Genomic DNA, 62,983 nt, shown 5'->3' with positions numbered 1-62,983 from the left:
AACATGCATCTATCAACAAATGAATCTAAGAATCAAGTGAATAAATAACCTGATGTACAGAATGAACTGGTGATTATAATAGAATCAGGGACACAGAAAGGGAATAGACTGACTATTCTTGGGGGAAAAAGGGGTGTGGGAGATGCGGGAAGTGACTGGACAAAAATCATGCACCTATGGATGAACACAGTGGGTGGGGAGTGAGGGTGGAGGGTGGGGTGGGAGCTGGAAGGAGGGGAGTTATGGGGGGAAAAAAGAGGAACAAATGTAATAATCTGAACAATAAAGATTTAATTTAAAAAAAAAAAAAAAAAAGATCTAGGGAGTCATAAGGTCAAGCCTAATTATGCTAAGAGGACTGTGCCCTCTAAGCTGGGACTTGTTTGTGGCTTTGCCAACAGGTCAGTCCGAGGGTTAACCCTATAGCCGAGCCCTACAGGCCTCCATCTCTATTCATTGACCCAAGGGTGTTGGGTGGGGTGTGGCTGCCTCACACTTGCTTCTCCTGCTTAGGCAGCCTGCCCGCTCATGCTTTTTGCATTTCCCTCCCAGTCCTTCTTGGCAGCAGGTGTGCTGGAGATGAATGCAGGTAAGGTTGCTGAAAGCCAAGCCTCCACCATCTTAACGATGACTGTTTTGGGTGAGTGTCCCTTAAGGTCTCAAAAGATAGAGGTCGTATGGTGGGCAGGGAAAAGCTGGAGGAGGGCAGAAGTTCCTCTGGTCTCAGATGCAAACCTTAGGATCAATATTTCAGTGAATGCAATTATGAACTTATTTCTTTTCCTGTCTATAATTTCTCCATCTGAAAATGAGGGGAAAGACCCAACTCACAAGTTTATTTTTGTTAATTCTCACGTGAGGATATTTTCCCATTGATTTTTAGAGAGAATGGAAGGGAGAGGGAGAGACAGAGAGAAACCTCAATGTGAGAGAGAGACACATCGATTGGTGGCCTCCTGCACGCATTCCAACAAGGGCCGAGGAACCAACAACCAAGGTACGTGCCCTTGACCGGAATCAAACCCAGGACCCTTCAGTCTACAGGCCAATGTTGTATCCACTAAGGCAAACTGGCTAGGGTCTCACAAGCTTATTTTAAAGAATAATTAAAAAGCACTTAGTATTTTGTAAATCCTCATACAAAATTTCATTGTTAAATTGACTAATGATCTATCTAATTTTAAAATGTTAAATGAACAAGATAACGAAGATGAGAGCAAAAATTAAAACATAAAACAACACGGGAGAAATGATCAAAAGTTGTTTGATGCTTTGAAAAAGTACTATTAAAATTGATAAACTTCTGGTGTGAAAAACAAGAAAGAACAGAAAGTACAAATAATAACATCCCATAGGATTTTTAGAAGTTTGTGGGGTTTTTTAAATTTCAAACATACAGGGCTTCCTAGTTATATTTTTATTACTTTGTGGTCAGAAAACATATTGTATCTGATTTCTATCCTTTGAAATATGTTGAGACTTGCTCAGGGCTCAGCACGTGTTTCTCAGTGAAGGTCCCCTGGGCATGTGAGAAGATTGTTTTGCAGATCCTAGCTGCAATCACCTAGATAAAGCCAGCAGACCAAGTTTGTAATGTATTGTTCCGATTTTCTCTGCTCTTAATGGTTATCTGCTTGTTCTATCAATTAATGAGATAATTGTTGACATTCATTTCTACTATAATTCTGTGAATTTTGCTTTATATAATAAAGGCCTTGTTATTAGGTGCATATTAATATAGAATTGTTATATCTTCCTGGTGATTGAAACTTTAAGAAGTAAACATTTGCCCTAGCCTGTTTGGCTCAGTGGATAGACTGTCGGCCTGCGGACTGAAAGATCCCAGTTCAATTCTGGTCAAGGGCACATGACTGGGATTCGGGCTCAATCCCCAGTAGAGGGCATTCAAGAGGCAGCCAATCAATGATTCTCTCTCATCATTGATGTTTCTATATCTCTCTCCCTCTCCCTTCCTCTCTGAAATCAATAAAAAAATATTTTTTTTAAAAAAGAAGTAAACATCTATCTGTGGTAATGCCTTTTGTTTACTTAAACTCTTATTTTTCTGGTATTAATAACATCAGTTTATTTTTTATTGTTACATGGCATATCTCCATCCTTTTACTTTTTAAAGAATATGTTCTTACTGATTTTTAGATAGAAAGGGAGAAGGAGAGAGAAATAGAAACATCTATGAGAGAGACACATGGATCAACTGCCTTCTGCATGCTCCCTACTGGAGATCAAGCCTGTAACCCAGGCTTGTGCCCCGACCTGGAATTGAACCCGGGACCTCTGGTCCATGGGATGATGCTCAGCCCACTGAGCCACACTATCTGGCCCGTCCTTTCACTTTCAACCTTTCTGTATTTCTGTTTAGATGTGTCTCTTGGAAATAACATATAGTTGTTTTAATTCAGTATGATAACTTCTTTTAACAGGATCATTTGGCCTTTAATATGTAATTTCTGATATGTTTAATCTTAAATCTTATTCACTTCTTTCTATGTGCCCCATCTGATCCGAGTTCTGTTATCTCTTTTCTTGCCTTCTTTCAGATGGGTTAGGATTATTCTATTAGAATTCTGTTAAAATTATCCTACTATTCTATTTTCCCTAAATTGGTTCAGAAGTTATATACTTTATCTCTTCTTTTAATGGCTGAGGAATCAAAAGATCCATTCTTGCAATACACTATTACTGTTTTCAACACCAAAATTTTTTTTTTTAATTGTATTGTTGAGGCCTAGCCAGTTTGGCTCAATGAATAGAGCGTTAGCCTGCAGACTGAAAGGTCCCGGGTTTGATTCCACTGAATGGCACATGCCCAGGTTGCGATCCCCAGTGGGGGGTGTGCAGGAGGCAGCCGATCAATGATTCTCATCATTGATGTTTCTATCTCTCCCTCTTCCTTACTCTCTGAAATAAATAAAAAATATACTTAAAAAAATCTGTATTGTTGAAAGTATTACATATGTCCTCTCTCCCCCCCATTGGTCCCCTCCAGCCCTCTCCCCCTTCAGGCCTTCACCACCCTATTGTCTGTGTCCATGGGTTATGCATATATGCATATAAGTTCTTCGGTTGATCACCTCGCACCCATCCATCCTCCCATGCCTTCCCTCCGAGATTCCACACTCTGTTCCATGCTTCTGAAGTTCAAATTTAACTGGGTGTCCTGTATTTTATCTGTCAACCCTACTGGTTGCATGCCCTATCCCTTTCTTTGCAGGCCCTGAATCTTATGGGTGGGTCCAGGCTGGACAGGACTGGCTGCTGCTGGGAGGAAGGGGGACGTCTGGCTGGGACTCCTTCTGCTCCTCAGTTTTCATTCCTGGCTGCACACGCCGTAGCCCCCTCATCTGGTGGGTATCCTCTCACACAGGGAATTGGGTTGGCAAGGTGGCTCAAACCCTCCTCCTGATCTGTCCACTTGACCCTGGGAGCCTCCTGGAACCATGGCAGGCAAATCGTGGGGGTGCAAATGCCAGGGGGCCAGCCCTCTCCAGCTGTTGCACAGAACTCTGTTCCTCCTCCTGTAGTCTCTGGGCTCTACAGGTGACCTCTCCGTGAGGAAGGGGCCTCTGGGAGGACAGTCTGCATCCCCAGCCTCCCTCCTGCCTCCTGTTCTATGCATCCCAAAGGACAGTCTTGCCTTTCCACTCAGCACTCTGCCCACATAGGCCAAGTCTGCTCATCGCTCAGAATCAGGACCTTCGGACTTCGTGGTTCGTATTCTCCCTTCCTCCCCACAGCCTCCCCAGCCCACCGCCCCCGCATAAAATCAGTTATCGTCTAAAACCGCTGGCAAATGGCTTAGTGCCTCTTTCCTGTTCAGGTGAGTCCCTTACATTTAGTTAATAGCAAAAATACATGCCAGCCCCTGGTCAAGGCTCCTCCAAGGCCCCTGGCAGCCAGGCACTCGGGTCTCCCTCCATGGCCTGGGTTCTGCTGGGAGGCTGTTGGCATGTCTGTTTCTCCAACTGCCTGTGAGCAGCACCGAGAGGGACTCCCTATTGTGGAATCAGCTGCTGCAGCTGGACAGAGAGGGGCCGCCGATAAGTACAGGCTACGAGCCCTGTGGTCCCTTTTGCTTTCATCAAACTTTTCCAGGAAACACACCTTCTTCCAGGCCCCGCCTCCTGGGGTCTTCTCTCCCTTTTCAAAAACTTACGTATCTAGACCTTTCTCCCAGGGCCGTCTGGGTCTTAGAAAGTGGCATTAAAAATAATAATAATAATAATTGCTAATATGTAAAAGGTTGCTATTGGGACACATCTGAAATTTTGTATTAAAAACCCCCCAGCTATTTATTAGCCCTGCTATGTGTGCTGAACACTGTTAGGTCATATGAGATTAAGACATAGTTCTTACACTCAAGAATCAGACTGGAAGAGAAGATTTAAGTACATTAAAAGCCATTTAAGAATAACCCGAAGAGACTGGTAGATAATATGAGTTTGAAGTGACTTTTTTTTTTAAGTATATTTTTTTTATTGATATCAGAGAAGAAGGGAGGAGAGAGAGATAGAAACATCAATGATGAGAGAGAATCACTGATTGGCTGCCTTCTGCACGCCCCCCACTGGGGACCGAGCCCGCAACCCAGGCATGTGTCCTTGGCCGGAATCGAACATGGGACCCTTCAGTCCGAAGGCCGATGCTCCACCCACTGAGCCAAGCCGTCCAGGGCCGAAGTGACTTATAAAGATCATATGATGACTCTGCGTTTTATCATCTTTGGAATCACACAGGACTGAATCAGGTTATCCCTAAAGTTTATTCCAAAGAAATTACCCACTAAATCTTAGAAACTTTATATAATAACGCCATCTGGTGTTCACTTTTCCCAGGCATCATTGCTAGCAACACTTGCAGTCTTACAAGATACTACGAGGAGGCCATTATTCATTTCCCACTTGGCAGCGGGGAACTTGGGCGTGGAGAGGTGAGGGGATTGCCCATGGGCACAGAGCTCTGTGTAGGAGCTGGCATCTTGGGCCCCTGGTGGCAGGCTCTGTGTGAACAGCGGCTATGCCATGGTGTCTCTGTGCGAACTCCCACTTTCCCATACTTACTTTCCAGATTGTACTTCCTTACTTTTTCAAATGGGAAAACAGCATAGCATCCTTGGAATGCCTATCCTATTTTCCATTACTTCATGCAACCAAGTTTTTAATATGTTCTTGGCTGTTCTCCCTTCTCTAGGGATCTAGTTTACTGGAGTTTACCCATTTCACTCAGAGCTTAGCCCAAAGTCCTGCCTCCACCGTATCACATTGCTTTCTTGGTTTCCCCAAAATGTATCAGGTGAAATCTTCAACATTTTATAGCCCTCATTTCTACCCCTCTTTCTTAACTCTGACTTCACAGCCTTGCTAGGAGGGTTCACCGATAGCGCTTGACGAAAGCTCTGTTTCCTTCGTGGTGCTTCTGTCTACTACACTCTGCAGCTATTCACACTCCACTCGAGTCCCTCAGGGTAATGTTGGGGTGGTGTGGAGTCGAAGAGTCCACAGGAGCAGGCCCAGGGACAGCTACCAACAGTGAATTCTCACACAAGGCAAAGGACCGGTGCTGACAGCTACTGAGGTTCCCAGGAGGGAGTGGCACTAGAGCTGGTGATAAAAGACATCGGAGGACCTTTTGGGTGGAGAAGGAAGAGGTGGCACCCCAGGCTAAGAGGGGGGAGCACCCGTCCCTGACCTCTTCCCTAGAATGAAGTACTGTGGTGTTCCAGGCATTGGCAAAGAAAAAAGTAAATAAATACATTTTCTCGGAATATTCTCTTCACTCTGGGTTGTAGATGAGTAATCTGATCCATTTCATAAACCACTCCCAGTTCTCTGCTGAAATCCCAATAGTTTTTCACCCACTCAGAAGGTATGTCAGAATGCAAGCAAGTAAGCTTGCTATTTCCCCAGATAAGACCCCATGTGGGTCCGATTTAGAAGCGTTGATCATGTGAAAAGGTCAGTCCCTTAACAATCATTAGGAATGACCCAGTGACACAGCACAGAGGTGATTGCCACAGAGTAGTAGTGAGGAACCTGGAGCTGGCAGGCATGGGAAGGATTATTAACTCCCAAAGCCAGTGGCCTCTTTCAAAAACAAACTGCCACCCTAGCTGGTTTGCCCCAGTGGATAGAGCTTCAGCCCTCGGAATGAAGAGTCCCACGTTCAATTCCGGTCAAGAGCACGTACCTCGGCTGCAGGTTACAGGCTTGACCCCCGGCCCTGGTGGGGGTTTATGTGGGAGGCAACCAATTGGTCAATGTTTCTCTCTCGCCCCCTCCCTTCCACTCTCTCTAAAAGTCAATGGAAAACATCCTTGGGTAAGAACTAACCAAAAACAAAAACAAATTGCCTTAGCAGTTCCCAGGCAATATGTAATGAGTGTTTGCTGGGGAGCTGGTTGCCTGTAACTTCCATTCTTCTGGAGTCCAGTGTGGGTTCTGAAGGGGGAGGGGGGGCACATGTGGACCACACTTTTGTCCCAAAATAAGGTGGAAAACAGTGAATCTGACAAGAGCTCCGAGACAGCACTTTGAAACATTAATGCATGTGTTTCATTATGATAAGGTGATGATTGTGGTTTGGGGGTAACAGTTGTACTTGTTTCTCCAAAGCTCTTCAGTGCGCCTCCACGAGGCGCTGCTTTACGGACTGACAGGGTATGGGAAAGCGGTCATGCACCCAGACCAGCACCCAGTGCCCCGCTCCAGACCCAGCTCAGAGTATGAGGACCACAGTCCTACTGCAGCTTGGTTCTGCTGGGAGCCAAGCACTTATTACCCCCAACAGCGCTTCCCTTCAAGACCTTCCTGGGGTGAAAAGCTGACATAAGGGGAGCCATTCCAGGGGAACTGCTTGCATGTCTTGCTCCATGAACCTTTGGAATGTTTGAACTGGACAAAATAACCTTTGGACTGGGCCAGACAGCTATTTGCAAAACTAACAGGATAGCAGACGTGCTGACCACAAGGACTGTTGATTACAGAATCATTTTCTAAGATAGAATCCATGTAGAGCTCGAGTGACAGCTGGTCAGCAGCAATGGGAATTATCCTATTCATGTGGTTATTTCCCGTCCTAGTCTCCTAAACCCCTTCCTTCACCTCACACTCGGGGCAGTTTGGGTTCCGGCAGGAATCTTTGGGACCTCAAAGAAGAGCTTGCTGCTCTCACTTTGGCTTTTTATTTTTAGTTTCACATTGGTCCACCTACCCCGGAGGTATACCTAATCCTATATTATAAAAGGGTAATATGCAAATTGACCCTAACAGCAGAACGACTGGGAATGACTGGTCACTATGACACACACTGACCACCACGGGGCAGACGCTCAATGCAGGAGCTTCCCCCTGGCGGTCAGTGCGCTCCCACAGGGGGAGCTCTGCTCAGTCACAAGCCAGGCTGATGGCTGCCAGTACAGCGGCAGTGGTGGGAGCCTCTCCTGCCTCCTCAGCAGCGCTATGGATGTCCAACTGCAGCTTAGGCCTGCTCCCCGCTGGCAAGTGGACATCCCCCGAGGGCTCCCGGGCTGCCAGAGGGATGTCTGACTGCCAGCTTAGGCTCAATCCCCCGGGGAGCAGGCCTAAGCCAGCAGGTGGTCATCCCCCGAGGGGTCCCAGACTTCGAGAGGGCACAGGCCGGGCTGAGCCCCCCCCCCCCCAGTGCACAAATTTTTGTGCACCGGGCCTCTAGTTAACTTTATATTCCTCTAAACCAGTGGTTCTCAACCTTCTGGCCCTTTAAATACAGTTCCTCATGTTGTGACCCAACCATAAAATTATTTTCGTTGCTACTTCACAACTGTAATGTTGCTACTTTATGAATTGTAATGTAAATATCTGATATGCAGGATGGTCTTAGGCGACCCCTGTGAAAGGGTCATTTGACCGCCAAAGGGGTCACGACCCACAGGTTGAGAACCGCTGCTCTAAAGGATTCTTTTTTTTTTTTTTTTTAATCTTTATTGTTGAAAGTATTACATGGGTCCTCCTTTTTCTCCTATTAACCTCTTCCAGCCCCTCTAACCGATTCTTTTCATCAGCACTTCTGGATTGTCTTCATTCTTTTGCTTGCAAGTTACTTTGTTCTTTGTTGAGAATGAGTCTTTCTTCCTGTGACTGGATATATCCTGAAGGCAACAGACACTTCTATTTTGGACTGTGCTCCCTCCACTGCTCCCTTCTCCCTCTTATCCCCTCTCCCCACCATGCCCGGCTACTGGGGGCCCAGTACAGGAAAAATAGGATCCAAGGTGTCAAATACTCAGTAGGTAACCGACAACCCCCACTGACAGAGCTGATCTAAGGAAATACTGAGCTGAGAAAATGCAACTGGGTTAAATGCAAATTTAAAAACCAATCCACCAAGCCCAGCCAGTGTGGCTCAGTGGTTGAACATAGACCTATGAACCAGGAGGTCATAGTTCAATTCCCAGTCAGGGCACAGGCCCGGGTTGCAGGCCTGATCCCCAGTGTGGGGTGTGAAGGAGGCAGCCGTCTCCCTCATCATTGATGTTTCTATCTCTCTCCCTCTCCCCTTCCTCTCTGAAATTAAGTTTGGACACCTTAATTAGAAATATCTGTGAGAGTGAGGAGACAGAGGGAAGCTAGGTATACGGTGGGGGGTGGGGGTGGGGGGTTGGGGGGTAGGGAGTAGAACCAGGGAACCCAGCTAGGCAGAGTTACTAAGACAACCCAGCTGGGGAAAGGAGGGCCCACGTGGGAGACACTAGCTTTAAAATGTATGGAGGTTGCTGAGACAGGCAGCTTGCAGATAACCAATCACAAGGCAGTGAGGCATATAAACCAACCCCAAGGCTGATGCTGAGGCAGAATTCTTGGAGAGGACCATTCAGGAACTAGCGAGGCATGTACCTACCCGAGATAAAAAGCTCATGCTTCCTCTTCCTCACCCTCTGGCACCTGGGGATGCACGCCCTGCGCCCATGTGGCCATGGGCTAATACACTTTAATGAGATTGGAAGCTGAGCTGCATCAGCTGCGACATGGAACGGGCGCTCTGGACACCTGCTGCTTTTGGAGCCCCAGCTGCACACTCTCCAGGACCGGCTTCTCCCGAGGGAGGAAAAAATGGCGGAGGCTTAGACGGATGTGTTGGTGCTTTATCCCGGAGCAGATAGGGGCGAGCAGCTGAAACGGGTAACAATCAGCCCGATCAAGCTGGGGAGGTTCAGCTGAGAGACAGTCTGCAGCCAGGAAAGACAGAGAACTCCTAAAAAATGCAGATGGTTAGAGATTGAGGCTGAAACCTCCCCCTGGGCGCCAGCGCAGCGGCGAGATCGCGCCATCTTAGGTAGCTATTACCGGCATCCAGAGATCGGCTACTAACCCGGCGGCTACTAACCCGGAGGCAACGACTCGCAAGCAACGCGACTGTAAGAGCCCAGAGGAGATCTGCACCCCTCCACGGAAAGCAGATTCAAGCAACAGCGGCCTCCTGATCACCACACGCTCTGCCTGGGGAACAGTTGCTGTGTGTGAAGCCTCCCTCCACCAGCCAGAAGAGCCACCACAGCTGTGAACAGCACCCACCAGAGGCTCTGCTATCAACAGAGGAGCCGCTGCTACCACAACCGCCCAAGGAGCAACCACAGCCCGAGGAGCCACTGCCACCCAGGGAGCAGCCACTGCCACCCAGGGTCCAGCCACTGAACGATTCAACAACTAGTCATGTCAGTGAGATCAAACATGGGTAGACAAAGAAATCCCCAAAGGAAAGAAAAGGAGGACTCGCCAGAAAAGCAGCTAAGTGAGACAGAGATATGCAACATGACGGAAAAAGAATTCAGGACCGGCTTTTCCCAATAAACTTTGCTTCTGTAACCGTTTTTGTCCGTGAAGCCATTCTTCGGTTTTGTGAGACAATGAACTTGGACTCGAACACCACCTTTTGGTTTCAAGAGGACCAAGCTGAGAGGGCAAGCAGGCAGCGGGGTACATGGCCTTGAGGCGCCTGGGGGACTTATTTGGATGTCTGGCACAAGATGACAACGGAAGCCCTGTGACTCACATAGAAAGAAAGTTGGGGAGAGAAAAAGAGGGAGGCGAGCAAGCTGGATGGGAAGGCTGAGGAGTGGTCAGAGAGGGAGGGGGAGACCCAGGAGAGTGGTGGCAGGGGAGTCCGTGGGCAAGAGTTCCGGAAGGAGAAGCACCCGTCAGTTGCGTCAGAAGTTGCTAAGAACAATAATATAAAGGGAGAAGATGAGTGGTGCTGTTTCCTTATGGGTCAGAATTTTAAAATATGTCCAAGGATAAAACAGCACAGGACAAATGGCAAATATACTAACTGCCTCTGTACCGATCAGACTTTGGACTAAAAACAGTAGAAAGAATACTAACCAGGGTAAGGAGAGGCCCAGTAAATTACAAAACAGTATCTAGGTGTGTTGTTTAATTCAGAATAATCATTTGAAAAACATGCCTGAAAAAAACATATCTAAAAAATACATCTGTGAAAATGGCCAAGAAAAATCGAAAAACATCGTAACAGGGAAGACTTCCTGCCAGGCTCCAGAATGGATAATGACCAAACCAGAAGGAAAGCCCCGCGACATGAGTGAGGACTGTGCATTAGCTCCCGTCTCTCACTGCAGTGGGGCCTTGACTTAAGAGTGTCCCGACTAACGAGTTGAGATACCAGCTGTCTCTCCACCGATTTTTTTGCATTGAGTTAACGAGCTCCTTAACGAGCTCGGTCTTGAAACGATTTAAACTCGTAAGTCAAGGCCCCACTGTACCTTCTTTCTAGTTGGGGAGCTTGGAGAGCTAACTCCCTTGCAATTAGGTTTGGTCCTTAAGTGAGATCTGGGAGGCAGAAGAAAGGTGGAGGCCATTTCCCTGCTGCTTCTGATGGAAACGTGGGGCTCCCATGGGGAGGAGGGACCTACATGGTGTAAACAGCCCCTTGGAACCCCCAGTTCAAATGATTGCCCAGGAGACTGCCTGCTGGTCCTCCAGGTGGAGTAACTGATGCAAAAATCTCTGTGTTCTAAGTTTGTTCAAAGGCAGAGCATTTGTGAAAGACCAGACTTCTGGCCCAGTGGGTTGGGCTCTTATAATCTCAAAAGAGCACACAGACATAATTCAAGGTCAAGTAACAAACTGGGAAAACATCTGCAACGTAGCTAACAAAGAGTTCTTGCAAATGAATGAGACAAACATAAGTCTAAAGGGGCAAGATAGGAGTAGGCAATTCAAATAAGTGATGCCTAAAAACAGGTTTGATTTACTAGTTATTAACTAAATATAACTTGAAACAATATTACAAAACCATTGTTCTATCAAATTAACAAAGATGACAAAAAATGATGAAGATGGTGCTGGCAAGGCGTGGAGAAAAGGACCATCTTGCTCGCGGTATAAGGCAGTGCCACCTTTCTGCAGGTCTGCTGACAGCATGAGGCAAAGCCCTTCAACCAGTGCCCCTCTGAACACCAGCTCCAGAATTTTATTGTGAGCAAAGAAGTAGAGACGTGCACAGAGATTTGGTTACAAGTAGTTCTGTAAAAGTGGAACGTTGGAAACAACCCAAATATACAAAAACAGACAATAATTATGGTGCATTTGCATATAGGATACAATGCAATCATGAAAAATGCTGTAGAAGTATATTTTGCAACATGGAAAAAGGTTGGCTCTATATTAAGCAGTAATAGCTAGTTATAATATGACTAGAGGCCCGGTGCACAAAAATTTGTGCACTCAGGGGGGAGGGGAGCCTCAGCCCGGCCTGAGCCCTCTCGCAGTCAGGGACCCCTCGGGAGATAACAACCTGCTGGCTTAGGCCTGCTCCTGGGTGGCAGAGGGCAGGCCCAATCCCTAGGTGCAGCCCCTGGTCGGGCTCAGAGCAGGGCTGATTGGGGAGTTGGGGCGCCGCCCCCTGTCATGCACAGAGCAGGGCGGATCGGGAGGTTGTGATGCCACCCTCAGTCATGCTCAGGGTAGGGCCGATTAGGGGGTTGGAGCACTGCCCCCTGTCACACTCAAGGCAGGGTTGATGGGGAGGTTACGGCGCCACCCCATGTCACGCACAGAGCAGGGCCAATCGGGGTTGGGGCGCTGCCCCCTGTCACTCACAGAGCAGGGCCGATCAGGGGGGTTGGGGAGCTCCCCCCTGTCATGCACAGAGCAGGGCCCATCAGGGGGTTGGGGAGCTTCCCCCTGTCACACACAGAGCAGGGCCGATCAGGGGGTTGGGGCACCGAACCCTGTCACACTCAGGGCAGGGCCAATGGGGAGGTTATGGCTCTACCCCGTCACACACAGAGCAGGGCCGATCAGGGGGTTGGGGCGCCGCACCCTGTCACACACAGAGCCGCAGGGCAATCAGTGGGTTGGGGAGCTCCCCCCTATCAGGCACAGAGCAGGGCCAATCAGGGGGTTGGGGTGTCTTCTGCAGTCACAAACAGAGCAGGACCAATAGGGAGGTTGTGGCCCCACCCCCTGTCACACACAGAGCCACAGGGCGATCAGTGGGTTTGGGCACTGCCCCCTGTCACGCTGATCCCGGTGCCGGGAGGCATATTACCCTTTTACTATTTAGGATAGAGGCCTGGTGCATGGGTGGGGGCCAGCTGGTTTGTCCTGAAGGGTGTCCTGGACCAGGGTCGGGGTCCCCACTGGGGTGCCTGGCCAGCCTGGGTGAGGGGATGATGGCTGTTTGCAGCTGGTCACACCCCTTCAGGGTGGGGGTCCCCACTGGGGTGCCTGGCCAGTCTGGGTGAGGGGCTTGAGGGCTGTTTTCAGGCTGGCAGGTGACTGAAGCTCCCAACAGCTCCTTTTTTCTTTTCTTTTTTTATTCTGGGCCAGCTTTAGCTCTGAGGCTTGGCTCCAGCTCTGAGGCCTCGGCTGCTGAAAGCAGGTATCTGGTTTGTTTGGGTTCTATAATCGAAACACTGTTTCAACTCCAGCTCTGAGGCCCAGCTGGCTGAAAGCAGGTTTCTGGGGTTTTGTTTAGCTTCTATATTTGTAACAATGTTTCAAACTGCAAGCTCAGAGGCTGGCAGCGGCAGGCGGGGAACGTTGGAGTCCTCCGTCACTGAAGCAAGCAAGCCTCCTGTTTGCTTCAAGCTGCCTGGCTGCCGGTCGCCATCTTGGCTGGCAGTTAATTTGCATATCGCCCTGATTAGCCAATGGGAAGGGTAGCGGTGTGACACCAATTTGCATGTTTCTCTTTTATTAGTGTAGATCCCAAAATGCAAATATATGAAGAGAATAATTTGGAAGGTTTGATTATTTCTGGCTGCTGGGTTAACAGATAATTTTTATTTTTTCATTTCTCTTATTTATGGTTTAACATTCTTCTGTAATGAATGCCTATTTCTTTTATAATACATTTTAAAAACTGGCAAATACATGAAGTTGAAAGGAGAGAAGAAAGGACAATTAATAAATTCTGAATTCACTGGAATTAAACTACCTGATCACTAATAAAGAAGCAAATCATAAAGTGCTAGCATTTACCTTGAATTAACTAGATTTAGTTTTTGCCATCAGAGGGACTGAGGCCTAAAATAGAAACTGACTTGAGTTATGGAAAATAAAGTTACAATTCAGACATACCTGTTTTTGAACTGTGAAATTTGTACCTGTTACATATGTATACATATGTGTAGAAAATATTTGGAAGGATATCCATTAAATTTTATGTATATACTAGAGGCCTGATGCACAAAGATTCGTGCAAGAATGGGCCTTCCTTCCCCTGGCTGTCAGCACTGCCTTCGCTCTGGCCTGGAGCCGCCCTTCCGCCTTCCCACACTGCCCAGAGGCCCAGAGTGGCTGGGGCGGTGCGAAACGCCTGGGTTGTTGCAAGAGTCCCGCCCCACCCCCAGGCCACTCAGTGCCTGTGTATGCAAATTAATCCGCCATCTTTGTTGGGTTAATCTGCATACTCACTCCTGATTGGCTGGTATTGGCTGCATACCTTCCTGATTGTGAAGGTATGGTCAATTTGCATCTTTCTCTTTTATTAGTGTAGATATATACAGTGGGGCTTTGACTTACGAGTGTCCCAACTAACGAGTTTTTCGAGATACAGCCGTCTCTCAGCCGATTTTTTGCTTTGAGTTGTGAGCTAAAATTCGGGTTATGAGCCAGCTTCAGATACCCCACCGCTAGTTGGCGCAGCGAACGTCACAGTGAACACCACAACATCAGCCCAGCATCACGTGTCTCACTTGTGATTTGACATACGAGTAATTTGAGTTATGAGCTCCGTCATGGAACAAATTAAACTCGTAAGTCAAGGCTCCACTGTATATCTACACTAATAAAGGAGAAACATGCAAATTAACCATTACTCTGCTACACCCACCAGCCAATCAGGAGCAAGTATGCAAATTAACCCAACTAAGATGGCAGCGGCCACAGAACTGGAGTGAGCAGGAGGCTTGAGTTGCCCCTGGCGATGGAGGAAGCCAAGCTTCCTGCCCGCCCTGGCCTCCGCTCAAGGCTACAATGTTTCAATTATAGAAGATAAATAAATCCCAGATACCTGCTTCCAGCCTCCGCTTAAGGAGGCGCTGAAAAAAAAAAGAAAAAGAAAAAAAGGAGAGGCTGGGAGCTTGGGTTGCTGGGGGGCGTGGCCAGCCTGAAAACAGCCCTCAGCCCCTCACCCAGGCTGGCCAGGCACCCCAGTGGGACCCCGACCCTGATCCAGGACACCCTTCAGGGCAAACCAGCTGGCCCCCACCCGTGCACCAGGCCTCTATCTATACTAATAAAAGGGTAATATGCTAATTAGACTAGGAGACCTTCCAGGAGACCTTCCAGACATTCTTCTGGACAAAGCCATGGTGGCGGGGCCAAGGTAGAGGCGGTTAGAGTCCAAGAGGGGAGGGCAGTTGTTGGTGATCAGGCCAGGATGGGAGGGCAGTTGTGGGTGATCAGGCTGATGGGGGGCAGAGCCACTGGGGGTAAGCAGACCAGCAGGCGGGGGCGAGCAGGCCAGTGGGGAGGGAAGGTGGGGGCAAGCAGGCCAGCAGGGAGGGCAGTTGGGGGTGATCAGGCTGGCGGGGGGACATTTGGGGGTGAGCAGGCTGGTGGTGGGGGGCAGTTGGGGGTGAGCAGGCCCGCAGGCAGAGTGGTTAGGGGCAATCAGGCAGGCAGGCAGGTGAGTGGTTAGGAGCCAGCAGTCCCGGATTGTGAGAGGGATGTCCGACTGCCGGTTTAGGCCCGATCCCTGTAAACTGGCAGGACATCCTTCGAGGGGTCTCAGATTGGAGAGGGTGCAGGCCAGGCTGAGGGAACCCCCCGCCCCCCCCCACCCCCCCCCCCCCGTGCATGAATTTTGTGCACCGGGCCATTAGTATATATATATAAATAAATAAATACATATATACTAGAAGCCCCGTGCACAAAAATTTGTGCACTGGCGGGGTGGTGGTCCCTCAGCCCAACCTGTGCCCTCTCACAGTCTGGGACCCCTCGGGAGATAACCACCTGCTGGCTTAGGCCCGCTCCCCTGGTGGCAGATGGCACGCCCAATCCCGCAGTGTCTGCCCCGTCTCCCCAATTCGCAGATGGCAGGCCCAGATCCCGCGCTGGGTCGGGCGGTGGCTCAGGATCGCGCTGAGGTCCCTGTGGATGTTCAGGCTCCGAAAGCGTAGTTTTTCTTTCTTGGTTTTGTTTTTACTTCTTGAAATTGAAATGTGTTAAAAATATTTTTCTAAAAGAATAGCTCAAGCACCCAGTGAGGCCTTAAAGCCTGGGGTGCTTGCTTGTGTTGTCCGAGTCTAAGCTCGCGGTGCTAGAGCGCCCCTGGGAGACGGGACCCCGGTGCGGCTCTGTCTCCTTCCCGCAAACCGCCCGCACAGCTGCTGCCGGGTGCCCCGCTGTCCTCCTTCACTTTTCGTCCCGGACTTGCCGGTCACTCCTGGTCTCTGTCCGCCTCTGGCCAATGTGGGGGGGCGTGCTTCTTCCTGAGGAGCCGTCCTGGTCCTGGCCCTGGGCCTCCACTTCCTCAGACCCACCCCCACCCCCCACCCCCTTGCCGGCCGCCTCACAGCAGAGTCTCCCGCCCTCCCCTGTGCTCCCGCTTTCCAGACGCTCCTTTTCGCTTCCAGAGCCGCCCGTCTTGCTGTGTTCTGCGCCCTTTCGCTCTTCCGTGGAGACGCCCAGACCTTTCTTTCCTTTGGGTACTTCCGGGGCTTTCTTCAGGTTTCCTTTCTGAGCTGTTTTTCTGATTTTGGACCTGGGAGCCAGGCCTCCTGCCCCCGCAAGCTGCTGCTCTTCCTCTAAAATCATTTCTCCCTTAGGCCCCAGCCCCTCAAACCCCCCTGGAAAGCACTGGCCGCTTCCTGTGCCCATGCGCTTCCTGCTCCCGGCATTTCAGGTAAATGGAGTCAGACAGCCGGGCCTTTGCACCGGCTGCTTCCCTCAGCTCCGTGTTCGTCCTCGCCGCCTGCAGCGTGTCAGCCCTGCGCTCCTCTTGGCTGTCACCCACTCCCTGTGGGGACAATAGTTCTGGGGTCAACACCTATTTTCTTCTTTGTTGTTTGTTTTAAAATAACTCCTCTAATGTATTGGTGCCTAGTTCCTATAAGCATAAGCCTGATGCCTGAGTAGGCAGGTTCGGGTCTCCTGGCTGTGCACCTGGGGCTCGCAGCTCCGGTGTCACTTCTGAGGAGCTGCCTGTGCCCGGGGCTCCTACCCCTGTGGGGCGGGGGGGCTGCCAGCCTCTTCCTGTCGTGGGGCGGGTGGCGGCTCGCTGCCGCCCGCCCTGCCCCACACACGACAGGCCCAGATGCCCCGCTGGGGCGGGTGGCTGCTTGGGATCACACTGCCGCCCGCCCTGTCCGCCCCGCCCTGCACACGGCAAGCCAGGATCTGGCGCTGGGGCAGCCAGCAGCTGGGGATTGCACTGCCACCAGCCCCAGGCTGAGCAGCGCAGCAGAATCTGCCTGCAGTATGCAAATTAGCTGCCATCTTTGTTGGCAGTTAATTTGCATATCATGATTAGCCCATGGGAGGCGTAGTGAAGGTATGGTCAATTACCATGTTTGTCTATTATTAGATAGGATACACACACACACACACACACACACACACAATTGATTTCAAAGAGAGAAAGGGAGAGGCAGATAGAAACATCAATGACAGAGAATCATTGATCGGCTGCCTCCTGTATGCCCTCTACTGGGGATCCAGCCTACAACTTGGGCATGTGCCCTGACCAGTAATCAAACTGTGACTTCCTGGTTCCTGGGTCGATGCTCAACCACTGAGCCACACCGGCTGGATTCCACTAAATTTTAAAATGGTTCCATTCAACAGAGTGAGATTAGAGGGAGAGGGAAGACAATTTTTCTTTACACAACTCTATTATTGGACTTGTTATAACAAGCATGCAAAAATCTAAGTACAATTAGAAAGCAAAATGGTTATAACTATAGAAATATTTAGAAACACAGATAGTATCCATGGTTTGATGATACAAAATCATAATGCAAAATATGTATACCATGCTTATAACTATATTCAATGATCTGCATGTGAGAGAGGACTGGATGGGAGGCCTGCATGGGAATACTCTATCATGAAAATAGTTGTTCAAGTTCATTCATTTTTTCCACAAATGTTTATTGAGCACCTACTATGGGCCAGGCACATGGCCCTGTTCCAAGCACTTGGGAGTCAGCAAGAAATCAAACAACCAAATACACATCCCCTAGTGCAGTGATGGCGAACATTTTGAGCTCGGCGTGTCAGCATTTTGAAAAACCCCAACTTAACTCTAGTGCTGTGTCACATATAGAAATTTTTTGGTATTTGCAACCATAGTAAAACAAAGACTTATATTTTTGATATTTATTTTATATATTTAAATGCCATTTAACAAAGAAAAATCAACCAAAAAAATGAGTTCGCGTGTCATAGGTTTGCCATCACTGCCCTAGTGGAAGTTACATTCCAGCAGGGAGCGAGAGGTAGTTAAGCAGTAAACACAATGGAAGGCCTCATTGAGAAGGTAACATTTGAAAAAAGATTTGAAAGAGGTAAGGGAGGGAGTTACGCAAATATCTGGAGGAGCTTTCTAACCAGAGGGATCAGCCTGTGCAAAGGCCCTGAGGTGAGTTCAAGGAACAGCAATGACAGTGAGGCTGAGATAGGGTTAGCAAGGAGAGAGCAAGTCAGAGGTAAGCAGCTAGTTAACTAGTGTTGGGCTCTGTAGACCTCTGTATGAACTTTGGCTTTTTATTGCAAGGGAAGTGGGGAATCACTGTGGGTTTTGAGCATAGACATTCCAGAATCTCTCTGGCTGCTGTGTGACTGGACCACTGGGGTTGGGGTTGCAGGAGGGCAGAGAGATCTGGTTTTCAGGTGAGGGATGAAGGAGGCTGAGGGGATGCTGAGGTGTAGGATCCGAGACATAGTTTTAAGGCAGAGCCATCAGGGTTTCCAGATAGACTGGGTAGAGAATGTGAGAAAGAGGAGTACAAGCATGGTTCTGGGGCTCTGGCCTGAGTAAGTGAAGTGGAGTTGCTATTAATTAGGATAAGAAACAACTGGGTGGAGTGGGTTTGGAGTTGGGGAAGGATTAGGAACTTATCTGTGGACCTGTTATGTCTGAATGTAGCAGCAATATAAATTTTGTTTGCAGGATGTTTTGAGGAAAGAGGAAAGTAGGGAATATAGAAAACGGAATCACTTTAACCAAGCTGCTAAAATTGTTAACATCATGAAGACAGAGGCACGAGGGAGGACTCTATACTTGTTCTAAGTAGCCTGGGAACTTAAGCTTTTTCTTTCTTTCTTTCTTTCTTTTTTTTTTAAACTTAAGCTTTTTTGTACTTTCCAGTCCTGTGTCAGTGCTTAGACATATATCTGGACAGACACCAGACCTCCAGCTAACCCTCTGATTACCCCCTCTGGGTAACTCTCTGATTACCCCCCTCCAGATAACCCTCTGATTCCCCCTCTCCAGGTAACCCTCTGATTACCCCCTCCAGGTAACCCTCTGATTACCCCCTCCAGCTAACCCTCTGATTACCCCCTCTAGGTAACCCTCTGATTACCCCCTCCAGCTAACCCTCTGATTACCCCCTCCAGGTAACCCCCTGGTTACCCCCTCCACATAACCCTCTGATTACCCCCCTCTAGATATAACTGATTACCCCCTGAAGGACCCACATATCCAGGTCACCTGACATCTATTATCCAGACCATCGATGTGACCAGACCCCCTGGCGCCCATCCTCTAGACCAGCAGTCACCAACTGGTGGTCCGTGAGGTCCAAAAGGTTGGTGACTGCTGCCTAGACCACCTGGCACCCATCATCCAGACAGCCTGCCATCTGACTGACAACCATCCTGGATCACTCCTAGGGCTAAGAATGCAGGGCTGCCTATTCTCAAGAATGCACTTTACTATAAAAGATCTTAACTTTTCTTTCTTCTTCAGAACACTTCTGGGTTTTTGCATAGCTGTGTTCCCAGGATGCAAATTAAGACCCTTAACAAATCTATCATTTATTTTTACCCAAAGCCTCCAGGCTCTGAGTTTGTTCAACAGTTTCTAATGATGACATCTTTCCAAATAAAAAGATAATTTCAAGACTACTGACCCAGCAACTATTATATTCCCAGTACTGAAAATATGCAAGTTAGTCACTTCTAGTAATATGAAGAAATCACAGGGATAGAAGGAATGCCAGAACATACTAGAGCCAGGCTCCTGTTTTCAAGGGTGGAGGGAGGTGAGGAGAGAGAGGCTGCAAATCTGTCCACAGTCCTGACAAGACTTCACATATCAGGAATGGATGACATATGAAGTCCAGAAACTAGCAGTAGCTCCTTTAGGATTCAGTTAGAAGTCAAGCGTAAGTGAGACCAATACACAGGATGAGGCAAAAGTAGTTTACAGTTGTTCGTATGGAAAATACAATAATAAATAACACAAGAATAAACTATTCCACATACTCAACTGTAAATCTACTTTTGTCCCACCCTGTACGTACTAGAAAAACCTAGTGTTGCCCTGGCCGGTGTTGCTCAGTGGTTAGAGTGTTGACCTGTGCATAAAAGGGTCACAAGTTCAATTCACAGTCAAGGGTATGTACCTGGGTTGTAGGTTTGATCCTGGCCCCAGCCAGGATGCATGCAGGAGGCAACTGATAGATGTGTCTCTCTCACTTCGATGTTTCTCTCTCTTTCTCTGTCTCTTCCTCCTTCCCTCCCACTCTAAAAATCAATGAAAAAAATATCGAGTGAGGATTAACCAAAAATAACAAAAAAACTAGTTTTCCCATCTGTGCACCTCCTTTATAAATACTTCACTTCTGACACCAAATATGTGGGATGTCAATCAATTCTCTGTGACACCAGCTGGTTGTCCTACAATTTAACTCAATTCTGACACTACCTACTTGAAACATCTGGCATCAGATCCCACAGGGTAAGAGCTCAGTCCCATGAGACTGGCTCCCACTCCCCCAACTTCAGCTGCTAATCCCGAGAAGTAGGTCCCCAGGTTACCCATAACTTCTGTACAAATCGAAGTTTCCCATGATGCCCTCCCCCTTCGACTTGATCATCTGCTAAAACAGCTCACAAAACTCAGTTTACCAAAGGATGAACAACCCGATGAAGAAAGGCACAGGGCGAGGTCCAGGCATCCTTCCCGGTTGAGCTGGAGGTGCATCGCCCCGCTAGGAAGTTGAAGTGTTCACGAACTTCGAAGATCTCTGAGCCCCGTACTGTTGGGATTTAATGGAGGCTTCATCACAACAGGCACGCTTGATCGCTGACTCCACTGGCAGCACTTCTCCCTTCTCAGGAGAACGGGGCGGGGGGGCACGGCTGAAGAGTCCAAGCTTGCATGGTGGCTTGGTCTTTCTGGTGACCAGGCCTCACTCAGAAGCTCATTACAACAAAACACTCTTATCACCCAGAATGCACAAGAGTTTAAGGAGCGGGTCAGGAACAGCAGTTAAGACCAAACATTAAAACAAAAGAGGCTCCTAGTGCTCTGATCACTTAGGAAATTCCAAGGGTGTGGGGTTCTGTGCCAGACACAGGAAGGGGGGTGAAGGCCAAATACATATTTCTTAAAAGTGTTGAGGTAAGAAAATTGTCCAAACCTGTAAGTTTTTTTTATGAGTTTATTTGAGCCAAACTGACAATTGCTGGGAAGCAAAATCTCAATGGATTGAGAAAGTGCTCCCGAAAACGGCAGTTTTACCACTTATTTGATACGTCAGAATCAAAGGGGAAGACATGTGATGGGGTTACATGAAATTCACTGATGATAGATTAGGGAGGTGGGAGAAAGCAAAGCGGGGAAATCCCTGGGATTGGATAAAAAGAAAAAGGAACAGACATATCCTTCTTTTACAAAGGCAGGTGTAAGACAGTTAACAGTTAACAATCAACATAAGAATGTGGCTCAGTGGTTGAGTGTTGACCTATGAAGTAGGAGGTTAGGGTGGATTCCCGGTTAGGGCAAGTGCCTGGGTTGTGGGCTTGATCCCCAGTGTGGGGCGTGCAGGAGACAGCCAATCAATGATTCCCTCTCATCATTGATGTTTTTTATCTCTCTCTCTCCCTCTTTCTTCCTCCCTGAAATCAATAAAAATATATTTTTAAAAAAGGGGGGGAGGGGATTTGTGGTTTCTTGCCCTGGCTCAGGCTTTGAGGGGTGGGGAAAGGAAATTACTTTGATATTCCAAAGGTATGTTATCAGAGATGAAAAAACAAACAAACACCCAGACAGGCTCAGTTAATGTGAAGACTGACCTTTGTTAGGGGAAAACACCAGCCTAGGACAGTGGTCGGCAAACTGTGGCCCCTTTAGTGTGGCTCTTCCACAAAATACCACGTGCGGGCGCCCACATACAGTGCGATTGAAACTTCGTGGCCACACTCAAGGGGCCAAAGAGCCACATGTGGCTTGAGAGCCGCAGTTTGCCGACCACTGGCCTAGGACATGACTACTCGCCACGAACTGCTTTCAGTTAGAAAGTTTTAATTTCTGACCATCCTACCTGGTTACTTTAGGTCTCTGAGTTTGCGGGCCTCCCCTGAAGATGTCAGGTTTAGTAGGTGGCCCCTTTTTCATCCACAAATTCATCACAACATCACAGAAGATATGCCAAAAGGGTGCTCTAGGTTCCAGTTTTCAAAAAGGATAAAAACAAAAACAAACAACAACAGCCTGCCTATCCATGGTCCTGGCAAGATTCGAGAGCATGTCATTCAATGGATGACATAATGAAGTCCAAAATTTAGCAGTAACTCCTCTTGGATTCAGTGTAAGTCAGGGACAAGTCAGCTCAATATACTTAGAAAAAATGCAACCAGGGCAGTTTCAGAACTTGTAAGTCTAATTATTAGGGGCAGAAATAGAATAGTGGGGACCAGCTATAATTACAAAAAATCTTTTTTTTTTCCCCTACAAAAACTCTTAATCATGCTCTGTTAACCGTGACTGTTTTGCTCTGATTAGAAAACGCACATTCTAACCTGGCTGAGCGTTGCACACCCTGGTGCATGGGCGCTAACATCGGAATGCAGCCCACCCTCCTCTTCCCAGAGCTGCCTATCATTATGGAAATATTTACCATCTCGCTGAAACAATTTAGTCCCGGAGGTATAATGGTTACAGGCACCCCCAGTCCCACTGCCTGCAACCATATACCCTGCCTACCTCCCCATGCCTGTAATTCTTGCTTTCACCGAATCTTTGTCCTTCTACCCGATATAAGCAGCTGCCTTATGGGGGGGTGGGGTGCAGAGCAGATTTTGTGGACGACCTGCTGCTCTCCCTGCTGCCGGCGCTATTGGAATAAACGCTCATGATTCACCCCTGTCTCTGCTTAACTGGCTCAAGCAGGGACAGGCGGCCCGGACCCCTTGGCTGCCCGGTTACATAACGTTTGACGGAGAGAGAGGTTTTTCGGAGGAGACATGTCCCAGGGGGCATGCAACAGGGGCCCCGCGGCTAGTGTTTCAGACGTGGTCAGCGCCCAGGGAGATCGCGTCCGGCCTGCAGGGCTCTCTAGGCGGGTCGCCGCCCGCTAATCCCTCCGCCGCTCGCGCAGTGCGCGCGGGGAGAAGGGGCATGGAGTCCGCTCACCCTTTTCTTTCTCTTTTCATCCTCGAGGAAGGTCCGCGAGGCGCAGCGGGAGAGCAAGGGATGAACAAAAGATAACTTTCCTCTGGTCCTGCCGCAGTTCTCAACACAACCACGGCCGACACGGGCCTTAAAACTTCTGAACCGCTTTCCGCCGGAGACCGCCCTCCGGGAGAGGAGCGGCCGGAGGCTTCTCCAGAACCCAGGTCGCCAGGTGATGTTAGGTCGGGGAAAGGGACTCGGCCGCGGCAGCGCGCAGGCCCCGCCCCCACTTCACTTCCGCCCTCCTCGCTCCGCCCCCGCTCCGCCCACATCCCGCCGAGCCACGCCGCCCGAGCACCAACACTCGCGACAGGCTGAGGCTCGTGACGCATGCGCCCTTCTTCCCGCGCCGCTGGACGCGAAGCCTCCGCCGGCTCTCGCCACGCTCTCTGCTCCGCCCCTTCTGGCGCGGCAGCACCTGAGCCCCAGCTCTGTTCCCTCCCAGTCCCTGCCGCGTCCACACCTGGTCTTCAGTCCTGTGAACAGTGACTGTAGAACCACCTCAGGCCCTGCAGACCCAGGTCTCATGCTTCCGTGTCGGCAGTGGTGACGGGCAGGGGCTGTGGGGTAGATAAGGCGGGAAGAGGGGAGGTGGCCGTTGCCTTGGCTCACTTCCGGAGGACGGGCGGAAGTGACCGCGGTGGATGGGGAGGGGCCGGGACGAGGGCGAGGGGAGGGCCGGGCCACCGAGGGTCGAGGGGGTGGGGCCTGGGCCGGCCTTGGGGACCCGGAATGGGGCCTGTTGTCGGACCCGGGGCGGGACGCGGCTTCCTGCCGAGACGGGGCGGGCGGGATCGAGGTAACGACCCAGCGCAGATAGGGCGAGGCTCGTCCCGGCGGTAGAGGGGTGGGGGTCGGTGTGGGGAGGATCTCTGTCACCCCCTTTCCGGCGAACCCAGAGCCCGGCGTTTCGGAGAGGAGTGGGAGGAGTTAAGTTCTTGGCAGCGGGGCACGGGTCGGGGGTCATGTGGCCGTCACGCCCCTACAGGAAGGAAATGGGAGTGTGTGTTTGTGTGCGTGTTGAGGAATAAACTCGGAGGGGAGGGGCGCCGGGTGGGCTCCGGGACCGAGGAGTTGGAACCCCGTGGGGTTGCTGCGGGCCGGGGCGGGCCTCGCACACTCCCGGGAGTGGCCCGGGAAGGAGTGGGACAGCGATGAGGAGTTACATCCCTGGCGCAGTTTTGGAAGCAGAGGGGCAGGTGGGGGTGCAGAGTTGCATGTGAGGTGAGGTTGCAGAGTTGCATGCAGGTGAGGTTGCAGAGTTGCATGTAGGTGAGGTTGCAGAGTTGCATGTAGGTGAGGTTGCAGAGTTGCATGTGAGGTGAGGTTGCAGAGTTGCATGTGAGGTGAGGTTGCAGAGTGCAAAGTGGAAGGTCCGAGTGGATGGAGCGAGTGGATGGAGCTCCGTCGCGGAGAGCGGCGGTTAGAGCGCTGACACCTTGAGGAGCCTGGGAGATGCAGGGCGATCGGTGCAGCACCCACCAGGCAGGACCGGAGGGCAGGCTCTTGTCCACGTTTCTGGGAAGACAGTCCCCACACGCCCGTCAGTGCTTCTGGCCGCTTTTCTGTTGTGAGAGTAGGTGCCGTCCTTCCCTTATCCTGAGCCATACCGAGGGGATGGCAGTGGGGCCGTATGTGAGTGGAGAAGGTACCTTGTGTATGTTGTGGAGTGTGAGGCTGGGCTTTTCACGGTGGAGCGTAATCAAGGGCTCTGATTTAGGTGGGAAGCCTTGGGAATCCACTTGGGAGTAGAATAGATTAGAAAGTGTCCTAATGTTTAAATCTTCTGCAGGTTAACGCAGGAGGCAGCCGCCTGGGCCATGCCAGTTCGAAGGCCTGTGTCTTCTCCGGAGCCCCAGCAGGAGACAGAGGGGCCAGTGTTCGCAGTGGATGACTTCCCCTCCCGGAGCCCGAGATGGGATAGTAGCCGGGACCCGCCTACCATCAGGATCTGGGCCTGAGAAGCCAGCTGAATGAAGGGCCATACCGGACGCCTGGGAGGGACACTGACGCCCACAGTGGGGGGGGAGGGGTCCGGACCTGCCCCTTCCCCCCCAGACTCCTCCCCCTCAGAGGACGCTCAGCCATGGACTTTGGACGCGGATCAGAGGAGAGAAGCTGCACTTTGTTTGGTGTCTCCGGTTTGGGAGTCTCAGTTTTGGAAATGGAGTGCTGGATGGGGTGTGAGGATCTCCAGGGGCGCAGCTGAGAGAAGAGAAGAAAGGTAAGGCTCCTGTCTCGTTTTCCACTTGTGTGTCTTTTTTTTTTTTTTTTTTTTTTTATATATTTTATTGATTTTTCACAGAGAGGAAGGGAGAGAGATAGAGTTAGAAACATTGATGAGTGAGAAACATCAATCAGCTGCCTCTTGCACATCCCCCACCGGGGATATGCCCGCAACCCAGGTACATGCCCTTGACCGGAATCGAACCCAGGACCTCTCAGTCCGCAGGCCGACGCTCTATCCACTGAGCCAAACCGGTTTCGGCACCATTTGTGTGTCTTGCTGCCGTTCAGGAAGTGCCCTGCTGGGCTGGGTAACAGGGAGCTTCACCTCCCCCTCCCTCTCGGGGTGCAGGCCTGTTCCCAGCCACTCCTCCTGGGGGAGGGAGGACCTTGTGAGGGGTGGTCAGCAATAGCAATTATGAGGTTAGGCCAAGGAGAGCGTGGAAAGAATTCAGCCCCCTGCAGGGGGTTGGCTTCCAGGACCTGTAAGGGCCTTTCCTACACTGAGATGGTAGGATTCCAAGTCGGTTGGGGCCAAACTACGAGGCTGGTGTGGCTTACCCAGAGGGGCAGGCTGTTATGTTTGAGGAGCTGAGTAGAACTGCGTTGAGCGTGGGTTGGAGATGGTCTATGAAACCTCCTAAATTGCCTCTCCTCCTTCCCCTACGAGGGAGTTTAGGCTATGAAACCTCATGGAAAGAGCAGAGGAACAGACAGGATTGGGCATCAGTAGGATTTGTGTTCTAGCTCTTGCTCTCTTATTGTACAGCCCTAGATAAGTATGTTGGTCCATCTCTGCCATGCTCTCTCCACCTGCAACATGGGAATAACCAGCTTTCCAAGCCCCTTACAGGCTGTTACAAGGAGCAAAGGAAATGATAGGTTTTGACAAGTGTCCAGGGCCATGTACATATAACACAGTAACACTGACATCGTTTGATATGCTTGTGTAACTGTTACATAGAGAAAAGCTCTGTTCTTTTATTGAATTAGCATGCCGGCAAAGCCTTAATGGCCTCAATTAAAAGCCTACCCTGAATGTGTCTCATCTTGTTGTTATTAAATACCTGGGGTCATCAAGTTGTGGGAAGGTATATGGGACTTAGATGGAGGGACTCTAGCCCTCGGGGTTCTCCGTCCATGTGTAAGGTGCCCCTTCAAGAGCGGGGAGGAATTTCCGTCCCAAGGCCTCAGGGCCACGTGTCTGGTTAGGAGATGGAGCCCCATTCTTGGAGTGCACACTGGGCCTTTCCTTGTAGTCTTCTCTCCTGCCCTTGAAGATGACAGTTTTTTCTAACTGCCATCTCTTAGCCCTTTATATTTTCACAGGCTCTGTACCCGCCTACAGAAGACCTGTTCAGAGTTACCTTCTCACTTCCTGCCCGTTCCTTCTTGGGACTCCAGTTTACCTGGGCCAAGATGCGTTTCTCAGTGACAGCAAAGGAGAAAGTATTGAGAGAAAGGAGAGGTGTTGGGAATTTTGATAGACAGTGGGGGATGGTGGCCTGGGTGAGGGGCAGGAAGCTTGGCTTCTAGCATCCCTCTACTGGAGAATCCCTCCATCTAACTAGCTGTGTAAACATCTGGGCGGGGCTGGCACCATAACCCTGTCATTTGCCAGCTGAAAATCCTGTACTTGTGATTCAGTTTCTTTTTACCCCCTCCTTCCTTCCTTGCCTTAGGAGTCCCTGCTTTCCCTAATGGCCCGAGGGTGGGGCAGGCAGGGCTGGGTGGAGTCACTGGTCCTGAGTTGTTCCTTCTGTGGTCTGATGCCTGGGGAGCTCTCTTTGAGGCCAGGTTTCTGCTATAGAAGGTCCAGATTTCAGGAGGGATGCCACCTCTCCCAGCTTCGCCCAGCAGATTCCTGGTGTCAGTTACTGCTTGGAACGGGGGTCACAACAATCCCTCGGGTAGACGTGGTTCCCAGGATGCCTCTGTGGCCCTCCTCCTACCTGGGAGGCCTGCGAGTACTTCGGCTCACGTGGAGTCCACGGAGCTGTGCTGTGTTTACGTAGTGCTCACCTTATATGAAGTGTCTAGGCTGTTGTGTGGTGTCAGTTCTTGTCACCGCATTGTTGTGCGGAGGAAAGAGGGATTATTTCCCTAGTTTGATATTGAGGGGAAGCTACAGAAGCTCTGAGCAAGAAAGGCTTGCCTGAGTATGGAATGGCAGGCTGTGGTTGCCTGCCCAATACTGTGCTGCTTCTGTAGCATCTGACCTGCCAAGGGCCATCTGGATTCTGCTGTAAGTCCCCAGGGAGGGGAACTCGGTCATACAGGCTCTCTGGTAAGTGAGCCAGATTCCTCTCCCTGGCATTTCCATGGAAAGCACTAGTCCTGCCCTCGGCCTGACCCGTCCACAAGACAGTCCCCTCAAGACAGCCATCGGCCTTCTCACTTAGGCGCCAGGAACAATGCTTAGGCCAATTAGCCAGGACCAGTGACAGATTTGACCGAATGTGAGTGTGTTTTAACTGAACTTATTTATATCCAAAATGAAAAGTTCCACTTCACACACATTGCTCAGTAACGATTGTGTTCATCTTTTCTCCTTTCTTTGATCTTGAGGAGCTGTTTCTGGATCTCCATGGGGAGTGGGAAATGTTGAGAGGAAGGGAGGGGGAAAATAGAAATAACATTGATTTAAAACATGTCTTTTACTTCTGATGGTTTCAAGCCAAGATCTGTCTGAAGTTCAGAGCATGAATTCTTTCCAAATTGTAAAAAAATTCAGGTTATCTTGGGCATGATTTGTGGAGGGCAGTTTTCTGGAATAATTTTCACCTCCTTCACCTTACCCCTCTAGTCATCTTTTGGAAGTGGTAGGGGTGAACAGGTTACAGTATTGCCCCTTCTGTGCTCTCTTATCCTATAAGCAGATCCTTCTATACCTCCCATTTTTACATAATCAATTCTGAGTTTCATCCCTGGAATCAGACTCCTTGTTTCTTCTGTCCTTATTCCCCCAAAATCCTTCCCCATGAAACCTCCATCAGCCCTTCCCAACCTTCTAACAGCCTTTCTGTCTGGGCCAGTCCTCTTGCAGTTGGCTGGTTTCTACTCAGGTCCTCCTGGAGCCTTGGCATTTAAACAAAGGACAGTAGTGATGCCGTATGAGTGTTGGTGCACAGACAGTCCTCCATCTTATTCCCCATTGAACTGCCTTCGATGGAGAAGAATTACTGTTAGAGGTGGGAATCTGACATCTCATGGGTTGGTTGGTCTCCCCACCTTACAGCATCACACTATGTCCTTTGTCCTGAAAAGTGGTTTTAGCTTCTGATATTTTGGATGTACAAACCATTGTTTCCTACACTTTTAGGAAACTATTGCTTTCCCTCTTGCTCTGACATGGAGTGTGAGTGTGTAGACCTCCCACATCCCTCCCAGGAGGAAAAGCTTAGAGAGGGCAGCGGTGCAGGCGCTGGCCACTGGCTGGCACGTGAGCATGGGCTCCCCTCTCCCGCCACAGTCCACAGTCAGCTAGGCTCAGCCTCACAGATGTGTCCGCTCTCCTCTCACTCTGCTCTTTCAGGGCCGAGCTCCAGCTCCTTCTACCAAGATTTCCCTCTGCCCACACTGCGCCTGTCAGGCTGGACACACAGACATCTCGGAGAGCACTTGCTGGAAGGGTGCATGAGGACTCCAGCTTTGGGGGCAGGGGTGCCTGGGTCTAAAGCTCAGCCAGGTCCCCTCTAGGTCTTATGACCTTCATCACTTGGCACTTTCACCCTGAGCCTCACATTCCTCATCTGGGGAACAGGATGATAATGCAGAGCTGCTAGGAGGGTTAGAGAGGCTGAGGGAGGGGTCTGGCCTGTGGAGGCCTCTGTGTACTTTGGTTTCGGCATCTCTAGTCCATGTAGGGCCTTTAGGGCATGCCCTGCCTTTTGCTTCTTTGGAACCTGCACAGTTCACTTTTCACGTAGAAACGAGTTAGCCAGCGAAGTCAGTGAGTAACCAGCAGCACAGAGGTCAGCCTGCGGCAGGGAGGGAAGCGGATGGGAGGGGAGGTGCCAGTGCAGGGTGTCCTGAGCACAGGTCAGGGCTGGCCCTGGACTGGCCCTTCTCAGGGAAGTCTGCAGAGCAGGCAGTCCTCCGCTCCCCACCCTCACGTCTCATGTCAGACAGGCCTGCAGGCTTTTCTGGATTCTGCCCCACCCACCCCCACCCCCACCCCCACCCCCTTTCACAGGGCTCTCAACCCTGTGAGTGAGTCCTTTCCTCCCCAGGTGGGTGCTGGTTCTACCCTGGGACACGTCTGTCTCTGCTTTCGCTCAGACTAACCGCTCTCCTCCCCCACCCCCACCCACCCCCACCGAAAAGAAAGAGGGAAACCGCAGCTGGCCTCTCCTGCTTTGGGCAACAGGTGTCATGCACCCCCCTCCCTTTTGGCGCCCGGTTCCTCTTCTCACGTTGTACTGGGGCCCCTCTGTTGCCTCTGACTCCTTCCCGGAAGTAGCGTTTGCGGGGTTCGGGAGAGCTGGCCCCCAGACTGTTGGCCTCGAGTTTGGCAAACGCACTCCCCAGGACTGCCCGTCGCAGGAGGCTCTGCTCCCCTGTCCGGGCTGGGGAGGGAGGGGCGGAGAGGGCGGGCCTGGAGGGTCGAGGTGTCCCGGGGTCGGTAGCGACCAGTGCCGTTGCCGTTGGGAGCGGGAAAGGGCCCGCGGTCACAGCGCCTCCCGACACCCGGGCCCGGGAAACGCGCCGTCAGCCGGAGGCGGGCGGGGAAGGAGCGGCCTGGGAGGCGGGCGGCCGCCCCGCCCCGCCCCGGCCCCGCCCCCGGGCAGCCCCGCCCCCGGGGAAGGGCCACGTTGCCCGTCGGCGGCCGGGCAGGCGGAAGGCGCCGGGCGCCAGGCTCGCTCCCCGCAGCCGAGGCGGCCGAGCGGGAACCGGGAAGTTGGGACCTGGTGAGTGGGGGCCGGAGCCGGCGGCCGCAGCTCGGAGCTGGCCCCGGGGGTGACGGAGTCCGACCGAGGGAGGCCCGCGGGAGGGGAGAGGGCGCCTCGGCTCCGGTCCCGGCTGGAGCAGCGGCCCCTCTCCAGCCCATCGTGGCCCCGATAGCCTCGGGCCGTGAGCCCGCCGGCCGGCCGCCGCCCCTCCCGAGCTGGAAGTCGGCTGTGGCTCCGCCTTGGGAGCGCGGGCCTCCGGCTGCTGGACGGAGGCGGTTGTGCAACTTGGGCGCAGGGCGTCGTGGGTGCGGGCCGGAGAGGTGGGGTCGCCGGGAGGGTTTGGGGAGCCAGATGCGAGGTGGCCTGTCCCCAAACCCACCCAGCGTCCTGTCCACAAGTTACAGGGCTTCCTTCTTCTCAGCCGCAAGGAAGACTTAACTTAATGTGAAAATATGTAAATTGGCAAGAAAACTTTTTTCCTGTTTGCTGCTGGGTGTGGAGTAGGGGCTCCCGGGACGTGCACGGTCCCATCTTGTAGACTGGAGCGGCAGGGACGTGCAGGCCGGTTTGCATCTCCACAGAACAGCGGAGCGGGCGAGGCTCCACCTGTGTGTTTACTTAGTCTTTGCTTTAGAACCGCGATGTTCAACCTTTTCCGCCTCATGGCACACAAACTAATCACCAAACATTTTTATGATCTGACAGAAGCGTAGGTATAATTTTGGTTCATTCACACCAGGTGGCTGTTATTGTGTTGGCTGTTGTCCTTTTTGTATTGACAGTCTAAGGAAAAGAGGTCAGTGCCTCTGACTGCATAGCGAGGCATCGCATGTGTTGACAATTCTTGCAGCGCACTCCAGGGCATGTAGCCTTTTTTCTCAGATGTCTGTCCTCCAGGCCCTGCCTCCCAGGTGAGTCACTGCTGCCTGACCCCATCCTGGAGACCACTGAGCTCCGGGTCCCCACTCCTGTGTCCTTGTTCTCACAGTTAGGACGCATTGTAGCCCGTCTCCCCTCAGTGGCATCTGTGACAGCTTAAACTCATTTTCTCTTCATCATCAGAGATCAGGGACTTTGGTGATCCAGACCAACCCTCTCTCTCTTCACATGAGGGCACCAAGTCACAAGGAGTCAAGTGCCTTGCCCGGGGTCACCTGTTTGCTGGTGCTGGATTGCCTGAAACCCAGGCCTTCATGCTTTTGTTGGGCTAGCATCGTACTTCCTGCTTGCCTTCTCTTTTCCAGGATATAACCTGCACCCTTTCTGTCCTAGGTCTTATTTTCTAAGCCGTTGAATTATTTAGTGTATCTTCTCTGACTCCCTCTCAGTTCTTCCATCCTTCTGAAATTATGGAGCCTGGTATGTGATACAGGAGTCTAGTGGAGGTCTAATATTGAACAAGAAAGTAATTCAGTTAGGTCTTCATTACTTGTGCCATGTTCTCTTGTTTTCTGGATATTTTAGGTAGTGCTTTTTTAAAAAAGATTTTTTTATTGATTTCAGAGAGGAAGGGAGAGGGAGAGAGAGATAGAAACATCAATGATGAGAGATTAATTTTGCAGCTGCCTCCTGCATGTCCCCTACTGGGGATTGAGCCCACAACCCAGGCATGTGCCCTTGACTGGAATCGAACTCGGGACCCTTCAGTCCACAGGCTGACGCTCTATCCACTGAGCAAAACCATCTGGGCTAGGTAGTGCTTTTTAACGTACTAAGCAAGGCAGAAATAGAAGGGAAAGTCTGTCAATATTCCTTCAGCTCCTCTACTTTTAAAAAACTAAATATGACTTCTCCATTATTGCCTACAATGGGAAGTTGACTATCTGGGATTCTCTTGGTATTTAAGAAACATTTTTACCAGAAAGAGGGACCTGGCTGGAGAATGCCATGGAATTCGAGTGTTAGAAAGGGATCTCACAGCTCCTAGGCAGCCCTTCAGATGAAGAAATGGGGACCCATAGGGGATGGTGGGGCTTGCCCAGTGCCTCCTGGGTTTTGGCTGAGGGTTTTATGTATGAAAAAGGCTCCCACTATGGTGCAGGTGTCTTTGTACTTGGTGGTGTGGACCAGCTGTATGTCACTTCCCTAAAGAAAAACTGAAGCAAGTCAAAAACAGTTTTGAGTCTGTGCCTTGCAGACAAATGTCATTAATAACAGAACATGAGAGACTCAAGTCAGGGTTCTGGACTGTTGATCTATTTTAGAAAGGAAGGTGTGGCAGATTGTATTTTCCCAGAATGGCACACCCGTAAATATCCAGTCCACACGTTACAAGCAGACATTGTCCTCCTGCCACCCGGTGGTGGGTTTGAGGTTCTCCCCCTTTGAATGTGGGCAGGGACTGTGATTCTCCTGACCTGTGCGTAAGGCAGACGTGCTCCCAGGCTGGATCCTGAGAAGGATACTTAGCTTGCTGTCTTTCTTGGGACTCTCGCCTTTGGAACGCAGCCATCGTGTTCCGAGGAAGCCTAGGCCACATGGAGAGGCCCGGGGAGGGTTCCAGCAGTGCTCCAGCTACTGTCTTAGCCAACACCAACATCAGCCTGCAGACATGTGAGAATAAGCATTGAGGGGAGCCCATCCCCAGCTTTTGAGTTTTCTAGCTGAGGTCTCAGACATTGTGGAGCAGAGGCTGGTCATCCCCTCTGTCCCACTGTCCAAAGTCCTGACCTCTGGACACTGTGAGAGGGAATACATGATTGCTCTCGTTTTAAGCCAGTAAGTGCTTCCATTCAGCAGTAGATATCTAATAAGGAAGGGGATGTGAGTAGACACAGCCTTCCGAGTTTGGGCGTGGGGCCTGAGCACAGAGGCAGGAAGAACTCTTGCCCATGTCAAGGCTACATAAATTCTGTTTCACTCGTTGTTTCAGGTACTTTTTGCCTCATAATGAATCACCCCAAAACTTAGTGGCTTAAAACAACAGAATCATTTTATTCCTACCTCAGCTACGTGGTTCTTGCTCCTGGTCTTCTGTGAAGTTGCAGTCAGATGTGGCTGAGCTGGGGTCATCTGAAAGGCTTCCTCATGTCCAGTCAACTGGAACACCTGAGGGTGTCCTGTCCATGTGGCCTGGACTTGCTCTTGCATTGGTGGCTGGAGGGTCCACGAGCAAGCATCTCAGGAGCACCAGGTGGAAACGATTGCCTTTCGTGACTAGTTTCAAAGTCACACGTCAAAGGGAGGGAACAGGCCCTCCTCTCCCACCGCTGGACGAGGACTGTCCTCGTTGACGTGGGACTTGTCATAGTCGTCTTTGGAAAATGTACTCCTTCACTCATGCTGCTGGTTGGGCTTGTTGCTCCTTGATTTAGTTAATAATGCAGGCAGTCCTCCTTCCAACTACTTGTATTTTATACCTGTGCCAAGCTGTGATAGGCTTAGAGGTCATAGAGCCGTTTTCCTACGGAGCCAGGGAGGGCACGGCCACAGATTCTGTTATAGTGTGGAGGACAAACACAGATGTGGAGAGCGTGTGGTGGGAGAATAGTCATGCGAAGACTTGGCTCTGCCAGGAATGTTACAGAAGGACTAACCTGAACTAGGCTGTAAAAGATGTGTGAGTGCTTGCAAGTGGGGCAGTGGATAGTACTTCAGGATGAGGAACCAGCCAGAGCAAAGACACAGCAGCGCACAAGTATACTTCTGGGGGCAATAAGTAACCTGCTGAAGCCAGAGGAGGGGGTTCGCGGGGTAGTGGTTGGAGGTGAGTTTGAAAAGCGATGTTTGAGTCAGTCTGTTGTGAAGACTGTGTGTCATAATACTAAGTTTAAGTTTTATTCTGCAAGCAGTGACAGCCTCATGGTTTTGTTGTTGTTGTTGTTGTTGTTAATCCTCATCTGAGAATATTTTTTCATTGATTTTTAGAGAGAGGAAGGGAGGGGTAGAGACAGAGAGAAAGAAACATAGATGTGAGAGAGACATATTAATTGGTTGCCTCCCACACGAGCCCCCACCAGGGTCAGGGTTCAAGCCTGCAGCTGAGGTACATGCCCTTGATGGGAATCGAACCTGGAGCCCTTCAGTTCAAGGGTCAATGCTCTGTCCACTGAGTCAAACCAGCCAGGACAGCCTTGTGACTTTCAAGATAGGTCAGTGTGTGACCAGGCGTGCACAGTAAGAAGGGTGTTTGTCCTCTGGGGGACTTTGCTTAGAGGGAAGCAAGGTTAGTGATAGGACAGCTGAGAGGCCCCATCACTAATTCAGGCTTAAAATAATATTTTATGCCCTAGCCAGTTTGGCTCCGTGGATAGAAGAGCATCGGCCCGGGAACTGAAGGGTCCCAGGGTTGATTCTGGTCAAGGGCATGTACCTTGGTTGCAGGCTTAATCCCTGGACCAGGTCAGGGCAACCAATCAATGTGTCTCTCTCACATCGATGTTTCTCTCTCTGTCTCTCCTCCTCCCTTCCACTCTGTCTAAAACTCAGTGGAAAAAATATCCTCTGGTGAGGGTTAACAACAACAAAAAATAATATCTATATATAAAGAACCAGGGGCCGTCACATCCGAAACAACCAAACAGACGACCAAACAGGCTGAGTGGGGCAACAAGGTCGGCAGAGGGTGCAGTGAGGGGTGACCAAACGACCGAACAGCAGGCTGCGTGGGGCGACCAGGGCAGCAGGAGGGGGGGTCAGTGAGGGGCAACCAGGCCAGTGGGTCGGGGGGGGGGGGGGGGCAGTTCTTTTTAAAATCCAAAAAATTTTAAAGGCCAGGCTGGCAGGGGGTCCAGTTAGGGGCAATCAGACAGGCAGGCAGGTGAGCAGTTAGGAGCCAGCTGTCCTGGATTGTGAGAGGGATGTCCTGGATTGGAGAGAGTGCAGGCTGGGCTGGGGGGACCCCCTGCCTGCACAAATTTTGTGCACTGAGCCTCTAGTCTATACATATAAAAAACCTAAGCGACCGTTATGACTGGACAACTGGCCCATAGCTATGATGCGCACTGACCACTAGGGGGCAGACGCTCAACGCAGGAGCTGCCCTGGTGGTCAGTGCTCTCCCACTGGGTGAGGTGGCCCGATCACCCCAATCGCAGGCCAGGCTGAGGGACCCCACCCTTGCACGAATTTGTGCACCGGGCCTCTACTTTTATAATAAGGAAAAACGGTTCAGATTAAAGTGTTTGAGGCCTTCAAATGGGATAATGGCAGTGAATAACTGTCTCTTTCATTTTCATAATTCTGAAATTCTTGTGGCTGGATGTGTTTCAGAATTTAGAATTTTTTGGATTTTGAAAAGATGACCTGAGCCCTACCCTGTTTGGCTCAGTGGATAGAGCATTGGCCTGCGGACTGAAGAATCCCAGGTTTGATTCCGGTCAAGGGCACATACCCAGGTTGCTGGCTCAATCCTCAGTAGGTGTGTGCAGGAGGCAGCCAATCAATGATTCTCTGTCATCATTGATGTTTCTGTCTCTCTCTCCCTCTCCCTCCTCTCTGAAATCAATGAAAATATTTTTTAAAAAAAGATGATCTGAAAACCATATGATTTCACTTATATGTGGGATATAAAACTGAAACTCATAGACATAAACAACAGTGTGGTGGTTGCCAGTGGCAAGGGAGTGGGTGAAGTGGGCATAACATATGATTTGACTTTGGGTGATGGACACGCAGCATAATATATAGATCTTGTATCAGAATCTACACCTGAAACCTGTATGATTCTATTAACCAATGTCACCCCCATGTATGTAAATGATGGACACACAGCATAATATGTAGATCTTGTATCAGAAATCTACACCTGAAACCTATATGATCCTATTAACCAATGTCACCCCCATGTATGTGTGTAACTAACTAACTAAATAAATAAATAACGATCTGGTGCATAAATGGTGTAGTGTTAGGTCTGGAGCAGCACACCATAATCCAACATATTTATTTCTGTAGCAAAATGTATGACTAGTCACACTAAGTGGGATAAATAAAGACTATAAATAGCCTCACGTTAGATTAGATCAGATTTCACCAAATGAGGGTAAGTCGGATTTTACTGCCAAATGAGTGTAGAAAACTTCTGTTTTTCAGCTCTTTGTGAACTTGGGAATTGCCGTTAAGGGATTGTGGGTGTGTGGCCAGTTTTTAGGTCACAGCAAATCTCTTGAATGTTGAGGATCCCAGCACAGCAGTTTGGCACACGAGGCAGCTGATCCTCATCCCCAAGTAGCTTGTGGCTGAGAGATTTGACAGATGTTGAGCAAGAGGTGCTGGTGCTGATGGTTTGAAGGGGAGGTGGAGCTCCCCGAGTCTTTAGACATCAGGAAAGTTGTCCTGGTAGATATATGGGTCAGAGCGCACCAGGCGAAGACAAGGAAGAGCAGATCAGGCACATTCAGAGGCCCTGAGGTGGGCTGGGGTGTTTGGGGCCTGGAAGGAAACAGTAAGAGTGGAGCAAAGCGAGCCAGCAGGAAGGGGACAACTGAGTGACTGGCTAGTTGTATATTGTCATGTGCCAGGCACTGTTCTAAACACCTGATATGGATTATCTCACCCAGTCCTCACGGCATCCAATGGGGTATTTGATGAAGTGAGAAAATTGAGTCTCAGAGATGTGAAGAAATGTGGGGTGATGCCAAGCATGGCCCTGGGCTCTCCGGCTTGCCCTTGTTACTCCCATATCTTCCTGATGGTAGGACTCAGAGCAGTGCTTCCTGGAGGAGCATGTGGGCTCTGCTGGCCCAAAGGGCTTGCTCATCTCTAGGGCACAGCCGGCTGCTAGAAGCGCATGCACTCAGGTTTGTGCCTGCACCCGGGCCAGAGAGTGGACAGTCTTGCTCTGGAGAATGTGTGCACAGCAGTAGGAGACGGCACTGGGACTCGAACAGCCTGTGTGGGGAAGCTGTGGGGTCGGGGAACGGGTGTGTTGTGTTCTTTTATGGCAAGAGGAACAAGTTCTGTTTGGGAAGTTAGAGAAAAGGGTCATGGGTTGGTGCTAAGGGGAGGCCTGCCTGTTCTGTGGCAGCTGTTTCCTGTTGGCCATGGGGCCACTGTCATGTTTACAGACTTGCTAAGAATCCAGGCTGCTGAGGGCCTTCAGAAATTGCTTTGATCTGCGTGGTGAAGGTTCAGATGTGGACCACATCCTGAGGGGGAGTGAGGAAGAAACTGGAAAGCCTGATTGGCATATGGTCCCTTAGAAGATAGGAAGTTAATGTAAAGTAAAACGGAAATAGACTTGAGGTTTCTGAGAAGGCTGGGGGTGTGGAGCCGCAGGTGGGTGGTTTCTGGGAGGAAAGACAGGTGGTTCGGTGCTGGCAGGCACTGAGGGCGTCTCCAGGTCCCTTCAGAGGCTCTTCAGGACCAGCCCCTTCGAGACTGTGCCTGCTTGAGAGCCCAGGAGCACAGAGATCACATCTGGACCAAGGTTTTGACTAGGATTAGAGAAGTGGGCTGTGAGGCAGAGGGTATCTGGCAGAGAAGCTGGCATAGGAGGGCACATACCTGACTGGGGTGTAAAGGGGCAAGACCAGAGGCAGGAAGGCGAACAAGAGAGTTCACGTGGTCAGGAATGGCTGCTGTCCAGGAGTTGGAGGGTGTGGTAGATCCTTTCACGTGTGGAGAGACGGCATGGCATACTCAGCCCCAGGGCGCCTTATGTGCCATGCCAGCTCAGCCTGGTTCAGTGACCCGGTGGCGGGGCGGGGGGTGAAGGATGGAGAAAAGACAGACAAGAGAATGAGCTGGGTCTGGGTGGGATGCTGCTCCCGGATGGAGAGGCAGCGCCACGGACTACAAACCGTGTCTTTATATTATAGCCAGGTTCCACGGGGCAAAGTAAGGGCGTGGTCAAGATGTTTACAGCATTCTCGTGGGTTTCGATCCTACTCAACTACATGCACCAGAACTCTATCAAGCCCATATTACTCAGGCACGTGGGGCCATGTGTTCGGACCATAGGTTCAAGCTTACAACTATAGCTGTTGGCTATAATTATGCTGGGAGGACTTGCACATGGCAATGAGAGGACTGTGCCCTCTCATTAGTCCGAGGCTTAAACCTGTCCAAACACTAGCCGCTCTCCACATTCAAGTCATGGAATCTGGCAGATTGAGGGGTTAGTGGGACTCTGCTTGTTTCTTGTTGGGTGTGTGTCCCAGCCCCTTTCCCGAGCCTGGTAGACAGCAGGTGTGTGTTGCATGTCGAGTGATTGAGGAATTCAGAACACAGGGGTTATCCCATCGCCCTTAACTGCTGTGCCCAGGGGTGGGCAAAAGCAGGTTTACAGTTGTTTGTTTGGAAAATACAACAGTTAATAAAGAATAAAAGAATAAACTCTGTGCTTTTCAATCCTCACAATTATAAACCTACTGTTGCCCACCCCGTATTCCAGTTTTGCCATTTGACCCAAATAAGTCATTAAAAAAAAACACAGTTTAATTGAGGTGTAATTGACATATAGTAAACTGCACGTGCGTATTTAAAAAGTACAATGTGATAAGTGTGAAGCTCTTGTCACATATCCACCCTCCAATTTCCTCATGCGCCTTTGTTAGACCTCCCCCGCTGTTCTCACTGCCCCATCCCTAGGCAACCACTGATTTTCTTTCTGTCTTTATAGATTACTTTGTATTTTTTGAGGTTTATATAAGTGGATTCATAGTGTATGTACTTTTTTTTGGTCTTTCACATCTTGCTTAATTACTTGAGATTCATCTATGTATTGTGTATATTAGTAGCTTCTTCCTTTTTATTGCTAAATATTATTCCATTGTATGGGTAAATCACAATTTGTTTTTTCATAGTTCCTTGTTTATGGATTTTTGGGTTGTTTCCAGATTTTGGCGATTATGAATAAAGCTGCTATAAACATTCCATATAGGTTTTGTATGGGCATATGTTTTCATTTCTCTCGGATATATATCTAGGAGTGGACTTGCTGGGTCATATGGTAATTCTCTGTTTAGCATTTTGACAAACTGACAAACTGTTATAAAAGGATATTAGTTTCATACCTCACACTATATACAAAAATTAACTCAAAATGAATCATGAACCTAAATGTTAAACCTAAAACTATAAAATTAAAAAAGAAAACAGCGGCCGAAACAGGTTTGGCTCAGTGGATAGAGCGTCGGCCTGCGGACTGAGGGGTCCCGGGTTCGATTCCGGTCAAGGGCATGTACCTTGGTTGCGGGCACATCCCCAGTGGGAGATGTGCAGGAGGCAGCTGATCGATGTTTCTCTCTCATCCATGTTTCTAACTCTCTGTCTCTCTCCCTTCCTCTCTGTAAAAAATCAATAAAATATATTTAAAAAAAAGAAAACAGGGAAAAGTCTTTGTGACTTTGGGTTAGGCAGAGATTTTAGATACAATGCATGATCCATAAAAGAAAAAGCCCCTAATAGTTGGACATCATCAAAGTTAAGAATTTGCTTTCTCTGTTGACACTTCGGATGGAAGGACAAGTTTCTGCATTTGTATCAGTCGGATGGGTGAGGAATGTTATCTCAATTAGTTTTAATTTACATATTTTTAATATTTTATTGATTTTTTACAGAGAGGAAGGGAGAGGGATAGAGAGTTAGAAACATCAATGAGAGAGAAACATTAATCAGCTGCATCCTGCACAACCTCTACTGGGGATGTGCCGGCAACCAAGGTACATGCCCTTGACCAGAATCGAACCTGGGACCCTTCAGTCTGCAGGCCGACACTCTATCCACTGAGCCAAACCGGTCAGGGCTACATTTTTCTTATTATGGATCATCTTTTCATATGTCTAAGGACCATTTTAGTGTCTTTGTTCTTGTCTTTTAGACAAATATTTTTGGCCATTTTTGCTCTCAGGTGTTTAAGTTTTTTGCCTATAAGGTATTGGTTCTTTATTATGTATATTGCAAATATTCTCTTCCAGTTTGTCATTTGACTTTTTACTTGGCTTATGTGTTTGTTTGTTTTTTGAGGATATTTTTCATTGATTTGAGAGAAAGAGAGGGAGACATAGAGACATAGGTATCGATATGAGAGAGAAACATCGATTGGTTGCCTACTGCACCTGCCCTGACCAGGAATCGAACCCGCACCCTTTGGTGTACAGGATGACGCTCTAACCCACTGGCTTATGTGTTTTTAGCCGTGCAAAAGTATTTTATTTATTATTGTATCAGGATTTTGACTCGTTTAGAAAGCCTTTCCCTATACCCAAGTTATAGAGGTTTTGATCCATGTTTTCTTCTAGCACTTTATTTTTAATGTTACTTTTAATTGATTTTTAAAATATATTTGTATTGATTTCAGAGAGTAAGGGAGAGGGAGAAAGAGATAGAAATATCAATGGCGAGAGAGAATTGGCTGCCTCCTGCATGCCCCCTACTGGGAATCAAGTCCATAACCCGGGCATGAGCCCTGACTGGGAATCGAATTGTGACTTCTGATTCATGGATTGATGTTCATCAACCAGAGCCACACCAGCTGGGCTATAGTTGTGTGTGTGTGTGTGTGTGTGTGTGTGTGTGTGTCCCACTGAAGCACACTGAGCTACTTGGAAGTTATTCTTGTGTACAGATCTAATTTTATTTTTTCCAAATAGCTATATAGTTGTTATTAGTAATAAGACCATATTTTGCCCCAGGATTTCTAAACATTAGATTTCTATGTGTAGTTGGGTCTATTTCTGGAGTTTAAATTCTATTCCATTGAGGGGAGAAACCAAGATGGCAGCATAGGTAAACACCTGAACTTGCTGCTGCGCACAACCACATTAAAACTTCAACTAAAAGACAAAACAAATATCATCCAGAACCAGGGAAAGGCTGGCTGAGTGGAAATTCTATAACTAGAAGGAAAGAGAAAAGCGCATTGAGTCCTTCCTGTAGGAGGTGCAGAGGTGTGGAAGTGTGGAGGTACAGAGGCGCTTGCGAAAGGGGCTGGCAGCTGGGTACGCTGTTGTCTTTTTCAATTGGGAAGGAGATACAAGCTCCCCACTGCTCTGAACTCCAGTTCTGGGTGAGAATCTGGGGATCTAGACTCATACCGAGAGAAACTGGACTGTCTAGCATTGGGCCAGAACTCGAGGGCGTCTTTCTTGTAGAGGTGCTTGCAGCGATCATTGTTCCTGCACAGGGCCGAGGGACACAGAGACCCAGGGACCTATCCGGGGGAGGGCTGACGGGCAACCATTGCTGTTTGCTCCTCCCTGGTGATTCCCTGAGACCCCGCCCCACCCAATTTACAAACCCACCCAAGCTGTGTGTAGAGGCTTTTGCATACGAATGGCCTGGCCTTTCTCCCCCTAAAAACCTGTCAAACTGCAGCTGGGTCAGAGAACCCCAGAGCTTTCAAAAGAAGGCCTAAGGCTAGTCAGCAGCCTGCATTGCTTCACAGCTGGGCCTCATCTGGGCATCTTCAAGCCCCAAACAAAGAGGAGGAATCTGCAGATCTCTCTGTAGCTCCTGCTGGGTGGCTTCAGGCAGTGGCTGACTTTGCACCTCCTTGGAGATCCAAGAGCCAGTGTACCCAGTGGTCAGAGTGAGACCATCCAGATTAAAACTCTTCACATCCATGAGACACACTCAGGGGGCAGACTCAGTGAGTGCCAAAGTCCCACTGAAGCAAGTCCTGCCCCATAAGGGTGTCTCCAGCACAGAAGTTCTCCCATTATAGACACAACTGGTCCTCACAGCCAATTGGTCTAGAGGTCAATTCCTCCCAGTGATACCAACAGCAATCAAGGCTTAACTACAACAAGACTGTGCACACAGCCCACAAATGAGTGCACCAAGAGTGTCCACCTCAGGTAATTGGGGAGGCTGAGCCACTGGGCCCTATAGGACACCTAGCACACAAAGCCACTCTATCAACACAGGGAAGCAGCGAAAATGCGAAGACAGAGAAACAGGTCACAAATGAAAGAAATGGAGGGAAGCAAACTATTGAATATAGAGTTCAAAACCATGGTTATAAGGCTATTCAAGAATCTTCTAGAAATCTCCAAGAAATATAGTGAGACCCTCAAGGATATGAAAAAGGATCAATTAGAAATTAAGCATACACTGACTGAAATAAAGAATAATATACAGAGATCCAACAGCAGACTAGAGCCGTGGTCGGCAAACTGCGGCTCGCGAGCCACATGCGTCTCTTTGGCCCCTTGAGTGTGGCTCTTCCTAAGCCTTAGGAGTACCCTAATTAAGTTAATAACAATATACCTACCTATATGGTTTAAGTTTAAACAATTTGGCTCTCAAAAGAAATTTTAATCGTTGTACTGTTGATATTTGGCTCTGTTGACTAATGAGTTTGCCGACCACTGGACTAGAGGATCCCAAGAATCAAATCAAAGATTTGAAATATGAAGAAGCAAAAAATACCCAACCAGAAAAGCAAAAGGAAAAAAGAATCCAAAAATATGAAGATAGTGTAAGGAACCTCTGGGACAACTTCAAGCGTACCAACATCCAAATTATGGGGGCGCCAGAAGAAAAGAGAGAGCAAGATATTGAAAATCTATTTGAAGAAATAATGACAGAAAACTTCCCCTACCTGGTGAAAGACATAGACTTACAAGTCCAGGAAGCGCAGAGAACCCCAAACAAAAAGAATCCAAAGAGGACCATACCAAGAGATATCATAATTAAAATGCCTAGGGCAAAAGACAGAGAATATTAGCAGCAAGAGAAAAACAGTTAGTTACCTACAAGGGAGTACCCATACGACTGTCAGCTGATTTCTCAACAGAAACTACGCAGGCCAGAAGGGAGTGGCAAGAAATATTCAAAGTGATGAATAGCAAGAACCTACAACCAAGATTACTCTACCCAGAAAAGCTATCTGTTAGAATTGAAGGTCAAATAAAGAGCTTCACAGACAAGAAAAAGCTAAAGGAGTTCATTGCCACCAAACCAGGATTATATGAAATGCTGAAGGGTATTCTTTCAGAAGAGGAAGAAAAAGAAAAGGTAAAGATAAAAATTATGAACAACAAAGTGACAACAAATACATATCTATCAACAAGTGAATCTAAAAATCAAGTGAATAAAAAATCTGATGAACAGAATAAAGTGGTGAATAGAATATAATCAGGGGCATAGAAAGGGAGTGGACTGACAATTCTCTGGAGGAAGGGGGTATGGGAGGTGTGGGAAGAGACTGGACAAAAATCGTACACCAATGGACGAGGACAGTGGGGAGGGTAAGGGCAGGGGGTGGGGTGGGAACCGGGTGGAGGGGAGCTATGGGGGGAAAAAGAGGAACAACTGTAATAATCTGAACAATGAAGATTTATTAAAAATAAAAAAAATTCTATTCCCTTGAATGATCTGTTTATTTACATACCAGCGCTACATAGTTTCTTTGTTTTGTTATTATTAATCCTCACCAGAGGATATTTTTTCCATTGATATTTAGAGAGAGTTTAAGGGAAGGGGGAGGAGGGGAGAGAGAGAGAGAGAAACATTGATGTGAGAGAGACACATCAATTGGTTGCCTCCCACACGTGCCACGACTGAGGTCCAGGGATTGAACCTGCAACCTAGGTATGTGCCCTTGACTAGACATCGAACCCACCACCCTTCAGTGCCCAGGCCAACGTTCTAACCACTGAACACACAGGCCAAAGCAGTGCTAAATCGCTTTAGTGATAGAGGCTTTGTAATGTATAGTATTTTACTATCTGTTACAGTGACTCCCTCTCCTACTTGCTTGCATTATTTTTCTAGATACTGTTGCAGGTTAATTTTTTCATGTGAACTTTACTAGGAGTATCGGTTAATAATTCGGATTTTGTAATCAAAGAAAACGATAATTTCAAGAGAAACATCAAACGTGCTTTATTCAAAGTAATGTCCATCGCCAGCTACACATTTCCCCCATCTTTCAGGTAATTTGTGGGTACCGTCTCAATAGAACTTCTCTTGTTTTGAGGAAAACCATTCAGAGACCCAATTCCACTTCTTCGTATGTTCTGAAGTGCTGCTCAGAAAGTGCGTGTGCTATTGATCGGAACAAGTGGTAATGTGAAGGAGCAAGGTCTGGTGAATACGGTGGGTGGGTTCATGCTTCCCAGGCAAGATCTTTTAACGTGTCTTTAACTGGTTTTGAAGTGTGTGATGGTATGTCATCATGAAGCAAAATTACTTTGCCGTGTCTTCTGGCCCATTCTGGTGGTTTTACGATCAAAGCGTGGTTCAAATTGATTATTTGTTGTTGGTAGCGATCAGTGTTAACGGTTTCACCTGGTTTTAGAAGCTCATAATCTGCCATACCTTCCTGATCCCACCAAACACAGAGCATTGTCTTCTTTCTTAAGCGATTTGGCCTTGCAGTCGATGTTGATGGTTGACCTGGATCAACCCATGATTTTGTGCCTTTGTGATTCTCAAAATAAATCCACTTTTCATCGCCAGTCACAATTCGATGCAAAAAAGCCTTTCTTTCGTGCCGTTGAAGCACCATTTTACTGATGACTTTTCAGTTTTCCATTTGTCTTTCGTTTAGTTGATGTGGCACCCATTTTCCTTCCTTTACAATCTTTCCCAGTGCTTGTAAACGATCGGAAATTGTTTGCTGAGCAACGTTTAATCTTTCTGCAAGTTGTTTTTGAGTTTGACATGCACCTTCATCCAATAATGCTTGTAATTGTTGGTCTTCAAACTTTTTCGGTTGACCTGGACGTTCCTTGTCTTTCACGTCGAAATCATCACTTTTAAAGCGTTTAAACCAGCGTTTCACAAGTATTTTGAGATGGAGCATGTTCACCATAAGCTTCCTGAAGTATATGATAACTTTTTCTTCAAAATAAAGTAATGAATTAAAACTTTCCACAAATGCTCTTTTTTTTTGGCTTGAAATTTGGCATTTTTAAGCGTAAAAATATCTATGATGTTAACACCTTCAGAAAATTTGACATATGAAGTTTTGAAGCTGTCATTGCAACAAAATAGCATACACATCAAATCACATATATTTCAACATAGTATGTGTAACTTCATTTATTGAAAAAAATCCGCATTATTAACCAGTACACCTAGTAGTGTCTGTCTGTCTAGCTCAGCCGTGGGCAAACTACGGCCCGCGGGCCGGATCCGGCCCGTTTGAAATGAATAAAACTAAAAAAAAAAAGACTGTACCCTTTTATGTAATGATGTTTACTTTGAATTTATATTAGTTCACACAAACACTCCATCCATGCTTTTGTTCCGGCCTCCGGTCCAGTTTAAGAACCCATTGTGGCCCTCGAGTCAAAAAGTTTGCCCACCCCTGGTCTAGCTCCATAGAAAGGTATCCTTTTTGAGAATTTTTATTATGCTGAGATGTCCTATTCAAGAACAAGGGATTTTTAAGTCTTTTGTGTCTTTTAGGAGATACAGTTTTTTCATATAAGTTTTGACTATTCCTTGTTAAGTTTATTCCTAAATAGTTTATTGTCTTCATGGCTATTGAAATAGGGTTTTCTCATGTATTGTTTCTGCTAATGAGTTATTTGTGGGTATGAAGGCTATTGATTTTTGCATGTTAATTTTTATATCATGAAACCTTGGTCATTTCTTTGATTGTTTGGGTTGGTTTTATCATTGATTCTCGTAAAATTTTCCAGGCATGTTCTCACAGAATCAGCAAATAAGGATAGTTTGCCTCTTTCCCACGTCTTCACTGTTAATTCTGTTCTGTGTTCCAGTTGCACTGGCTGATCCCTCCAACGGAATGTTAAATAGCCATGTAGATCGCATGTGCTTGGCATTGCTGGTGGGAATGCCTCTGGTCTTCCTTACTGAACAAGGTGCTGGCTTTAGTCCTGAAGTGTGATATTTGACTTTGATTAATTCAGTAATCTTTGGGCATTTTGATTTATAATGGGAGGCAGCTGGTCCCATCCATCCTCCCCCTGAGCTCTGGTTAGAAGATGGGAAATGAAATCTGTCAGGTAGGAAAGGGAGAGGTGGGGTTCCTTTGCTTCTTTTCTTCCACCAACATCACTTTACCCTTCAAACATATACAGGTATTGCTTTTCTGAGGACTCACGAACTCATTATATATATATAAATAAAAGTGTAATATGCTAATTAGACCGGACGTCCTTCCGGACAAAGCCCGGGCTGCAAGGGAAGCCCGGGTCCTGGGTGCCTGCTGGAAGCCAGAGGGAAGCGTGGGTCCCGGGTGCCAGAGGGAAGTTGGTACTGGCAGCCGGGGGAAGGCCTACTCTTGCACGATTTTCGTGCATTGGGCCTTTAGTCTGTGAATACACAGACACACACACACACACACACACACACACACACACATGTATATATATATTGATTGATTGATTTCAGAGAGGAATGAAGAGGGAGAGGGAGATAGAAACACCAATGATGGGAGGGAATCACTGACTGGCTGCCTCCTGCAACCTGGGCATGTGTCCTGACCAGGAATTGAGCCATGACCTCCTGGTTTATAAGTTGACGCTCAACCACTGAGCCACCATGACTGGGCCAAACTCATCTTCGAATGAGGAAGCATGTTGTCCCAGTCCTATTCTCTTATTCAGATGACCACCCAGATTAGGGGATGGGCAGTTCTTTTCTAAGAGAGCCCTGGAGTGCCTGCCTCCTGTACTTTTCCCCTGTTCCTGGAATACCCCTCACCCCACCCCATGCTGCCACATGCCTTTGTGATGATGGCTGCTGTTCTCTGTTCTCTCCCTAGGTGCATGGCTGCTTCCTAATCCCAAAGCCCAGAGGACACATCCCTAGAACTGTGCGGGTGAGACCGGCCGGCAGGGCAGCTTGAGCGCCCCTCTCGTGGCTCCCCGCGGGGGCCAGGATGCTGAAGAAGCAGTCTGCAGGTCTTGTGCTGTGGGGCGCCATCCTCTTTGTGGCCTGGAACGCCCTGCTGCTGCTCTTCTTCTGGACGCGCCCTGTGCCCAGCAGGCTGCCCTCAGACAGCGCTCTAGATGACGACCCCACCAGGCTCACCCGCGAGGTGATCCGCCTGGCCGAGGACACCGAGGTGGAGCTGGAGCGGCAGCGGGGGCTGCTGCAGCAGATCTGGGAGTACTCTGTGCGGCGGGGCCAGCGGTGGAGGGTGCCCACTGCCGTCCCACCTGTGCCGCCACGAGGGCCTGTGACCTTGCCGCCAGCTGTGATCCCCGTCCTGGTCATCGCCTGTGACCGCAGCACTGTCCGGCGCTGTCTGGACAAGCTGCTGCACTATCGGCCCTCAGCCGAGCGCTTCCCTATCATCGTCAGCCAGGACTGTGGGCACGAGGAGACAGCTCAGGTGATAGCCTCCTATGGCAGCGCCATTACACACATCCGACAGCCCGACCTGAGTACTATTGCGGTGCCACCCGACCACCGCAAGTTCCAGGGCTACTATAAGATCGCGCGCCACTACCGCTGGGCACTGGGCCAGATCTTCCACAAGTTCAAGTTCCCCGCGGTGGTGGTGGTGGAGGATGACCTGGAGGTGGCCCCGGACTTCTTCGAGTACTTCCAGGCCACCTACCCGCTGCTGAGGGCCGACCCCTCCCTCTGGTGCGTGTCCGCCTGGAACGACAACGGCAAGGAGCAGATGGTGGACTCGGGCAAGCCTGAGCTGCTGTACCGCACCGACTTCTTCCCCGGCCTGGGCTGGCTGCTGTTGGCCGAGCTGTGGGCCGAGCTGGAGCCCAAGTGGCCCAAGGCTTTCTGGGATGACTGGATGCGGCGGCCTGAGCAGCGGCAGGGCCGGGCCTGCCTGCGGCCCGAGATCTCCAGAACCATGACCTTCGGCCGCAAGGGTGTGAGCCACGGTCAGTTCTTTGACCAGCATCTCAAGTTCATCAAGCTGAACCAGCACTTTGTGCCCTTCACCCAGCTGAATCTGTCATACCTGCGGCAGGAGGCCTATGACAGGGATTTCCTTGCCCGTGTCTATGGCGCCCCTCTGTTGCAGGTGGAAAAAGTGAGGACCAGTGAGCGGAATGAACTGGGGGAGGTGCGGGTGCAGTATACCAGCAGGGACAGCTTCAAAGCCTTCGCCAAGGCCCTAGGAGTCATGGATGACCTCAAGTCGGGGGTCCCCAGGGCCGGCTACAGGGGCATCGTCAGCTTTCTGTTCAGGGGCCGCCGTGTCCACCTGGCACCCCCGCAAACCTGGGAGGGCTACGATCCCAGCTGGAATTAGTGCTGCCTGTCTCTCCCGGCCCCTTCCTTGCCACGGCACATGCTGAGACAGACTGCAGTCCTGGCTGCACCCTCCTCCCTGCGTCTCTCTTGGGTCCATTTATCTTTTTATTTTATTTTATTTTATTTTTGAGTGGCATTCGAGTGCACAAATGAGAAGGTGAAGATGACTCGCCCATTGAGAGGTTCAAATCAGGGGAAACTTTCTGGGGTACGTTGGGGGATATTGAGGAAGAAGTCACTGTGTGGTAGGCAGAGACGGCTTGTTGGGGCCACATGCTTTCATGTGCCAATTTTTCTCCTAGGGCCTCTGCAGAGAGGCTGGCAACTTGAGTTCTCTTGCCCAGGCCGCTTTGCCCTGTTCTGGCTCTCACAGCCAGGTACGGGCCCTTCTCTTGTGCCTGACCCCGCCCCCATTTGGAGGGGGAGCTGGGTCCGGTGAGAAGAGAACAGACAGATTTGTGGGCAGAACGAGACCAAGCAAAGGGGTTTTGTCATCTAGGTCTGGGCGGAGTTTGTTAGGTTGTCAGGGTTTATGCCTCCCGCCTACTTTCCCCCTCTTTTCCTCTCTCCTTATCACAGCTCTTCTTTCCCTGCAGCCTAGCAGTTATGATTCCAAGATGGGAAATTGAAGGGGAAAAGTAAGACCTTCACCAGAGCCCTGGCCAGTTTGGCTCCTCCCTGGCAGTGGGGGAAAGGGGATGGGGGGAAGCTTGGTGTGCGGGGCACCCTCTCTTATCCTGCCTCGAAGAAACAGAAGCTGTCCTTCAGCCCATCCTGTCTGCAAGCGGGTCCTTTCCTGTCATTCCAGGAGGGTTCTGAGCCGGCTTGCTGGGAGGGAGGTTAGCTCCTCCCTGAGACCTTGGCTTTTAGAGGTCCCCTCAGTGTGAGGCAAAGCAGCCAGGACAGGATGACCCACACACCCCTCCTTCCTGTGCCCACCCCACCCTCAACACCCTGTATCTGTTCAGGTTAGGATGCAGATGGGGGCTTGGAGAGCAATCTCTGTGCTTTTGTTTCTTGCCCGACCACAGTTCATGGAAGAAAGTTGAAGCTGCAGAATTATTTTCAAAAATAAAAGGCTGAATTGTCTGAAAAACGTGTGTGTGTATGTGTCCTGGAAAAGGAGGAGAGGATGGAAAAGGAGATGAGGGTGGAGGAGGAAAGGAAGAGGGGGAATGAAGATTACAGGAAGGCTGAGCCGGCAATAGGAAGTGCATCGTTTGGAGGAAGGAAAGCAGATGACGAGGAGGAGGGGCCAGAGCACAGGAAAGCTGCGGAGTCTGGTGTAAACAGAGTCCAGGCTTGAGTATGGACAGGACCCACGACCATAATCATCTCTATAGGTGGCTGTGGGGCTGCGGTGGGCTTGGGCTTCCTGTGAGCCCTGGGCGGGAGGAGAGCCCAAGTGGGCGCTGTGTGCAGGGTGCCCTCTGCTGGCTCAGGCAGCATTTCTGGGCCTCGGGGACTGCCCCTGACCTCCAGGATGCAGAGCTGATGCTCTGTCAGCTTAAGAAACATTCCAGCCTGGAGAGAGTTTTTGTGAGTTTATTTGAGCCAAACTGACAATTGCCAGGAAGCAAAATCTCAATGGATGGAGATAATGCTCCAGAGAATGGCAGTTTTGCATGTTATTTTCTACATTAGAATCCAAAGAGAAGACCTCAGCGGGTGGGTTACACGAAATCCTTGGTGACAGAGTAGGGGAGGTGGGAGAAAGCAAAGCGGGAAACCTCTGGGATTGCATAGAAATAAATGATAGACACATGCTGCTTTCACACAGGTGGGTGCAGGGTAGTTAACAGTCAACCATTAACTATGACAACGAGAGGATGTGTAGTGTCTGCCCTGAGCGGTCAGGAAAAAGGCAAGTTACCCTGACATTCCAAAGGTATAGGCTCAAGATGAAAGTTGGCCTTTGTCAGGGAATGTTCTAGCCTAGGACATGACTACCCACCATAAACTGCTTTTAGTTAAAAGGTTTAATTTCAGCCCTGGCCAGTTTGGCTCAGTAGTTAGAACGTTGGCCTGCGGACCAAGGGTGAAGGGTTCGATTCCCAGTCAAGAGCACATACCTCAGTTGCATGTTTGATAGCCAGCACTGGTTGGGGCACGAGCAGGAGGCAACCAATCAATGTGTCTCTCTCACAGATGTTTTTCTTTCTCCCTCTCCTTCCTTTTTCCCTTCCACTCTCTCTAAAAAATCAATGGAAAAAATATCCTCAGATGAGGATTTTTAAAAAACGTTTTAGTTTCAGACCATCCTATGTGGTTACTTTGAGTCTCTGCGTTTTTAAGGCTGCCATGCAGGCCTCAGAGCCTGTCGGGTTTAGTTTGTGGCCCCTTTTCATGCACTCCTGGTGAGCTGTGGCAGTGACCAGGGCCCCCGCGTGAATGCCTGTTACACTGCCACTCAGAATGCACATACTGGCTCACGTTTTCTGGAACTTTCACCCATATCGTGTAATGCATTCCGAGAGTGTCTATTCGCCAGTTTGTTTAAATGCTGCTGTGACCTACCCACCTGATTTCATTAATGGATTTGAAAACTGCAGGCTTTGTTGACAGGCACCATTCTGGAGCTTCACACCAGACGGGCCAGCGGTCAGTGGGCAATCACTTGGTCACTACCGGAGCAGCCGTGGCCCCTCTTCCGGGCTCAGGAATTCCCAGTGTGATTGAAACCGGACCAGGAATGGGTCTGGGCTGCCTGTCACTACTTGAGCCAATTAAGCAGAGACAGGGCTGAATAGATATGAGCGTTTTTATTTTCCAATATTGCGGGCAGCATGGGAGGGCAGCAGGTCATCCACAAAAATCATCTCTGCTGTCTCCTCCTCTTTCCCTCTTAAGCCAGCTCATATAGTGGGTAGAAAGACAAAAATTACATGGGGAAGTAAGCAAAAGGAATACGAATGGGCGTAATGGTTACATACCACAGGCAATGTGGGCTGAGGGTTGCAAAGGGCGGGCACCTCCAGGACTCCATTGCTTTGGCAACAAGGTTGTTAATCTTTCCTTGATGATAGGCAGTTCTCTCTTCTGATAAGGAGAATGGACCACGGACCACATTTCACCTCCCAGCCAGGTCAGAATGTGCTTTCTTTCTTTTTTTAAAAAATCTTTATTGTTGAGATTATTACAGATGTCCCTCTTTTTCCCCCCCCATAGCTCCCCTCCACCCGGTTCCCACCCCACCCCAGGCCCTTGCCACCCTCTTGTCTGTGTCCATAGGTACTGCATACATGCATATAAGATTTTTGTCTAATCTCTTCCCGCACACCCCCACACCCCCTTCCCTCTGAGAATTGTCAGTCTGTTCCATTTCCATGCCCCTGATTCTATTCCATTCACCAGTTTATTCTGTTCATCAGATTTTTTATTCATTTGATTTTTAGATTCACTTGTTGATAGATATGTATTTGTTGTCACTTTGTTGTTCATAATTTTTTATCTTTAGCTTTTTCTTTCTCTTCCTCTTCTTAAAGAATACCCTTCAGCATTTCATATAATACTGGTTTGGTGATGATGAACTCCTTTAGCTTTTTCTTGTCTGTGAAACTCTTTATCTGACCTTCAATTCTAACAGATAGCTTTTCTGGGTAGAGTAATCTTGGTTGTAGGTTCTTGCTATTCATCACTTTGAATATTTCTTGCCACCCCCCTTCTGGCCTGCATAGTTTCTGTTGAGAAATCAGCTGACAGTCGTATGGGTACTCCCTTGTAGGTAACTAACTGTTTTCCTCTTGCTGCTTTTAATATTCTCTCTTTGTCTTTTGCCCTTGGCATTTTAATTATGATGTGTCTTGGTGTGGTCCTCTTTGAATTCCTCTTGTTTAGGGTTCTCTGCGCTTCCTGGACTTGGAAGTCTATTTCTTTCACCAGGTAGGGGAAGTTTTCTGTCATTATTTCTTCAAATAGGTTTTCAATATCTTGCTCTCTCTTTTCTTCTGGCACCACCATACTTTGGATATTGGTACGCTTGAAGTTGTCCCAGAGGCTCCTTACACTATCTTCGTATTTTTGGATTCTTTTTTCTTTTTGCTCTTCTGGTTGGGTGTTTTTTGCTTCCTTGTATTTCAAATCATTGACTTGATTCTTGGGATCCTCTAGTCTACTGCTGAATCTCTGTATATTATTCTTTATTCCAGTCAGTGTATGCTTAATTTCTGACTGGTCCTTTTCCACTTTTTTGGCATCCTCACTAAGATCCTTGAAGGTCTCACTAAGTTCCTTGGAGGTTTCTAGAAGATTCTTGAGTAACCTTATAACTGTAGTTTTGAACTCTGTATCCAGTAGTTTGCTTTCTTCCATTTCATTTGTGACATGTTGCTTTCGGCTGCTTCCCTGTGTTTGTTTCTATGTATTGGTAGCAGCTAAGTCTCCTTGAGTTGATAGAGTGGCCTTGTGTAGTAGGCGTCCTATAGGGCCCAGTGGCTCAGCCTCCCCAATCGCCTGAGGTGGACACTCTTGGTGCACCCCTTTGTGGGCTTTGTGCACAGTCTTGTTGTAGTTGAGCCTTGATTGCTGTTGGTATCACTGGGAGGAATTGACCTCCAGGCCAATTGGCTGTGGGCACCAGCTGCGACTACAGTGGAAGAGCTGCTGTGCAGGAGACACCCTTATGGGGCAGGACTTGCTTCAGTGGGGCTTTGGTGCTCACTGAGTCTGCCCTTTGTCGCTTATGCATGTGTAGAGTTGTAATCTTGTATGGTCTCCCACTGACCACTTGGATCTCCAAGGAGGTGCAAAGTCAGCCACTGCCTGGGGCCACCCAGCAAGAGCTACAGAGAGAGCTGCAGATTTCTCCTCTTTGTATTTGGTTGGGAAGTGCCCAGATGAGGCACAGCTGTGAAGCAAGGCAGGCTGGTGCTGGTGCTGGCCTTGGGCCTTTTATTGATAGCTTTGCTGCTCCCTGACCCAGCTGCAGCTTGTTTGACAGGTTTTAGGCTGAGAAAGGACAGGCCATTCATATGCAAAAGCTGCTGCGCACAGCTTGGGTGGGGTTGTAAATTCAGAGGGGCAGGGTCTCAGGGAATCTCCAGGGCAGAGTGAACAGATGTCTGCCAGTCAGCCCTGCACCAGGGAGGTCCCAGCACGGGAACAAGGACCACTGAGAGCACCGCTGTCAGAAGAAATGCGCCCCTGAGTTCTTGCCCTGATACCAGACAGTCCAGTTTCTCCCCGTATCTGTCTGGGTCCCCCAGAGCCTCGCCGGGCACTGAAGCTCAGAGCAAGTGGGAGCTTGTAAATTCAGTTCGTGGAGCTGGCCTTTTAAGAGGAGCAGCTGGGTCTCCAGCAGCCTGTGTGTCACTCAGCCCCAATCCACACTGGTTTTTACAGTCCGTAGTTCTTACTGCCTGTAGGGACTTCTTTTCCCAGTTCTGGAACCCTGGGCTGGGGGTCTGGTGTGGGGCTGGGACTCCTTGCTCCTCCAGGCAGCCTCCAAAGAGGCGATCTCCCTCCCGATTAAAAAAGCGGCACACCCGGGTGCCAGCCCGTTCCGTACCTCCATACCTCCTACCAGTCTCAATGCGCTCTCTTCTTTACCTCTCTAGTTGTAGTACTTCCACTCAGCCAGCTTTCCCGCGGTTCTGGATGGTAGTTGTTCTGTATTTTAGTTGTAATTTTGATGTGGTTGTGGGAGGCAGCAAGCTCTATCTTGGTTCCTCCCAGAATGTGCTTTCTTTAATCAGAACAAAATCACAATTAACAGGGCCTGATTAATATTTCTTATAATTATAGCTGGTCCCCACTATTCTATTTCTCCCTCCTGCCCCTAACATGCTCAGACATTCATTTTAACCTTTTAGACTTTTGTAGAGCTAGTTTTTTCTCCCCATGTGTTCCTGGATGGATTAATTAACTTTGTTTGGGGGTAGGGACATGGTCATTATCCATGATTTGTGGACAGGGAAACCCACAAATCATGGATAATGATTTATTAACTCATTTAATTCTGAAAGCAGTTGTGGATAGTAAGTATTGCTCCTGTTTTACAGGTGAGAACATGGACACATAAAAATTCCCTGGCCCAAGATCTCATGTGGTTGAGGTGGAGCAGAGATTTGGGCCAGCAGGACTTTGGCAGACAGACTCCCTGTTCTTAGCAGGCCAAATTTATTTAACAATTGCTTACCAAGTGCACTTGTTACCGGAAAGGGGACCTGGCCCTTGGTGGGTCTGCTTAGGGCCAGTTGGTAGTATGTGGGTTCTTGACTTCATGCAGGAAAGATTTCACAACACAAGTCCAGGTGGAGTTTAGAGGACGTTCATTAAAGCCGGGGACAGTGAAACAAGAGAGGGCCGGGGAAATGAGCCGGGGCTGGCCTGCTCTGGCTCTCTAAGAAGTCAGAGAAAAGGGGGCCTTGGGTCAGGTTCAGGGGCTTTGTCTGGGATGAACTGCTGCTGCCCATTGCTCCCCTGGTTGCAAGTCTTATGGGGTCCCCTTAGAGTTTAGGAATGCATGCTTGCGGGGGAAGAAATGGGGGGAAGGCACGAGTGTGCTCCTGGGAGGGAGATCATGCATTGGACCTTCGTTTTGAGGGGTTTTAAAGGATGGGCAGTTAGGAGAAATCTTAGGAGAGGATCTCAATAGAACATTTATCAACTTTATGCTGATGTACCAAAATGAGGTTTATTCTCTTAACTTCATTTGTCCTTGGGTGTGGTTGGCAAATGGCACTAATTGGATTTCTGCTGTCTGTCTCCCTGAGGAGGGTGACTTAAGGTCTTTACCCCCTGGCTTGGGGGGGGGGGGGGCGGGGGGAGGGGAGAAGTGCAAACCATTTACTCTTAAGTGTCCCTGGTTTAGGGAAGGTAGCATTTCCTACTTGGCTGCCAACTGCTGTTCAATTACCTGGTCTCTCTATTCCGCTGGCCCTAGCTTACTGGCCTGTCTCACACCGTCCTGGGTGCTTTACGATTAATATTAATTCGTTTAATCCTGAAAGCAGTTGTGGGTAGTAAGTACTGCTCCTGTTTGTTTTACGGGTGAGAATTGGACACATAGAAGTTCCCTGGCCCAGGGTTACACGTGGTTGAGGTGGAGCAGAGATTTGAATGGAACCCATGTTGTTAACCACTACCTAATGCTGGACTGCTCCACCCTTTACCGCCTTCATGCAAGGCTGCCTCCTCAGCCTCTCTCACTCTGGTCTCCATCTCTCAGGCCCCAGGGTGGTGGGTGCGGCTGGATTCCCCCGCCAAGCAGCAGGTGGTCTGCAGGGGCTAGGCAGGGGCAGCCTCCAGAGAGATGGCAAAGGAGAAGCCACTCCTAGAAGATTCAGGCTATTTTCCCAGGTTCCTCCTGAAGAGAGACGCCATTTCAGGAGGTTCTGTCCTGTTTCCCTGCCTATTGATGGGGTCCTCAGAGAGGCCACAGTTGCCCTGTCACAGGCAGGCTGTCCTTCCTCTCAAGGCGCCTGCATAGCCACCACCTCTGGCCTGCCCTAAGGCTGTCCATTCCTATTGACCAGGTTCCTGGCCCCCGAGGAATGGCACTGCCTGCCTGTCCACCCAGACCCAGCAGAGCCCAGACCTCAGCAAGGTGGCCAGGCCGCCCTGCCTGTGGCCTGGCAGAGGAGGCCCTGCTGGACGGGAGGTGGTGGAGGGGACCAGGCATCATTCAAGCTGCTGTGAAACCAGGACCCCCTGGTGAAACTTCCCATCTGAAGATAAGAAACAGTGTTCATCTTCCAAACCTTAGAAAGAGCCTTGGGACCCTGTCCCATGACACAGCGCAGGCCAGACCAACATGAGAGCGAGGCCCACATGGAAGACCAGGGCATACCCCTCCCCTCTGCCTTCCGGGCTAAGCCCGCCCCTAGGACCCCCAGAGCTGCCCCCCTTCCCTAGAGGCACCTAATGGCCACCTCTCCTCTGTCCCACATTTGTTGCTGCACTTGACTTTTCCTCTCTCCCCTCCCCTTTCCTTCTCCCTCCTCTTCACACTGCAACCCCTGTTTTCCCCCTAGAAATTCTCATTTCACGATGGGCTGCCTTTGCTGCGCCTGATAATGGCAAGAGCATTCCAGTCCCAGGGGCCCTGCCGCCTGTGGTTCTTCTGCTGGGATGGGGGCCAGGGGGTGGGGGTGGGGGGTGGGGGCGGGCCTGCATCGCTCCTAGAATCCTTAGCCCAAGCTCCTGGGGTTCAGAGCTGGTGCGGGGCTGGGGACCTAGGGAGCCCCGTCAGCAGCTTCGGTTCCTTCCTTCTGTCCTCGCCTGCGTCCCTGCTTGCTCGCTCGCTCGGCCTCCCCTCCCAGCTTTGCTCTCCGTTGGCCTGTTCTGCCCCCACCCTCTTGCCAATGTCCCATCAGGATTTCCCGCCCCAATGGAACAGCTGTGCTCCCAGGATATATTCCTCATTGATTGTCAGACAGAGCGGAAGGAGGAGGGAAGGGAGAGAGGGAGAGGGAGAGGGACATCTATGTGAGAGAGACACATGGATTGGTTGCTCCTGCCCAACCGGGCGGGGATCAAACCGCATCCCAGACACATACAAATACCCTTGATGGGGAATCAAACCTGGACGATCCCTCGGTGCAGGCTGACGCTGTAACCACGGAACCCACGGTCAGGGCAATGTGCTCCCATGTTTAATGTGCAGGTGGCTCAGAGAAGCAGGCCAGGCCTGGTCTGGTGGGGCTCACGGACGCCAGCTGTGTGCCCTGGAGGCTTCCGGCAAGCCACAAGGAGAGCGGGGTCGCGCCCTGCCCGAGTGGCACCAGGAGGACCCTCTGCCCCTCCTTACCCTGTGGTGAGCCCACACCTGTCCTGGCCTGTGCCCTCCTTCCGGGGGTCTCCAGGGACCCGCTGAGCGCCAGATGCGGGATCAGAGCCCCTCTTCCCAGCTTCTTCCTCCCGCGGGTTTGCATTTGGGGAGGGTTTCCTGGGCCCCTGAGCCTTTTAGGCTTAGGAATGATCCTACCTGCCCCCCTACTCGCCTCCCCTGGTCGATGGTTAACTTCAATGGAGAGAAGCTCGAGATGACAACTCTTGTTTCTGGTGGTCAGGCAGCAAACCGTTCTTCTCACAGTTGCAGACAGAAACAGCTCTCAGTCTTTTTTCGGGAAACAATTTGGCAACGTCCAGTCGCATGAGACTATATCTACCCAATACCTAATTAAATCACTCCTGGATATGCCCTAGCCGGTTCGGCTCAGTGGGTAGAGCATTGGCAGACTGAAGGGTCCCGGGTTCAATTCCGGTCAAGGGCACATGCCCAGCAGGGGGCGTACAGGAGGCAGCTGATCCATGATTCTCTCTCGTCATTGATGTTTCTATCTCTCCTTCTCCCTTCCTCTCTGAAATCTCTATCTCTATCTATCTATCTATCTATCTATCTATCTATCTATCTATCCTTCCTGGATATCCATTCCGAGGAAAGAATCACTAGGTCACATACAAGGATGAAAATTTCCTGGTGCTCCTCAGTACTGAGAACCAGTACACTGCAGCTTATCTCCACCAGGGGTCAGGGCCTCGGTGTCCGCCTCAGGGTTTGTGGGACCTGAGGAACCGACTGTTAGGGTGGGGTAAGGCCTCACTGGTAGGGCATTGGATTTAGGATTTCACTGTTAGGATTTGGCTTGTTGCCTTAAGGTTAGGGCCTTAGGTTAAGGTGACTGTCAGGATTAGGGTCATACAAGGAATGTGCTGATTTATACAGAACTCTTAGATGTTAAGAAACAAAAAAAAACACACAGAGAAATACATATATTATAATCCTATTTTTTAAAATATGTTTTTATTGATTTTAGAGAGAGAGGGAGAAGGATAGAGAGATAGAAACATTGAATCGAATGTGACCTCTTGGTTCCTAGGTCGATGCTCAACCACTGAGCCACACTGGCTGGGCTATAATCCCATTTTTGTAAAACAGATGGCGACCAACCTTTTTCTGTGTGCCATACAAGGTTGGCAAAAGTAGTTTATAATTGTGAGTACATGAGACAGTGTTTTATTAATTTTTTTATTATTTACAGTTTTATTATTATTTACTAGAGGCCTGATGCACGAAATTTATGCAAGAGTAGGCCTTCCTTCCCCCGGCTGCCGGCACCGGCTTCCCTCTGATGCCCGGGACCCGGGCTTCCCTTGCAGCCCCAGCTTCATCCGGAAGGTCGTCCGGAAGGACGTCCAGTCTAATTAGCATATTATGCTTTTATTATTATAGACTAGAGGCCCGGTGCACAAAAATTTGTGCACTCGGGGGGAGGGGGGATCCCTCAGCCCAGCCTGTGCCCTCTCGCAGTCTGGGACCCCTTGGGAGATAACGACCTGCTGGTTTAGGCCTGCTTCCGGGTGGCAGAGGGCAGGCCCAATCCCTAGGTGCAGCCCCTGGTCAGGCTCAGAGCAGGGCCAATTGGGGAGTTGGGGTGCCGCCCCGTCATGCACAGAGCAGGGTGGATCGGGAGGTTGCAATGCCACCCTCAGTCACGTTCAGGGTAGGGCCGATTGGGGGGTTGGGGCACCGCCCCCGTCACACTCAAGGCGGGGTCGATGGGGAGGTTGCGGCGCCACCCCTTGTCACGCACAGAGCAGGGCTAATCAGGGGGTTGGGGAGCTCCCCCCTGTCACACACAGAGCCACAGGGCAATCAGGGGATTGGGGAGCTCCCCCCATCAGGCACAGAGCAGGGCAGATAGGGAGGTTGTGGCCCCGCCTCCTGTCACACACATCACCGCAGGGCGATCAGGGGGTTTGGGCGCTGCCCCCGTCACGTTGATCCCGGTGCCGGGAGGCATATTACCCTTTTACTATATAGGATAGAGGCCTGGTGCATGGGTGGGAGCAGGCTGGTTTGCCCTGAAGGGTGTCCTGGTTCAGGGTGGGGGTCCCCACTGGGGTGCCTGGCCAGTCTGGGTGAGGGGCTGAGGGCTGTTTTCCAGAAGCAAGTGACTGAAGCTTCCAACCGCTCCTTGTTTTCTTTTGTTTTTTATTCTGGGCCAGCTTTAGCACTGAGGCCTCGTCGCTGAAAACATCGATACAATGTTGCTAAAGCCCGGCTGAATGACAGCCGGTTTCTGGGGTTTTGTTTAGCTTCTTATTTGCAACATAGTACATAGTTGCTTAGAGTTGCAGCTGAGAGGCCGGCAAGTGAGGCAGGGAACGTTGGAGTCCTCCTTCACTGCAGCAAGCAAGCCTCATGTTCGCTTCCAGCTGCCTGGCTGCTGGCCGCCATCTTGGCTGACAGTTAATTTGCATATACTCACTGATTAGCCAATGAAAAGGGTAGCGGTCATACGCTAATTACCATGTTTCTCTTTTATTAGTGTAGATTATCTGTATTATTATTAGTGTACTATTTCCCTATAAAAAACTATAAGCCTATTTTTGCCCCACCCTGTATGCTTATACATACACATTCACCTGTGAATGTCATTGATATTAGATGAAAGGCAAGGAGAGTAAAACATTTTTCAAAGCTGTACTTTGAAAGAAGAGGCACGCAACTCTTCTGACCCCACTGACCTCACAGGAAGCAACCCCTGGTCCCCACCTTCCCTCTTCTCCTGACTCCGCCCACCTTTCCATGTCTGTCTGCTGTCTGTGGGCATCTTGATTCATAAGGTGAGGAATGCAAGTGCTATACACATCCTTCAGGAACACCCAGACCCCGCCTCTCATGGCCACAACAGACAAAGCAGATACAACACAAAATGCAACATCTCAGCCTGGCCAGCGTGGCTCAGTGATTGAGCGTCGACCTATGAACCAGGAGGTCACGGGTTCAATTCCTGGTCAGGGCACATGCCCGGGTTGCCCCTGATCCTCAATAGGGGACGTGCAGGAGGCAGCTGATCAATGACTCTCTCTCATCATTGATATTTCTATCTCTCTCTTCCTCTCCCTTCCTCTCTGAAATCAATAAAAAATTATATATATACTAGAGGCCCGGTGCACAAAAATTTGTGCACTCGGGGGGAGAGTGGGTCCCTCAGCCCGGCCTGTGCCCTCTCGCAGTCTGGGACCCCTCGGGAGATAACGACCTGCTGGCTTAGGTCTGCTCCCAGGTGGCAGAGGGCAGGCCCAATCCCTAGGTGTAGCCCCTGGTCCGGCTCAGAGCAGGGCCGATTGGGGGGTTGGGGCACCGCCCCCTGTCACACTCAAGGCAGGGTCGATAGGAAAATTGCGGCGCCACCCCCTGTCACGCACAGAGCAGGGCCCATCAGGGGGGTTGGGGCTCCATACCCTGTCACACACAGAGCAGGGCCGATCAGGGGGTTGAGGAGCTCCCCCCTGTCACACACAGAGCAGGGCCGACCAGGGGGTTGAGGAGCTCCCCCCGTCACTCACACAGTAGGGCCGATAGGGGAGTTGGGGCACTGCCCCCTGTCATACACAGAGCAGGGCGGATCAGGGGGTTGGGGCACCACCCTCTATCACCCACAGAGCAGGGCCGATCAGGGGGTTGGGGCACCACCACTGTCACACTCAGGGCAGGGCCGATGGGGAGGTTATGGCTCTACCCCGTCACACACAGAGCAGGGCCCGTGGGCGGCGGGGGGGGGGGCGTGTTAGGGTGCGGCACCCTGTCACACACAGAGCCACAGGGCGATCAGGGGGTTGGGGAGCTCCCCCCTATCAGGCACAGAGCAGGGCGGATAGGGAGGTTGTGGCCCCGCCCCCTGTCACACACAGAGCCACAGGGCAATCAGGGGGTTTGGGCACTGCCCCCTTTCACGCTGATCCCGGTGCCGGGAGGCATATTACCCTTTTACTATATAGGATAGAGGCCTGGTGCACGGGTGGGGGCTGGCTGGTTTGCCCTAAGGGTGTCCTGGATCAGGGTGGGGGTCCCCACTGTGGTGCCTGGCCAGTCTGGGTGAGGGGCTGAGGGCTGTTTTCAGACTGGTGGGTGACTGAAGCTCCCAACAGCTCCTTTTTTCCTTTTTTCTTTATTCTGGGCCAGCTTTAGCTCTGAGGCCTCGGCTGCTGAAAGCAGGTTTCTGGCCTTTGTTTACCTTCTGTATTTGAAACAATGTTGCAGTCCTCCTGGCTGAAGCCTGGCTAACTAAAGCAGGTTTTTGGGGTTTGGTTTAGCTTCTATATTTGTTACAATGTTTCTTAGAGTTGCAGCTCAGAGGCTGGCAAGGCAGGCGGGGAAGCTTGGCTTCCTCCGTCACTGAAGCAAGCAAACCTCCCTGTTTGCTTCAGCTGCCTGGCTGCCGGCCGCCATCTTGGTTGGCAGTTAATTTGCATATCTCCCTGATTAGCCAACGGGAAAGGTAGCAGAGGTACGGCTAATTACCATGTCTCTCTTTTATTAGATAGGATATCCTATCTAATAAAAGAGAGACATGGTAATTAGCTGTAACTTCGATACTCTTCCCATTGGCTAATCAGCGAGATATGCAAATTAACTGCCAACCAAGATGGTGGCTGGCAGCCAGGCAGCTGAAGCAAATAGGAGGCTTGCTTGCTCCAGTGATGAAGGAAGCCAAGGTTCCCTGCCTGTCGCCGCCCTGCTCTGAGCTGCAGTCTAAGCAACTATGTTGCAAATATAGAAGCTAAACAATCCCCAGAAACCTGCTTTCAGCCGGCCGGGATCTCAGAGATGGAGTCGCAACAAAGTTTTAAATACAGAAGGTAAACAAAGCCCAGAAACCTGCTTTCAGCAGCTGAGGCCTCAGAGCTGGAGCTGAGCCTCAGAGCTAAAGCCGGCTCTCAGCTCCAGTGACAGCCATAGAAGGTAAATAAATCCCAGAATAAAAAGAAAAAAAGAAAAAAAAGAGAGGTTGGGAGCTTCAGTCACTCGCCAGCCTGAAAACGGCCCTCAGCCCCTCACCCAGATTGGCCAGGCACCTTAGTGGGGACCCCCACCCTGAAGGGGGTGTGACCAGCTGCAAACAGCCATCATCCCCTCACCCATGCTGGCCAGGCACCAGAGTGGGGACCCCCACCCTGATCCAGGACACCCTTCAGGGCAAACCAGCCGGCCCCCACCTGTGCACCAGGCCTCTATCCTATATAGTAAACGGGTAATATGCCTCCCAGCACTGGGATCAGCTGAGCAGCGAGGCTTCACTGCCCCGGTGTCAAGCGGAGCCGCGAGGCCTCCCAGCACTGGGATCAGCGGAGCTGCGAGGCCTCCTGGCCCCTGGAGCAGCGTGACAGGGGGCAGCGCCCAAACCCCCTGATCGCCCTTCGGCGATGTGTATGACAGGGGGCGGGGCCACAACCTCCCTATCTGCCCTGCTCTGTTCCTGACAGGGGAAGGCGCCCCAACCCCCTGATTGGCCCTGCTCTGTGCCCGATAGGGGGGAGCTCCCCAAACCCCTGATCGACCCTGCTGTGTGTGTGACAGGATGCGACGCCCCCACCCCCCCATGGGCCCTGCTGTGTGTGTGACGGGGTGGAGCCACAACCTCCCCATCGGCCCAGCCCTGAGTGTGACAGGGGGCGATACCCCAACCCCCGAATCGGCCCTGCTCTGTGTGTGACAGAGTATGGAGCCCCAACCCCCCAGATGGGCCCTGCTCTGTGCGTGACAGGGGGCAGTGCCCCAACCCCCTGATCGGCCCTGCTCTGTATGTGACGGGTGGCGCCACAACCCCCTGATCTGCCTGCTCTGTGCATGACAGGGGGCGGCGCCCCAACTCCCCAATTGGCCCTGCTCTGAGCCT

General features: G+C 50.1%; 1 protein-coding gene across 8 annotated transcripts; it reads left to right on the top strand.

Annotated features, from left to right (window-relative positions):
* The first annotated feature begins 23,243 nt into the window (after positions 1-23,243).
* Positions 23,244-49,452, top strand: MGAT1 (alpha-1,3-mannosyl-glycoprotein 2-beta-N-acetylglucosaminyltransferase). Of its 8 annotated transcripts, none has more exons than XM_070416806.1 (3): positions 23,244-23,320; positions 24,941-25,372; positions 46,894-49,452. In XM_070416806.1, exon 3 carries the CDS (start codon positions 47,011-47,013, stop codon positions 48,352-48,354), a length of 1,344 nt encoding a protein of 447 aa, XP_070272907.1. In that variant the 5' UTR covers positions 23,244-23,320; positions 24,941-25,372; positions 46,894-47,010; the 3' UTR covers positions 48,355-49,452. The 8 variants fall into 8 exon arrangements, with proteins under 8 accessions (XP_070272907.1, XP_070272903.1, XP_070272904.1 ...); XM_070416802.1 differs by lacking the exon at positions 23,244-23,320 and adding an exon at positions 23,516-23,669; XM_070416803.1 differs by lacking the exon at positions 23,244-23,320 and adding an exon at positions 23,865-23,947.
* The last annotated feature ends 13,531 nt before the right edge of the window (positions 49,453-62,983 follow it).

The sequence above is a fragment of the Myotis yumanensis genome, unplaced genomic scaffold, assembly GCF_028538775.1.
Source record: "Myotis yumanensis isolate MYYU_CA2020_CCGP unplaced genomic scaffold, mMyoYum1.0.hap1 SCAF_5, whole genome shotgun sequence".
Classification (NCBI taxonomy): domain Eukaryota; kingdom Metazoa; phylum Chordata; class Mammalia; order Chiroptera; family Vespertilionidae; genus Myotis; species Myotis yumanensis.
This window is presented reverse-complemented; position numbering and strand designations above follow the sequence as displayed.

What these genes read in the sequence shown, in the direction of transcription:
- MGAT1 (XM_070416806.1), top strand. Translation starts at nt 47,011, where the DNA reads ATGCTGAAGAAGCAGTCTGCAGGTCTTGTGCTGTGGGGCGCCATCCTC.